Raw genomic sequence first — 72,089 nt, forward strand, 5'->3', positions numbered from 1 at the left:
TATGGCCAATATGTTTCATGATGAGAATAGACCCTGATAGGCTGTCCCATTATTGGAAAGGAGGGGGGTTTGTCAGATTTTGATTTATACCACACACACACATACACACACACACACACACACACACACACACTACTGCCAAGTCTGAGACTCGAGAGACCAAAGTTACAAACTTAACCCCTATACTAGCGATATATATATATTTATATATATATATATTTATATTATATTTTTATATTATATTATTATATTCAATATTGATTTGCAAATCCACATGACGTGCACAGAATTAATTACTATCAGTCATTGTAAAAAAATAAATAAAAAAAACGAACGATATAAATAATTTAGAGCAGAGAGGATATAAAACGCCTTGAATTGCAAAATGCCTGCTCCACATTCATATTTAATTTGCGCATGCTTACAGGGATATTGGCTTTAGGGAGTAAGTTTAGGAGATTTTGTCTTTCTCTCCCTTGATATGCAATGATAGTCTTCAAGAGTCTGTGGGAGTTTTCACTTTTCTTTGCATTTCCAAAGACTGTAGAGTTGAGACCATTTAAATAATTAATAATATAATTAATTAATTATTAACATTTCATAATGGTTATTGTTTCAACAACATCAGCAGGCTTTAAAATCTCCTAGTATTAAAGCTGAATTGGGTCATTTTCTGTTCGTTTTTCATAGTCTTTTGATGATGCTGTCTTTCACAATACTTGCATTTCCCTTTTGATGAGAATTTTGTTTTTCAAAATGACTACAAAGCTTGGTCAGTTATAGGCCTGTAATCAATTGCATATCTTTTCAAATAATGACTGGGTTGTATTTTGAATGCCTTTCTCTTCCTTTGAGGTGAAGTAGCTGCTTTGATGCCTCCACACTGCAATAGCTGTGGCAGGAGGCATTTACCGTATTTTCCAGGCTGTAAGTCGTACTTTTTTTCATAGTTTGGCTGGTCCTGCGACTCAGGTGCAACATATATATATATATTTATATATAGGTTTTTTTCCTCTTCATGACACATTTTTTGACTGGTGCGGCTTATACTCCGGTGCGACTTATAGTCCGGTAAGCAACAAGGCACTTTGCTTAGTGCATAACCACGTCCCTAAGCTGTTCTAAATTCACTGTAACCTACGGCCTTGTGAGACTGCTTTTCTAAAATGGTTAAATCATATATCTTCCATAAAGTACATAAAGGTCAAGGTCAACGTGACCTCATGTACATCCTATACAAACCAAGACAGTAGATTCCTAAAGAAACGTAAGCACCCACACCATCTTAATTAGCTTATTACAAAAACGTACATTTTACCGTGACTCGAAGAGCTGTAAACAAACAACAAACAACAAACAAATCCGCTTGGAGCTCCAGTGGAATTTTGAATTGCGACGAGAATGTTCGGGCTAACCGTTGATGTGCCGTGAGAAAGGTTGGGAATAGGCACCCACCAGGCCAGCACTAAACTCTGAGCGTGGTAAACAAAATCGGATATTTCAGGCAGTAAAAGCCCCGGTAAGAACCAAATTTTGTTCAAATCTACGCTATGGCTACTGAAAAATGTAAGGTTCATTTATCAAATGTTATTTGGAAGTATTTTCTATACAAAATGGTTGGTAACTAGTATGTTTACGATACATATGTTGACATGAATAGAAATCGTTCCAGTTTCTGTCAAAGAGCGTAGCTTCCATCTTCATTAGTGCTGATTAAAAACGTGTTAACTGGAAATAGACAAGCCATTTACAGTGGTTATGTTAGAGTGGTTAAACAGAGATTCATGAAACACAATGTGTCTGTATGTCAGATACTCACTCAGATAATGATTATCACAGGGCATTTTAGTAAGTTCAAGACATTTTTTGCATCCACATATTAACAGAATTCCCTACTGTCCATTATTTTCTACTATCTAAAGTGGTAAAAATCCGACACACGCACACACACACACACACGCACGCATGCACACACACATACACACACACACACAGATATAAATAAACAAATCTTTCTGACCCTGACAAAAGCAAACGACTTCAGTTAATTTCAGATAATATTCCATTCTGTATACAGTGTACCCTCCCCCCCTCCCAACACACACACACACACATGCTCACAGAGGGCCAGTGGTTTACCATTATTTGTCTTGCGAGACCATGGCATATGGTGATGATGTAAACAGCCCCTAGCCACTCATCACTCTCCAACATGAAGCTTAATTGACATAACTGAGGATATCTGGAATTGCATATGCCAATTTCATACCTGCTGGCTGGCAGACTGGGACACAAAGAAGGCTTGCTTAAACTAATTCAGATTCAACGGATGTCTCTCATTCTCTCTCTCTCTGTCTGTCTGCCTTCCTCTCCCTTTCTCTTTCTATCTCACACCACCTCAGTATCTGTGTGTATCTGTGTATTTATCTGAGTGTGATTACTGCAGAGGTAAACACTTAAATTGCAATTTTGCCCCCATTAGTCCTCCATCATGTCGCCCGGTAACCTTGAGTGGAGCTGCAGTGGATGTGATATGATTTCATATTTTCACACACACACACACACACACACACACACACACACACACACCACATTTTCTGTGGTGCCACAAATGGAGGCTATGAAAAAGAGAAAGGGTCCACTGCTGAATTGGGTATTCAGCTCACGGGGCCGATGTTTGTGGAGACAGAGCCCACTGTGCTTTCAGCCATCGGGTGTGGTGTATTCATTGTCTCACTGTGGCACTTTTACTCAGGCTTAAAGCCTGCAGATGGCTTCAGGTGAACACGAAAGGTCTCTCTCTCCCTCTCTCTCTCTCTCTCTCTCTCTCACACACACACACACACACCATGCAAAAAACTCCTGGTCACTGTTGCAGAGGAAAAATACAGCATAGAAAATGGCTGCATTTGAAAAATGCAGCCATACAGCCCCCCCCCCCCCCCCCTGTATGTTGTGCTTCTGCAATTGAATGTTTAATTGAACAATTTACAGTGGATTTCTTAAATCTTTTAGGGGACAATGGTACAATTACTTGTGTTATCCAACAAGTATACATTTACATTACATTTTGACTATTTGAAATATTAGTATGTGACTAAAACAGTGGGTTTTTTTTAAACAGTTATAAACAGTTATAGGTTTTAGAACTTACATTTAACAAATATTATTTGGGCTTATTATTGAAATACTTGAAACTGTGAAAGTGTAACTGACTTCACCAGTGACCAATGTCAGTTGAAGTCAATGTGTTGCTGCTAGAAAACCAGGAAGCAGCTGATTGATCAGGAAAGCAATTATGGGGTGTGAGGGGGGAGTCCATGGCAACCCTTGTTATGAAGCGTGACTGATGGACTGCAAATGAGTGTTTCCCCCGACCCAACTGATTAATAAGAGTTAGGATGCAACAGTACTGTGCATCAATGGCATCGGATTATATCGATGGCATCTGTTACATTGATGAAAGCGCTGCTTTGTTTATTGCACATGATTCTCATCTTTTGTCTCTTCATGATCGCTGACATAATAGAATTCATAAAATGGGTATTATTAGCAGACAGCAGATTTTGTGTATTTCAGTAAGATATAATATATACTGTGTAGGGGTGGTTTATAGAATGCACAATAATAATTGGTGTCAATTTCAAATTAATGAATTGCAACAGACACAGAGATTGATGTCACCACAATTAACCAATGAACTCCACAAAGAAATGGATGGTGGGGGTGGAGGTCCTTGGGTGCTCATGCTGTATAGTGCAGTGGTTCTCAAACTGTGGTACGGGTACTACTTGTGGTACGTGGACTCTCCCTAGTGGTACTCTAGGAGTCTCTGAGATGTTTTTTTTTTTTTTTTTCATAAAGACAAAATAATCATGTCAAATTTTATCAAAATATATATAATACAAAATCCTTAACCACACAATCACTGAAGTTACATTTAAACTAGTTTTCGTCTTACTTGAAAAAGAAAAACCTGACACAAAACAATATACAATGTAAAATATGTAGTGAAATTGGCCTATACTGTATTTTAATGTTAGTCATAATGGTGGTACTTGGAGAGCCAATTGTTTTCTGAGGTGGTACTCATTGTGAAATGTTTGAGAACCACTGCTGTAGTGTATTTTAATGACTAAAAACACCTCTTACACCCTTGATTTTATTTGACTGTATTTATGATCCCAGCACCCCAACTCACATTTCTGCCCAGAGTGAAGCCTGAACTGCAGGCTATGAGATAGGAAAGTCTAGACACAAATTTCCAGATATATCACTCTTAACTTGGATGGACATTCTAAATATACACTGCAGGATGCTACTGCCATCATGTGGGTATTCCTTGAAATAACCATGTGTGCCTTCAAGTACACTATTTCTTTGAAAATCCTACATATGGTGTTATTTAGACAATAAAAAGTCTGTAGTAGAATTAATGTCACAATAAGTTTTACTCACCATAGATCATACAGAAATAAACCAAAATCCTCATTTGCATTATTAGTCCCACCCTGTTTCTATGTTAAATGTAAATAAAAACAGAATATGATCATCTGCCAATCGTGTAAACCCTTATACATTTGCAAAAAGAACAGAGACAACATATCAAATGTTGAAACTGACTGAAACAGCCTACTATTTTATGAAAAATATACACTTGTTTGAAATTTGATGCCAGCAACACATCTCAAAAGTTTAGAGTTTGGACAACAAAGGTGGGAAAAGTTGTGTAACGCTAAAGAAAATACAAGGAGTGTGAACATTTCTAGTTCATTGGCTGAGGAGGCTGCGGTCCTTCAATGTGTGCAGCAAGCTCCTCCTTGATCAGCTGGAGACTTCGCTCACTGCCATGCACAACTGAAAGGCTGAGGAAGTAATTTGTTCCTAGGGCCATTGAACTGTTCAATGCCTCACTAAAGGGAAGAGGAGAGATAGACTTCTCTGCTTAGTCTGTCTGCCTCTCCACCCTCTCCATGTTTGAGTACTGAGTACTGACTGCCCACTACTGCTTTACTACTGTTTTACTACTGTTTTACTAATGTACACAGCCTAATGTTTTCACTACTGTTTTACTGCTACACTGTTTTTCATGCTATATTAGCACACATGATCAATGGCTGCGGTCAGGCTTCTGCTACAATACTGAATGAATGAATGGCTATAACCCTATTACCTCAACCTGTTCTTGCACTGAAATATTTTTTTTTATTTTACCTTGTCTACATTATACTTTACTCTCCTATTTGTCCATATTATTTATGCTGGTCTCTAGACCTTACTCTTGCACTGTTGGACTAATGTTGGACTACTTTTTGCACCTTCACCATAACACTCACTCTCTTGAGCACCTTGCCATCCACACATAACTAAAGGACTATGGTTGGACTACTTTTTGCACCTTCACCATGACACTCACTCCCTTTAGCACCTTACCAGTCCCGGCCCTGTCACTACAAGCGTCTTATGCTTGATCACCCTCAAGCACATTAGACTTTCTTAATTAAATTTATATAGTGTATTTAGTATTTAGTTTTGTTAGTTTTCTTATCTTTCTTATCTTGTACTGTCTTTATTGTACAGTGGAGTTTAGTTATATGTTTATACTTATACTTATGTTTACCATTTCTGCTGTGTGTGATGTCTGTATGCTACTGAGACCCTTGAATTTCCCCATGGGGATCAATAAAGTATTTATCTATCTATCTATCTATCTATCTATTTATCTATCTATCTATCCATTATTGGGTGTAAAAAGGCATCCCAGAAGGAGATTCTGTCAGAAGTAAAAATGCAGAGGTTGTTATCACTCTGTGAAAACCCGTGTAGGCAATTAATGCAACAATACAAAAATAATGCTCCTCGAGGTAAAATTGTGAAGAATTTGATGATTTTATCATCTACAGTATATATCTTTAAAATATTCACTGTATCCAGAGACATCTTTGTATGCAAGAGACAGATAAACAATGCTGGCTGTCTGTGATCAGATAGGACTGCATTAAAAACAGACCTGTTTCTGTAATTAAAATTATTGGATGGGCTCAGGAAGACATCCGATAAGCATTGTCTAAAAACACAGTTTGATGTTCCAACCACATCCTTGACATGCATAAGATGGACCGCAGACAAAATGGAAAACTGTCTTGTTGTCAGACCAATCCAGATTTGTCCAAAAATCATGGACGTTGCTAACCTGACTCTCGCCAGATGAATTTCGTGCCGCCTAGCTCCACTCATCCATCTGGGATCGATCCATTGGAGTGGTGCTTCAGAAGGCTGGGCCTTATTAAAAAATCCTTGCATAAGATTGGATAAGCCACTTGTCCTCATCTGGCGAGAGTCAGGTTAGGACGTTGCATCCTCCATGCTAAAGATGAGAAGGACAATCAAACTTGTTATTAGCACACAGTTCAAAAGCCAGCATCCGTGATGGTATTGGGGTGCATTAAGTGCCATTGGCATGCTTGTACATCTGGAAAGGCACAGTTAATGTTGAATGATACATATTTTGGAGCAACATAGGTTGCCATCCAGAGAACTCCTTTTTTCAGAGAAGGCTTTAAATATTTCAGACAATGCTAAACTGCATTATACATTACAACAGCATGGTGCCTTAGCAAAAGAGTCCAAGTGCTAGCATAGCGGTGAAGGAGGTCGGCTAGCAGCAGCCTGAAAAGTTGTGGGTTCAATTCCTGGCTTTCACCGTTGTGCCCTTGAGCAAGGCACTTAACCCCAAGTTGCTCTGGAGACAATGCAGTCTCTTGTAATAGAATTTACATATACAGTACAGTGTTTCCCACAGAATTCTATTTGTGGTGGTAGGTTTGCAAAATTAACTTGAATGCAACAGTTTTTAACAAATTAGCGCAGCGTAGTTATAATGCTAACCAGATTTAAGCACAATTTAGTACAACCTGGAAAATCATTGTCAATGTTGATATTGTGGTGGGTCAATGTATGGGAAACACTGCAGTATAAGTCACTTTAATGAAAATAAAAACAAATTGACCTGCCTGCAGTCCAGACCTATCACATCTGGAGGACAAAAAACATAACAAAGAAGACCCTGACATGTTGCATAACTGAAATGAAATCTTTCAGTAGGCAAGAATGGGACAACATTTAATTCTCAAAGCACCAGCAGATGGTCTCCTCAGTTCCTTAATGTTTAGAGACTGTTGCTACAATAAGAGGTGATGCAACACAGCGACAAACCTACCCCTCTTCAGTCATTTTTGAGACATTTTGCTAAGAACACATCATTTCCAGAATACAATTTTCTTTTGCAACAATTGATATGTGGTCTTTGCACTATTCTCAATTAGATATATGGTTTACATGATTTGCAAATCTTCATATCCTGTTTTTACTTTCATTATACCCAGCGTCTCAACTTTGCTTGGAAATGGGGTTGTACTCAATACATTTTCCATAGGTTCAGGGATATGCCACCCATTATTGTGTCTTAAAGATGGGCTAATTGAATGGGGTTGAGCACTAGCCCATTTGAAGCATTTATATACAGTATATGTGAAAATGACAGAACATCTACATAATAGGTAACATAATGCCAATCCCCTAATTATGAGACATTATGAGACGTTATGCGCACACTCCTGATTTTGTCTTTAAAATTAAATGTAACACAAAAATATAACATGCATTTATGTCAGAATTACATATATTCTTACAGATACTTAAAAAAGAATACCGAATGCAGTAAATTGTCCATGGAATTGATCAGAATTGCACTACACGTTTAGTACGAACACATAGTTTTCTTTTATAATAGAGAACCATTTGGTTTAGTGCAGACAGTAAAACCCTAAAGCAGTAAGCTCATACAGCTCAACCTCATGGGCTTATAAAAAGACATGAGTGCTTAGAGAAAAAGCTATCATTGTCATAATGTCATGGACTTCCACTATGGCAAACATTAACCCTAACAGTAACAATCTGACAAGATGGCACAATCAGTGACACGTGAGACATCAAGAGAATTACTATTCTCTTTCACATAAAAAAGCACATTGCACAAAGACATTCACAGACTCCTCGATACACACCCTGAGGTCAGTGAACGAGGTGTCGAGGGCAAGTTGAAACCTTGGGGACCAGTGCTGACTTTGACCTTGGTTGTCTGTTTTACACCCCTTGCCCATAGAGCCTCTGATGCTTATCTCTCTCTCTCTGTCTCTCTCTCTCTGTCTCTCTCTCTCTCTCAAAGACACAGTTGCAGAGGTTTGATTTGTATCTTTAAGGCTGGCATCCCTGCTGAAATGGGACCGTAAAAGAACGTGGAGGGAGCATCATGTCACTGAGGGGAGAATGACCTCTCGGACAGAGCTCTGGGAGTTACACACAAGCCGCAGTGAAGGCGTGAAACACATCTGAGCGGACAAAAGGTTACATTGGTGGCAATCTCCAACAGTTAACATATCTGGACCTTTTATGTTTCTAATAGTGTCTAGTTATTAATTTATCTGATTATTGTTTCTGGTCTCATTGTAATCCTTACTTGCATCCTTACTGCCTAATTGACAGAACTGGAAAGGATAGACATCAATGGCCTCTACTGTACTTGTAGTGCTTGTACTTACAAACGGGGAAAGTGGCAAGATAAACATGACCAAGGTTAGGATCTGACATAAATAACAAATCCAGACAAGGACACATCTGTTATGTTGTGTAGCCTTGGCATGTCCAAAGTAAAAGAATAGCCCTTGTCCAAGACTGTCTCAGTGATGTGCACTCAGAGTACACACCTGGAACAGATTGAGTGAGGAGAGAGAGAGAAAGATTAAAAGATTGGCATTTGTACAAAGTGTGTGTTCTGCTCCTTTTATGTTTCTGCCTTTGAATCCCTATAAAGGTAACTAATGATTGGGTGGTTCCATTTCTGCTATGGACATCATCTGCCAACATTTCTAAGACAAGCTTAACTTTGTTCAAGTAGCCTACACCTAAAACACACACACACACACACACACACACACATGCACTATTGTAATCACAGTTTAAAGCAATATTTCAACCATATTAGCTAATGATTCCGCTGCTATTACTGAAGACCATAACCTTTAACATGTTCCAGGATCACTTAAGGACATGGACAGAAGGGACAGACTAGGAAAACAACTTCCCTTGGTCCTTGCAAAGTTCACTTCAATCGTGGAGTAAATGGTTTCAAATATTAACCTAAGACACCCATGAAACACCCATCTCACGAAGAACCTACCTATATAGGCCTACGCCTATTTAAGCTACACTGTAATTTTTCAAACCGAGCCACGCGTGGGTAGTGCTACATGGACATCTGGTCACCGGGAAGTTCGTCGAGCATTTGCGCAATTAAGGTCTTGGCCACAGATGAAACACCGTACGAATGCACAATGGTCAAACAGAAGAGCTCGTCCGCAGTCAATCCATCAGTTGCGCAGAGCATGTGAAAGTAAGGCAGTGACTTTCAAGCGTTTGTCTTAATTGGAACCGGAATAAAGTTAACGTTGAGGATATTTCAAAGGTCAGATTGTTCTACTTACTTTTACTCCAGAAGCATCTAATTAGGAACGTCTTTTTTGGCTGAAAATGGAAGATTTAAACGGCACCATTGAGCCCAGCTGTTTACAGGATCCACCACTAGCTATTGATGTCATAAACCGTGAGTGACCCATATTCATATCTGTCTATTTGCCAATGATTCAACGTTTTCATTTATACGCAGCGAGCAATAGGCCTACATTTGACCGGGAGATTTAATAGCCTATTCTATGCTGTAGGTTTGGCCAGGGCAAAGAGACCCGTGAGATATTATTGCTTTCATTTTAGTCAAACCAGTGAAATTTGTGACTCAGATGTTTTAAGCTTCATTAAACAATATGTGGAAAATTATGTTATTTTTTGCTTTGAAACATATCTGAAAGGGTGACATTTTAAAACAAAAATCTTAATATTTTCGAAACAAGGGGCTAAAAGTATGCACAACAGTACAGACAAAACTATAGACATTTTAGAATTTGCTACAATGCTTTTAAATTATTTTGCTATTTATCAATGTTTATTTATTTTGTTTACACTATGTGAGCTTTGTATTGTGTGTTATGTTGTGTGTTTATTCCCTCTAATGTGTATGCCTGAGAATAAGTTATGAGAGAGGGAATATATGTGAGAATAAGCGAAAGAGTGAAAGTGGTCTTGTTGGTCTATTGTAAAAAATGTCACTGGATTAGCAGCTGGGACCGTTTTTGAATGATTCATGATAAATGATTCATGTAACCTAAGTGTGTATGGCCCATTGGACATCAAAGGATCAATGCTTGGGTTGCATGCTGCTGTCTTTGCCTGACATGAAAAGCTTGGCACAGCTTAACTTCTCTTGAACCCCCTTTTCTAGATTTCTGCTCGCTTTATTATTCAGGTGTTTGCAATTTTGTACCCCTCCCCGATTGTTTAGCTAACAGAAAGGAACCAGTCATATTTAATCACTCATTAGGTTAAACTGGTACTGCCGTCATCATCATCATTATCATCATCATCACTAGCATCTTTTTCGTCATCATCATCATCTCTCTCTCCCTCTCTAGAGTTAGATATGTTTGGAATGGTCCTGTATTCCATTCTGACATTCATGGCCACAGTGTCTCTGGTGGTGTACCTGGAAGAATGTGTGTATGTGTATAAGAAGGTGCCCTCACCCAAGAAGATGACTATCATTTGGGTGAATGGAGCAGCACCGGTAAGCACAGCAGTATATTACTCCAATCCTAAATGAAACACTAGTATCAGCTATTATTTTATCTAGTAACGAGAGTGTTTGAAATAAAATAAAAAATAAGGGTTAAATATTCCAAATCAACCAATTGCCATGATATATCATTAACCAGCCAGTCACGTCCAATCACGTGCTAATTCACAATTACTTAACCGCATCGATTGCCGTAAATTTAAAGGTGTGTGAAATGCTCTCTGTGCCCCTCAGGTCATTGCCATAATGTCCTGCCTTGGTATGTGGATTCCAAGGTCTACCATGTTTACAGACATGACATCAAATTCGTACGTAACAGAGAGCTTCAGATTACATTAGAAATGTGGGCATGAGAGAGAGAAAGAGACAGTGAGAGATCATATCTCTGCGTGCCTTTAGTTATTTTGCAGTAGTGATCTACAAATTCCTGAAGTTGATGTTGGAGGAGATCGGTGGCGAAGAGGCGTTCCTGAAGCACTCTGGGAAAAAGACTCTAAGGATCAGCACCGGGCCCTGCTGCTGCTGTTGCCCCTGCCTGCCTCGTGTGCCAGTCACAAGGTACCTATTCATTCATTCATTCATTCATTCATTCATTCATTCATTTCTAAAAGGGTTTCGCAGAGACAAATCTGACACATATAATATACAGAAGTGCACACAGAGATAACGCGTGCTCAGTGGTGGACGAAGTACACAAATCCTGTACTTGAGTGAAAGTAGAGATACACATGGTCAAATGTTACTCCAGTAAAAGTAGAAGTCCTCCTTTTACATTTCCACTTGAGTGAAAGTACAAAAGTACTTGCCTTCAAATGTACTTAAGTATCGAAAGTAAAAGTCCTGAAATGTATAACTAACAGTTGCATTTACTTGTTGAAATTATTCGGCACAGACATAGGCAGAGCCTTTCTCCTTCATTCAAGGACAAATTCAACTAACAATTGTTGTATGTAAAAATAACTAAAACAAACTAATGTGATATCTTATCTTAGATACTTCCAAGTAACCACTTTTTGCTTTGTTGAATGCTTTACACTTTCGGACCAAATTAAGACGTTCCCTTTTGTGTTTGATAGTGTCAGATTGTCTATCATTGTCTATCATTGTATATCTATCTATCATTGTCTATTATTGTCTATCAGCCTTTGCTCGATGGCGTCATGAGGCTAGTTATGATCAAGGGGTCAACAAGGTACAGTAAATTGTGGATATAACAATAACGTAGGTTATATAACAATAACATAGGTAATAACACCATTATTTAAAGCCTAGCTCACTTAATAGAAAATACAACACATGTTGTAAGTACACATGTATTTGGACAGTCTTTTTTCCAAAAGGAACTTCAGCTGTACTTCAGCGGTCACAAAATGTAGTCGAGTAAAAAGTAAGATATTTGGCCTAGAAATTTACCAGAGTAAAAGTAAAAGGTTTAACAAAATTGAAATACTCAAGTAAAGTACAGATACATAAAAAAGCGACTTAAGTACAGTAATTGAGTAAATGTACTCAAGTAATGTCCGGCATGCTTGGGTCCTGGGTAAAACAAACTGTACCAGCAGCATTTGAATGAGCTACAGCTATTTAACAGTCTCCCTGAACGAATTAAGCACTGCTCTGGGAAATCCTAACCAGTTGTCCAACTGTCCAACCCCCCCATATTCAACTATGCTATTCCATGCTGAATAGTCCTACCCCATAAAACAAATTGCCGTATTGTCTTATTTCATCGCTTGAGTAATTACTTACAAATGTGTCAAACTAGTTGTCATAACTTTGTCATAATCTGTCTGTACACTATAAGTATTGGGTCACCTGTCTTGACTCGCATATGAACTTAAAGGAACACGCCACCCAATGTCAGTAGTAATATATGTTCTTACCTTAACTTTCACAAGTTGAGTCATACCTCTCCCGTGTCGGTACGTGCACTCAAACGCTCTGGTGCGCGGCTGGACTGTGTTAGCATGTTGCTATGCTAGCGGGCTTTGCCGTAACTAAGCGTAGAAGTAATCAAAAATATCCACGTTTTCCCGACTTAAATACAGTTGCACGAGTAGTTGATAGAAATGCTACGGCCACGCAACATGAAACGTGGCGATTTTCCAAGCGAATAAACAGGAGAACTACAATGTGTGGCGCAATAGCACTTGGGAGTACTTCAACCTAGCGTAGTAGTATTGTTAACACCTAATTGTAGATCCTATCCACCACAGAGTTTAGAATCCATGCTGGATCGACCCTCAGCCTCTCCCTCCCCTCTGAGCGAGAGAGAGGCACACACACTAGAGATGCGCTGATGGGCTATTATTTCAACCATAACTAAACAACAAAAGATTCACTGAACAAAAATGCTGATGTGGTACATGAAAATTTTGCTAAAAATGTGGAAAATGCAATGCAATCAAGCATTTTGGACGATATATTGTCACAAGCTGGCAGAATAGGCAACAGGCCGATGTGCGTTTTATTTGGAGACTGTTTTGCGAGACAGAGACTGAGTTTACTGCTGATATTCTGTGGATAGGCTACAACATAGCCAATGTACGACTTTAGCCTTTTAATATATTTGCTGCATTGGATCAGTCTTTCTAGATCAGGCAAGGGCTTTCTAGCCTCACGTCAGCAGCGCTGCATCACCCATATAGCCTACATTAAAACAACCAGCGGATGGTGGGCGGGTGCGGTTTTGAAAATTGGTCAAAAAACTTTGGTGCTGATGGATGATAAGTTTTGCTATGCAGTTATGGTTGAAATAATAGCCCATTAGCGCATCTCTAGTGTGTGTGCCTCTGTCTCGCTCAGAGGGGAGGGAGAGGCTGAGGGTCGATCCAGTATGGATTCTAAACTCTGTGGTGGATAGGATCTACAATTAGGTGTTAACAATACTACTACGCTAGGTCGAAGTACTCCCAAGTGCTATTGCGCCACACATTGTAGTTCTCCTGTTTATTCGCTTGGAAAATCGCCACGTTTCATGTTGCGTGGCCGTAGCATTTCTATCAACTACTCGTGCAACTGTATTTAAGTCGGGAAAACGTGGATGTTTTTGATTACTTCTACGCTTAGTTATGGCAAAGCCTGCTAGCATAGCAACATGCTAACACAGTCCAGCCGCGCACCAGAGCGTTTGAGTGCACGTACCGACACGGGAGAGGTATGACTCAACTCGTGAAAGTTAAGGTAAGAACATATATTACTACTGACATTGGGTGGCGTGTTCCTTTAAGTGACATCCCATTCTTAATCAATAGGGTTTATGATGTCCATTCACCTTTTGCAGCTATAGCAGCTTCAACTCTTCTGGGAAGGCTAGGTTTAGGAGTGTGTTTATGGGAATTTTTGACCATTCTTCCAGAAGCGCACTTGTGAGGTCACACACTAATGTTGGACGAGAAGGCCTGGCTCTCAGTCTCTGCTCTAATTCATCCCAAAGGTGTTCTATAGGGTTGAGGTGCAGGCCAGTCAAATTCATAATATATATATATATATATATATATATATATATTGCTATAACATTTGCATGCAGACATACCAGTATATAATTTACTGTAATACTTACAGTATATAAGAATCATTTATGTAACATGATGGCTTAAGCTGTTTTTACTGACTTTGGGAAAGTGCCTGATAGCAGTGACTCATTATTTGCTGCAAATAAAGGCAGATGAACGAAAGATCTGATTACAATAGCTCGTGTCCCCTATCAGGGGCGAGTGCAAAACACCAGATGACAGTGTGTCCAGACATCTGCCAATCTGTAGCCTATAATCCAGTTTTTGGTCAATTGTATTAAGTTGTGACATCATATTGTCATATTTCTGGGTGGTCATAGACATGGCATGCTTTGATGTTAAAGTGTTATAGTGTAAAATACTATTTGGTGTTATTGTCCCTGATATTGTGGATGTTAATCCCATATTATAAAAAGTTGAAGTCAGCCAAGATATTGATATAATATAAATACATTTTGCTGAGTATTTAAGGGCTTTTGTACATTTTTGGAGCACCCTGAGAAAGCTAAGGTATTCAAAAAAAAATATTACAAAGTGTAACATCAGTGAGACAATATTCAGAGGAAAAAATACTGGTGCTGTTTAGCACTGCTGCCTTCTTCTAACTACATCTCAGTAAAAATAAATACCAGTAAATAAATAAATTCTAGATTGTATTTTGTGTATATATATATATATATATATATATATATATATATATATATATATATATATATGTAAGGGATAATGGACGACACGGTGACGGCTCCCACACACAGCTGCGTGCATCGCGTTGCTGGAGATGCATCCCATTCACTTTAAATGGGCTCACGTGATCCGTTGCCGAACTGAATTGTGGATCCGTCGCGTCGCGTTTCTCCCACCGCTCGCGTTGAGGAGTTCAGCCAAAGATTGTTAAGGCGGAGCAAGATACTTCGTTGTAGTTCATGTCTATGGGCGCGAAATGGGGATCGAATCCTGTCTGCATAAAGAGGCGTGTCAATGACGTATTGATGAGCGTACGTTGCAAACCGTCAACAGCAGCGGCATAAATAACCGGCGCACACCTGATATAAAGTCGATTTTCTCCAGACTGGAATGCTCAAAAATGCTAAAAATGTACCTGAAATGTTCACAAGGGTTTGAGGATCATGAAAACGTGCCAGAAATTCACAACTCTATAGAACTAAGACCTTAGCATATGTGGTAAAATTCTGAGCTATGCCCATAGACTTCAATGGAGCAGTCGCTGCCTCTGCTCTGCATAAAGGGGGATTTCCCCCCCCCCCCCCCCCCCCCCTCGTGCGATCAGGGTTCCCGGAAGTGGCTCCTGATGAAGTATCTTGCTCCGCCTTAACAATCTTTGGTTCAGCTGTTGCTGCACCGACAGACGGCACCGGCCAATCAAGCCAATCTACGGACGGCACCAACCAATCACATTACGGTTTTACTTCAAGTCATTTGCATAGCTACCGTCGGGAACACCCCTGGCATGCGTTGACGGAACGCAGCTGTGTGTGGGAGCCATCACACAGTGGTCTGTTCACAGAAGTTAATGCATGGTCGAGGTTGTAAAACGGCCCCGATGCGAAGCGGAGCCTCGTAAGTGCATTAACTTCTGTGAACAGACCACCGTGGAGTCTATTATCCCGCTTATTCCACTGTTGCCACTTGCATTGTGTTCATTGTGTGAAATAGTGCCAGCTTTGAAGAGATAATAGGAGCTGTTGGGACAGTTTACGGTTGATATAGTGTAGTATATATACTCTTTTGGTCTCTGCATTTATCCCAATCCGTGAAATAGTGAAACACACTCAGCACACAGTGAGGTGAAGCACACACTAATCCCAGTGCAGTAAGCTGCCTGCTACAACAGCGGCGCTCGGGGAGCAGTGAGTGGTTAGGTGCCTCAAAGGCACTTCAGCCGTGCCTACTGGTCGGGGTTCGAACCGGCAACCCTCCGGTTAGAAGTCCGAAGCGCTAACCAGTAGGCCACAGCTGCCCCATATGATACAACAGAATAGACGGGTTTACCCAAGGCTGAAAGTTCTCAGATGCCTGATTTCAGACGTGGATCAGGCTGTTTAAGATTTTAGAATACATAATTGAGTCTGGTCCAGGAACAGAATTTCTCCTTGCTTTGAGCCCTTGGTTTACCTTATTAGATGAATTTACTCAATTCCTTGCAATGACTGATTTGTACTCTGCTGCAGCTCACTGTAGCACTCACTGAACGTTCTGAATTGGAACTCTCTGAAGAGGAAGTGCAACATTTTCAACAATATGTGCTCTCCAGGTTTTCTTTGATTATTATTAGCTGAAGTGTCTTACCTTTCTGATTTTCAGTCAATCGGAAAACACAAGTCCACTTCTGTGAATATTTCAGCAGGGATATTTGTGATGCTTGGTTTGCTTTTGCTCAGGCGTACAATTTTCCTGCTGAAGCTGGGGTCCCTTCAGTATGCCATTATGAAGACTGCCCTTTCCATATTCTCCATTGTGCTCTGGACTAATGGGAACTTTGATCTCTCTGATGTGAGTACTGTCACACCATCAACACTCTGTGAAACATTTACATTACATTTACATTTATTCATTTAGCAGACACTTTTAATCCAAAGTGATTTACATACTGTACGTCAATTATATTACAAGGGATTACGCTGTCCCCGGAGCAGCTTGGGGTTGCCTTGCTCAAGGGCACAATGCCCTTGCACAAGCTAGGAATTGAACCCACAAGCCAGGAATTGAACCCACAAAGCACACTACTACACAAAACATACTGCTATTGTAATGGGCTCAAGCCATCCATACAGATACAAAAGTCTCAGTTTCTGATCGATTGGTTGATATGGTTTATTTGTATCAGGGACCATACATTAATCTCAGGAGTGAGAGAAGATGCCTCGTATCAGATTATAGCTATAAGATCATTTCCATCTGCAGTCCCTGGGCAGGTGACTGAGTTTCTCTTTCCCGCTGTCAAAGTTTCCCTTACTGATGTCTCCACTTCATCTGTTCCTCTGCATTCAGCTTGAGATTACAGGAGCTGCGATCTGGATAAACCCGTTCATTGGGATCCTTACCATAACAGCCCTGTGGCCTGTCTCCATTATGTTCATGCATCTGGTAAAAACCCTGCAAAGTCTCAAGATCATCCCCAAGTACGCCATGTACCAGGTTTGTCTGAGTCACTTACTGCACAGCTAGAGTTTAACACCTTCATATCCTCACACCTTCATATCCTCACAATTGTTCATAAGTGCAATTTGTCATTAACATATAAAAAAAACACAAAACATTACTGAGCAGAGGTATATAATATCAACATAATGGACTTCCTTTACCATACCTCAGTACGGCATGAATAACTTTGATATTTTTGAAGACCATCTTATACGTGAACTGATGTGTAAAGAGACATTAGACTGACACTGCTGTGGCTAATTCCTGTGTGGGTGTTCAGTTGGTGTTGGTGTTGAGCCAGCTACAGGCGGCCATCATCAGCATCCTGTCACTGGACGGGACCATCGCTTGTTCTCCACCCTTTTCATCCATTGCCCGGGGGTCCAGTAAGTATGCCACACCAGAGATGTGCACCTGTTGACAGCAAATTACAGTTTTTCTCAGTCGCTTTGGTGCTTTTTTCAGATCAGAATGAAAATTCTCATAACTAATAGTTCAACCTCCACAACATTTAATCATTTATGCACATGATAGTAGCAATTTCTCCTTCCTCTGAACTAATTGCAAATGCTTTTGGACATGTATCAGTTGCTTTCGTACAATTATCTGCTGTTTTATAACATTATCATTTGCTTATGTCATGTCAATCAAAATTAACTATACTTATGGATGCTAAATCGTCATTCCCAATGAAACTAATAGTCTTCATTCCATTGCTTGAGTCATTACATACAAAATTGTTGAACTAGTTATCAAATTCTGTCACAATGCTAGAATTGCAAAGAGCATATACAGTAAAAATGTGAAACGTGTAAGAAATGTACTCACTTACTCCCCTAACTACATCAATGTGTAACTTTACTGTTTTCAAGGCTACAAGTAGTGTATAGTGCTGTCTTGAGCATGTTCAGGTAGTGTCACCGAGTTCTGACCTTTTTTTTGCATTGGAAAACACTGAGAGAATAAACTGTCATAATGAAAACATGACAAAGCCATTTGACTATCTTGTTCATAAACGATGGTGTCAAGACTTGGTGTCATGGACTATCCATTTTGAGCAAGTGACGTGCTTTTTCAGGTTATCCACTAGGTTTTGCAGTTTGCACTAATTGTTCTGAGAAATGCACTAACCGCTGTGCAAATGTTAATAGTGATGTGAGAAAAGCACCAAAGCGACTGAGAAAAACGTATGCATATGTGCAACATAGGCAGTGATGAGAAAGATAGATTACATTAGATGGTAAACAGTTTAAAGCTATTTTAAAATAATTCTCCCAACAATTCTAGACCAATTTAAAACAATTTGTAGATAGTTAGATAGATAAATAGATAGAGTTATTCTGCATGGATTCTAACTATGTCCTGCTGTTCTAGTGCTGAGCCAGCAGTTGATGATTGTGGAGATGTTCATTGTTACCCTGGTGACCCGGCTGTTTTATCGTCGGACCTATGAGCCTCTTGTCCTGGACCAACATGAGAGTGACAACGGTCTGAATGCTAAAATGATCCAGAGTCCTGCAATAGGGGAGAATGCTGCATGAGAGAGAGAGAGAGAGAGAGAGAGAGAGAGAGCGCACACCTTGTGTGTGGATGTGCATGTGGCCAAATGGGATTGAATATATACCTATTCATGAATGTAGAGGTTTGTTTTTTACATTAATTCTACCTTATAATATTATTTGGTACATGATAACTCTATTTAACAGTGATATATTTTAAAGCCCACGGCTTCATTGGTAATGTGCATAGGCAATTATATAATGATATACACACTGCCGTTCAAAAGTTTGGGGTCACTTAGAAATTTCCATTCCACTCCATTATAGAGGGAATACCAGCCAAGATCAGTTGCATTGTATTGCATTTAATCAGGGCAGCAGTTTTCAGATTACAGTACATTATGTGCTTACATAATTGCAAAAGGGTTCTCCAATGTTTTCTCAGTTAGCCTTTTAAAATGATATCAGATTAGTAAACAGAATGTGCCTTGGATGAATGTTTGCTGGTAATGGCCAATGTAGATATTGTATTAGAGCAGCCATTTCTTTCTACAATGGTAACATTTATGATGAAAACAAGGGCATTTCTAAGTGACTCCAAACCTTTGAACATAATATATGTAAGTGTGAAAGATTGTGTGAAAGTTCAGGAAGTTTACTTATTGACTGTATAATCTAAATGTTATTTCACACATAACGTTTGACAAAATAAGTATTATAAAATGTAAATGTCTGTTCAGTTTGCCTTTATACTGTAGTAAAATATTGTACTACCTCCTTGCTCTGTGGCAGTTCTTTGGACTTTGAGTTTGCTATCCCTGCTGTAAGTATGGTTTAGTGTTTAATAGCAGTACCTTGCAATTACCCTGAGTCATTCCGAGAACATCACTGATGCTCAGAATGTGTGTGTGCATGGAGAAAGGCGTGGGGACATCAGCCTTTACAACATACCACCATGTTTGTGTGTGTGTGTGTGTGTGCGTGCATGGAGAAAGGCGCAAGGAGTGGTGGGGAGACGTCTCTAGTTAGCTACTGCCCAACGTCAGGAAATGGACTGGGTAAAGGGTGACACATTAGTGAAAGTTGGTTCCTGCATGGCCGATGACCTCACAGCTGATTGACAAATGGGCACTGGCAAAGGTGCTGCACGCAAAAATGCTGAGAAAGTAACATCAACCTCTACAACATATCACCGTGTGTGTAGGTGTGTGTGTGTGAGAGAGAGAGAGTAAATGTGTGTGTAAATCTGTTGTAAATCTTTATATATCAAGTATCTCTGTGCCTGGATGTTAAAATGCCTAGGGGCATGTGGAGAAAAGTGAATACAAACAAGGAAGTAAATGATTGAGATGACCGGTTTATTGATGAATCAAATGAATGAATCAATCAGAAAATCACACTAAAAGTATGAAGACGGCTAGGTCTAAGACAAATGGATAGTAACAAACAAACAAATAAACATACAAACAAACTACCTCCCCACTGATAGAAGTTTTGCAGAACCCGGCACACCCTGGCCACACTAAGCCAGTATTTTGCTACATCGTAGTCACTCTCCCCACTGGGAGTAATTGCCGCCGCACTCGGCACACACTACCACTGTAGCCTAAGCTTAAAATGAGCTGGTCAAGATCAGCATGACAACAGCTCCGGACAATACACATCATAAAACATAAACACAATATACACAGCCATCCACGGCTCTCACACCACCGTGGATGCTGGTGGGCTCAAAGGCACTGAACTAACGTCATCTTGGGTCTTTTAAGGGCTGTCCAATCAACCCCAATTAAGAACTCCTTTTCCGGCAATCAGCAGTAGGTGGGACCTAAACAAGGGCATAGGCAAAACTCGGAGACAGACGGCCGAAACACACTAGGGCCGTAACAATCATGACATAAACAGAACTTGTGCAACAAGTGTTATATGCACTTATTTTCCATCACAAAGAACAGAGAATTCTGTTCAGGTAGAATGTCCATCCCTATCAACTCTAGTGGTACGTCAGTGAAAAGACCTAAGCCGTGTGTTCCAGCAGAAGAGCCAAAAAATGAAGACAAAATTTGTAGAGGTTGCTGTTGACACTACCACTCAGACTAGAAGTCAGGAAATAATGTGAAGACTATGGTTCAAAATAATGTTTGGTTAGATTCTAAATTGTAATGGCAGTGTAGCGTTTGGGCTAAGATATGGGAAGTGTGAGAGAAGCCATCAGAGATGCATGCCTCTGAATTTTAAGAGGGGTAAGAGTGATAATGTTGAAATCAATCAGTCAATTAATCAATTGGTAAATCAATCAATTTATAATCTGTGCAAAATCACCAAGATTCCAATACACATTGCAATAAATAATATAGCATTTCCTGTCACTACTCACTACTATTCACAATGATACAAAATACAAATATCCTTTCATACATATTTTTTGCTGAATGTACAATGTCCCTTTTTCTGATGTCATGAGCTTCATGAGCCTCCTGTCATTTGCCTCACTGCATTACATGTTATCACAAGCTTAAACTCTCGCGTCCTCTGGCGGTAATATTGTCAACACATTCTCTGTCTGATTTTCGGAAGTTACAGTATCCTAATAACCTGACTCTCACCAGATGAATTTCGTTCCGCTTAGCTCCGCCTAGCTTCACTCACATTCATCTGGGACCTCTTCCATTGAGAGTGATTTCAGCACAAGATTGTATGGTAGAGCCAATCAGGACGCAGGGTGGGAGTTTCATAGATGTGACATAGCGTAGAAGCCAGGGGGTCAAGAGCGTGCAGATTAGCTTCGGCATGTTAGCATACGCCATTTTCAAATATGGCGCTGCATGGAGCATTTGGAACCAGCTCCATGCACGAAAATCCATGTTGGGCACGAGCTCTCATGCGCGTACATGTTGGTGGGCGGGTACCTATCTGGCGGCTACAGCCAAACGTTATTCAGTGCGTATTTCTTGAGGATCCTATGAGAAGACGTGCATATTATGGTTGTTTATCCATCATATGACAAATAAACAAATAAAGAAAATTGTATTGATCTTGTTTCGTTGTTGTTTGTCCCGAACAAACATAGCCTAAACATGATTAAAGACAATAAATTACACAACAGCGGCATAAAGACCTTGTCTCGTTACACCATGGGTCTCCAACACGTTGCTCTCTATAGCCGCCCCCTTTGCTTGCCAGAGGCTGAAGCACTAGGCTACTACATTTAAACACAATTATTGCCGCGATGCATTCCAGCCTACGAATTTAATAAAAAGTAAACCATGCATAATTTAAAAAAAAACTCAATTTAGGCTACTTCGCTATGCAATAAGGTTTCCATTAGAGCACAGCGCACGTTCAATGAATGAAGGAAAGGCCTTGTCTCGCAATAAACAGCTGGAAATTCCAACACTTTTTCAACTACACGAAACTTTACAGTGATCATCAAATACCCTCTAGATTTAAATGCCCATCAGTCTCAACATTTAACTAATAAAAGTCAAAAAGTAAATTAAATCCCATACCAAAACCGAAAATCGTCTGCGTTTGATAGCCTGGTATGCCGCTCCAAACAAAACGCATGTCTCACAATAACGTACAATGTAAGAAATAAAGGTCTGCCTCGAATAAGCCTACCTCAAATAAATACCTGTGCTTTGCAGCCTAAGTAAATAGCAGACCCCGGACATAATGTAGGATTTACGGAAAGTATGCAATTATACGATGTTGGACGCCTGGCGATGCTCTGTCCGTCTGCTGTGCCTCTGATACCGCTGCCTCATTTGGATGGTAACTCCAGGTGAGCGCGAAGATTGGATGTCGTGGATGCGTAAGTAAACTGTTTTTTGCTGAGTCCGCAGACAACATCCTCTTTAACCGTTACTTTACCATCTGCGGTGTACAATTCAAAGTAAAGACACCACATTTTAGATGAGTTGGGGACGTAATTGTCCGCTCAGGCTGACCGTTCTGTGCGTTATCTTCAATCCTATCTTCAATAATATTGAATATCTTCAATATTATTTTCAAAACAGGGTGGCTATTGAGGGCTCTGGCTCCAGTCATTATTGTGGCTACCGGCTATTATTGGCTTGATTTGGTCATGGGCCAACGCTAGAATACGTGTAGAGCACCCGCTAGGAGATGGCAAACAATAAAATAAAAAACAAACTAATCATAGACTGTAAAAATGCGCTACACTTGGCACTAAAAACCGAATAGTTTATTTATAGTTCGACTACGGATATTTCACGTAATGTTCGAATGCATATTTGCAGCAGGACAGCAGGGAGACCGCTCTTCGTTAGAGCCGCTGTGTTATCCAATGAAATTAAGTTGCGCTTCAGGGCGACTCCACTCGGACTCCATGCGCGTTCCCGAGCAACTTTTTCTTCTTCTTGTTATGAGGCAATGACTTTATGTGCATTATCGCCACCCTCTTACTGGAGGACGACTCTCTTTTTACAGAATATCCAATAAAAATCGACGTTGGTCCATGCGTCATTTCCAGCTTTGTAACTTGGCGCATGGTCAGAGCCGACTGGCGCTGGATCCGAGCCCCAGTGTTCAAGATGGCGTTGACTATGAATTGGCCGGATTTACTAGCCTAGCCTCCACCATTCATTTGTATGGAGGGCGGGACTTAGTCACTCTCTCCAGTTATATATAATACCTCCATGGTAGAAGCGACTGTGAGACTGTTATCAGCATCGCGGGCTTCGATGTGAGTGGTTGAAGTAGCACGTCAATAGATGACGGACAAGTGGCTTATTCAATCATATGCAAGCATTTTTTTATTAGGCCTAGCCTTCTGAAGCAACACTCCAATGGATTGATCCCAGATGGATGAGTATTTTCATCATCATTTTCATTCATCTGGCGAGAGTCAGGTTAGTATCCTAAACCCACCATATTTGAGTCTTCTAACGTTACTAGACCACAATATAAGGGAATTTATGATTTTTTGTAATTTTTCAGGTAAATGTCATTACCATCACATCATCTAATATGTACATTTTAAAGATGAAACGATCAATGATCAATCAATGATCAATTATGGTTTCACATGAAGTCTATTTTATCTTGAACTTATTAGAATTGTTGAATTTTAGTTACAATATGAATTATAGTCGTTTAAGTATCTTATTTTTTGATTTTTTCACTCGACCCTGGCTTGGAATTTCATTTATTTCAAATAAATGCCATATATCATATCTGTTTTCATCCAGTGGCAATTTAGACTGTCCAACACTGTCAAAAATATCTAATTAATGTCATTTATTGTAATTTATTGTTATACATAATCTATTGGCAAAAATATGCATTGTGATGGTGATGACATTGCAGTTCTGGTAATGACATTTGTTGCGGTGATGACAAATCACTGATAGTAATCTATTGCAATTAAATGTTTATAATTTAGAAACCCAAGTTGAACTGACTTTGGGAAAAAAAAAAACTTATTTCTTTTAAAAAGAGTACTTTAAAGCAACACCAAAGAGTTGTTTGTACCTTAAAATAATGTTTCCAAAATTGTTTCCGTGGTTTATCAACTCGTAAAAGGGCACTTCTGCATTCGCTTCGCGGCCCTCTATCAGCTGTAACCTCACTATGTAAGTTTGCCAGATCGGGTAGCGGGTTTGTGGTTCGATGGAATGAGACATAAGAAACAACAAATTTGACTTGCATGATGTCGCTATACATCGTACTTTCATAAAATCATGCAACATGTTCTACCTTGTCTATGGACATTGTTATTTGCAAAGCCGTTGCTGGATAAACAAATAGCGTGCGTGCGACAGAGGAAAAGTTCTTTGGTGTTGCTTTAAATGTATCGGCAAAAATGTCATCAACAACACAGTCGTCATTACCACTATATTTCAAGCCAGAGAATGTCTAATAAGGGGAGAACTGCCACTCTCTGAAAACTTCCAGTTTCTGAACTGGTTGCAGTTCCTTCTGTGGTTCCACATGAGGGCGCTCGTCCATGAGTGCAGAATGTATGGAGGTCTATGGAGCTGTACCCCTCAAAATCCACTTTTCTCGGGATATAATTTTTTTTCAAGTAATTTGAATATTGTATTCGAAAGGGGAGGCAAAGAAAATACACTTGGTTGAGTATTATATTTTTTAACGTCACTTAATTGTTCTAAAAAGCCTTTCAAACGTGTCAATGACGTCATTCATTAGCACAATGCTAGCGTGTAATGGGCAACAACGACCCAACCTGTAAGAAATCAAAAGGACATAAGTACTCGTTCATTCAACTTTTGACCTATAACCCATGTTGAAGTTATACAAACTACAATCAAATCTGAGATTTGTCAACGACAATCAGGTGAAAGAGACAAATTTAACCGTCTAGCTCCATTGACTCCCATTCATTCTGCACTCATGGCGATCGCCCCCAGTGGAACTGCAACCAAAATTCGATACAATGGGACTTAATACGGAGTGGCCAGGCTCTCCGTAGACGGGCTCTGTTTCAAGCTATAATGTGCTGGTAATGACTGTGTTGGTGATGGCATTTATACCGAAAAAACTACCCTGAGAAGCAAAAATGATCACCATGCAAGTGTAGCTAGCTTTCTACATGTAATGTACACCATTTAAACTATTAAAGTAATTTTAAAATTTCAGGAATATTCAAAAATACAGAAATACAATGCATATGGTAATGACACATAATAAGTGTACGCCCAAAACGAGGGATAAAGAGTAGATTTTCTTATGTTTCTGGACATCAAGGCATCAATCTTTCTGCTTGACACCCATGTATTCCACTGTGATATTAGGTGACCATGGTTACCAAATATTTTTTTGATGAAAAAACAGTAGCAAAGTGCCTTTATGTAGAGTGTGCTGGTAATGACGACTAAACCATGGGACAGGTAAACATTAAGCAAAATAAAGCAGGAAATGCATATATATGCATAATGTGTGCAATTCATTCATTCAGATAACATTTAATTCATATGCATGATTTTTTTAATTTAAACATTATTAGATTTAATGTGTTTTTAATAGAATTACACCCTGTGGACAGAAATAGGCCCCAATTCTGGGAAATACCAGATGGTTGCCTTTGTTAATGACAAAGTCAACCGTTGACATCTAGCCTATAGGTCTATTTATAAGACGTTGCCGTTTTAAAATGGTTCTAGGGTGTAGATATTTCTCAATGTATTTGTAATCAAGGACCTATATCAAATACTACAGTACGCCTAGGCTACAACGGGCTGACTTCCAAAATGTAACTTGGTCTTGTGACAAGTTGTTGTGAGGTGGAGTGTTGTTGGCCCAATAGCGCTGTGCGCGTCATACAGTTGCTGGAACATGTCACATGTTTAGGATTAGAGTCTCATGCATGCACGATTAACTACAATAAATTAAAAGGGAAGACAATGACGACATGCATATTTCTACGAATTAATGTTTGAGATCTTAGAGGTTTCATGTGACGAGTGCTAATTTTACACTCTAGGCTACTTTGACTCGAGAACGATTCACGATTTCCAAGTTTTCCTAATAGGGCATTGTAGCAGCAATGAGGTTAATCAACTTTTTGATGAAAAATGTCAACACTAAAATCGAATACTACTCCAGATTTTCACCTTCACCGATGTCAATTCAGCAGTTTCTCGATTTCGGTAAGTAGCCTAACCTATATAAACGCGCACATCCAGCAATAGGCTTTCAGGATACAGCAAAGTTATAGCCTCGTGTCTCGTGTTTTTACTCGAACAGATGGTGTCAAACACAGTTTAAACGCAGAAGCTGTTAATTCATATCGTAGCCTATAGGCTAGGCTACTAGATAAATAGCCTACATGTCTCTACGTGATAAGGGAGTTAATGTAACGAGTGGGTGTCGCAGAGGGAAAAAAATATTTTGAATATCTGACAAGTAGGCTAAACTCAAGCAGTGTCTTGACTGAAAAGGTCGCCTGGCTCTCTGATTTCACGTATGAGGCTCCGGACTAATTTGGCACGAGCTCTTTCACACATTATTTTAAAGGTGAACTTACCAGCAGGCCTCAGCTACAAGTGGCTTGAAGCTCGGCAGAAATGATTATTTTCATAATTTTTAATAGGTCTGTTGTAGCCTATCCTTTTTAACACCTGGCGCCGTCTGTATATTGTGCGTCATTCATTTCACATAGGAGTAACCTAGCGTTCATGTGCTTCGGAAAAACCTTTCTCCGAGTGAAAACATCATCATTCCGCGTCATTCACGTCACTTAATGTGTGAGTCAGAGGTCGGAAACTGGGGCTAGATTTTGCTAACAGAGTTGCCAGGGGCTCGTCATCACTTTTGTCGTCACGTTGTAGTTGGTTTGTAGTCCATGTGGCCTTTCATGTCCAACAGTTTTAATGTGAACTTGGGAATTTGCCCTTTTTATCACTTGAAAAGCTGCATATCTTTCTTTCACGAGCACCATAATGGTGCATTCAGAGCACCTCGGAATGACAAGGACCGCCCCCATGGCTACTTTGTTTTTCCGACAGCAAGTGTTCAAGTGCTTTGCCATCGAATGTGTGACAAACACGGATGCCACAACAAAGTTTAAAACATACACTCACTAATCCTAAACAAACAACTGTATTTGCTTAAAATATAGTGTAAGATGCTCGTGAAAGAAAGATATGCAGCTTTTCAAGTGATAAAAAGGGCAAATTCCCAAGTTCACATTAAAACTGTTGGACATGAAAGGCCACATGGACTACAAACGAACTACAACGTGACGACAAAAGTGATGACGAGCCCCTAACTGGGCAACTCTGTTAGCAAAATCTAGCCCCAGTTTCCGACCTCTGACTCACACATTACGTGACGTGAATGACGCGGAATGATGATGTTTTCACTCGGAGAAAGGTTTTTACGAAGCCCATGAACGCTAGGCAAGGGTGCATTCAGAGCACCTTGGAATGACAAGGACCGCCCCCATGGCTACTTTGTTTTTCCGACAGCAAGTGTTCAAGTGCTTTGCCATCGAATGTGTGACAAACACGGATGCCACAACAAAGGTTAAAACATACACTCACTAATCCTAAACAAACAACTGTATTTGCTTAAAATATAGTGTAAGATGCTCGTGAAAGAAAGGTATGCAGCTTTTCAAGTGATAAAAAGGGCAAATTCCCAAGTTCACATTAAAACTGTTGGACATGAAAGGCCACATGGACTACAAACCAACTACAACGTGACGACAAAAGTGATGACGAGCCCCTAACTGGGCAACTCTGTTAGCAAAATCTAGCCCCAGTTTCCGACCTCTGACTCACACATTAAGTGACGTGAATGACGCGGAATGATGATGTTTTCACTCGGAGAAAGGTTTTTCCGAAGCCCGTGAACACTAGGTAAGTAGTGATGGGACATTCGACACTGAGGCACCGAAGCTTGTATCACTCCCGTGAAGCAAATTGTTTCGACACGGTGTGTTGGAGCTTGTATCAAATTGGAATAAGCACGTGACTGGTGACGTCAGAAGCTTCGAACGTCACCGAAGGGTTTTGCTGGTTTCGAAAGTTTGCTGCTGCGCTGATACCCAACAGGAGCAACACTGCTGTATTCTCTGTAGCCTACTGCTGTAATTTAACAAAACCTGTGTCACGTGTCTTAGTTACTCAGCAATGATTGTTGCTGAAGAACTTTTTAAAGTTTTGAAGTCAAATTTCAAATATTTTTTGTTATTGCATAAGCCTAATAAAAATTCCTCATAAAGTGACTCATGGGGATTGAACCCACGTCGCCAGATTTATCGTCCTCATCGCTACCTCTACTCTATCGTAGGCATATGGTAAGAATGGATGTTCATGAACTATTTAACTACGGCCTGTTTAGTTCTAAAACACACTACCTAAATAATGCCTCTTGGTTATGAGTAGGCTATGACAGTTCATTGGATAAGGCCTACACTTTATTTATTTAAAGTAAATTGATATTGCCACATTTCATGCTGCAGTTTGTTAAAACCGGCTGAACACACATACATTCAAACGTTGAACACACTAGGCTATTTTTAAACATTATACCCTAGTTCTAATTAATTAATTAATTAATTTATTATTTATCCATTCTGTCCTTAAAGACCGTAGTCATGATGTCAACATTGGGGGGGACCAAATCTGTGGTGGGGTCTGAGGGACCCCCAAACAGAATTTCAATACATTTCATGCAAAAATATTATTAAAAATCACAAACAAGTCGTTAGTTAGGTCAGTCAATTAGGTTATTCCAAATTTTTGACGGACACAGATGCCACACCCCATCCCTGTGAGTTTTGTGAAAAGAGAAGGGTGGAGAAGAAGCAACTTCACTGGTCCGTCCCTGGACCCGTGACTCCATTTGTGTTCAAAATGTATACTTTAAAAGAAATTACAAACTACAGTATCTTATGATAACCTCTATATTACACAGAATGTGGTTCTTTGACTTATTACTTAGCCTACACCTGAAGATTTTTTTAAACTAATGCTTAGACTCATAGGTTTAGAGCCTAATAAGATTTTGTCTTTTAATTTAGATTTTATTATGCTGGTGGCCGATCACACAATTTTAAAGTAGTTTGAAAGGGACAGGATTCAGGAATAGGCTACTGGCCCCTCTTCTGTCTGACTCACCTCATGTTACCCCTGTATGCATTATAGACTGGCTTCTGACAGAAATTACGTTTTGTGCCAACATGTAGAAACACTAGGCCTACTACAGCCTTTAATTGGCGAATGGAGGTGCAAATTCCTTTCTTTGGTTATTGTCCGCGATTCACATTAACTGTAGGCTATCACGTATTGTAAACGTCGCCAGATCACGTTTTGCCTGCATGAATGAGTGCGCATCTAAATAATATGCAAGATGCAACAATCATTTCTAAGAGGCCTACACGGTAATTTCTGGCATTAGGCTACTACTAGCATATGAATGCATTATTTATGTTGAAAGACGTGAAAGAAATGACACAGGCTTGCACAAATTCATCATTTAAAATGAAACGTTTCACTTTCGCTATCATTGCGAGAATAGGCTACAATATGGAAAATGTTCCCTTTTAGTCTGATCGGCTCCAAACATGTATGGGATTTCCTTAGCCTGTGCTACACCTTTCCAAGAAGTTTTGTGAAAATTGTACCGGTAGTTTTTGCGATATTGTTGACAGCCCTACCTCACCGCAGTAGGGTGCAGTAAATGGAAGCGTTTGATAGCGCACGAAAAACGGAAAAGCACCAGGACAAACCACTCAGGGGCAGGGGCGATTCTAGACCTAGAGCTTTGCTGGGGCACAGGCCCCCAACTCCCAATACATAAAAAAAATTAAAAAATAATAATAAATGTGCGCGCAATATGAAATAAATGGCTAGCCTACGGGTAGGTGAAACACAAACAGCACACAGTGAACAGTGGGTGTAGGCTACTCTGGAACCATAGGTCACTAATTTGTGCGTTATTTACGTTTGATTACATTTCAGATACGTGTTGGTTTCCTGTAGGCCTAGTATAGCGCTTTATTCTTTCTTTATTTTTCTATGTCCGAATATTGGGGGGGACATTTTGGTCATATTTGAATATTGGGGGGGACACGTCCCCCTCAATGTCTATGGTGACTACGGCCCTGCTGTCCTTCATGTTCATGTTGTAAGCTTCGTTCGGGCGTGTCGAATTCATAGCTGCTGTCATTTCTGCTGACCACCAGATGTCACTGTGTTGTCTTCGATGCTTTGATGCTTCGGATCATTTTGCAATACAATCAGGAAGAAGCTTCAAAAGCTTCACAAGGCTTCGTTCGCCCATCACTAGGAGTAAGTCCGCATAGCTCTGGAAAAAATAAATAGCCACCGACATCCAATCAAAAAATAGTATTTGTTGTATCCGGGTAAAATTCCAAAATAGGACATCCCTGTGCGCGTGTGTGGGGTTACACGTTTAAGATTTAAAAACTGCACCAATAAGCCTATGTCACAGTGTCCAGGTGTCCGGCCTTGTTGATGTTAATGATGCCTTAATTGGCAGGGTAAAACGTCTTCCTGCTTTTGTCTTTCCTGTGGACCTTTCTTTTGCTGTCTATGGGACTGTGTTGTTCCACAGGAAGTTGATTTACACAGCGTCCCCATCTTGTGAAATGGGCTAATTCGTTTTATTCAGAAATTTGGTAAACCAGCCTATGGCACTTTAACAGTGTGTGTAAATCAGGCCTTTCTACGAACACTTGTAACGCTAGGCCTATTAGAGGGATAGCAGATAGCTAACAAACGTTCAGAAAAAGTCCTGTTGGCAAATTTGAGGAAAAGTCGGTAAAGGGGCTGTGTCACACAATTTGAGGGTGCTGAATTCAAATATTTTGTTTACAAAGCTCAATGTTGAGTTTTAAGCTTGCTAATTAGCATAATTAGCATAATTCACATACTTTTTGGTTTTGCCATCAGATATCATAGGAAATGAGAGGAAAGGAAAAAAGAGGCATTAATATACTCTTTATGTAGCCTATCAGATATGTTGTAGGACAGGACAGGAATTACCCCAATGACCCACAAGTAGCAAGTGAAAATAAGCTAAAATTAAAATTTAAATGGCAAATAATAGATAAAAGTCAGTATGATGTTTAGAAACAAAATAGATTCCTTGATAATAAATTAATAGAATAGTACTGTAGGTGACTGCTCATTTTTCTGTAGAAAGTCCTTTGTCACTATGAACAGTTGTCAGTCTTTACAGAGGATTTACACTGTATTTTTTTTTACTGTAAAGGTGACTGTGCTTGCCTAGTTAAAACATCTCACTGCAGAAAAATGGAAGAATGTGCATGTTTGAGGAGTGCTGAAGAGTGCTCTGGAGATTGCATTATTTGCAAAGAATTTAGACAAGATCTTTTATAGTGCAACAAAAAGAAACATTCTCCAGTGCATCATTACTGCATATGATTCTGAAAGGAAAGTGGACCTAGGACAAATCCTCAGCTATTAACTGATTAACGTCCCTGTACATTAACTGTCAATGTGATTCTGCAGGTCGGGAGAATGCATGTGAGAAGACCTCCTACATGTTCCTGAGGAAGGAGCTCGTTGTCCGATTGGCCAACACCATGCGAGAGGTCACTCTGTTGCCAGAAAATCTGCTCAGTCAACCCTCTCTCAAACATGTGCAGAAGTGGTGAGTAGATGCGACATAGCCAGTGGAGAGACTGCAGAAGTGTAGTATATTAGAAGTTATGAAGAACATTGCCTTACTAGCCAACTGTTCCTTTGGGTGTTTGCATCTTTTTGACATTTTGGTTTGGACATTGAAAAAAGACAAAAAAATCTGTACCTGAAGGTCATCAGACATTTTTTAGATGCAGGGCAGGCCTATGTGCATATTGCCCATTTTCAAACCTTACACAGTCCAACCCACACCTGAGCCCTGCATTGTTACATTACTCATTAGCTGCTTTCAGACATAGGTGTAAGTCCGCATGTTCTGTGGATATCAAGCGGTTGGGTCCTATATCTGAACAACATAACCGGACATTTGGAACTCCGAACTTAGCCAGCTCTTACACTACTCCCCTCCTAGTATTTTGGACAGACATTATGTAAATGAGCTCATGTCTGAACGAAGCAAAGAACATGCAGAGATTCTGTTCATGTCCGTGTTCAACCACATTCAACCTATTCAACAATGCAGAGACTCTGTTCATGTGCGTCGGTGTCGTTCACACATAATGTCCGCATATAAGCATCATATTTGAATCACCCGAAGGCTCGGACATCCGTTTTGAAATTAGCAGCGTAATCTTCGCTCCGGAATTGAGATGAAGCCAACATCATTTATAGATAATTTAATTTAACATAATTCAAAGAATTGTTATTGTTTACAACTGGAGTGTTCTAGCTCTTAGTTTCCAAACGAAGCCTAAGCAGCAGTACGGCAGTCTACTCAGAGCTAGGGTGCACTCGCCTGTGGCTACTGCATTATCTATTTAACCAGCCTGGTATTCTCCCGCCTAGCTGCCTAAAGCAGAGTTATCGGTGGCACATGATTAGTAGATGGGCCAAGTGTATCACATCTCCAGCTTTAACAGCAATCTACATGCTAAACATGTACTCGTCCTGTGCCAGCTGTTGGGCCCCCTAGAGGGAAGAAACAGAAGAGTGACTTAGCTCTAAAGGTAGACAAGATGACCGCGGAGTTCAAGCGAATCCAATCCAGCTCTGCTCACCAATTTGCAGCCACCAGCACAGAGTGTACAGGGCAGCAGTGTTCTCGCTGAAACCCCATCAGCCTGGCAGGCTGAGCTACCACCGCCATCATTGTCACCAGCAGTCAAAGCCCAGGGCGAGGACGAACTTTCCATCAGGACTTCAGAGAGCTTGGAGCTGGGTGAACCTAAGCCACATGAATCTGCCTCTCATGGCTCTCAGACCAGCTCCCAAGCCACAAGTCAGTACAGCGTACAGAGTATTCAACCATCAATAGTTCGTACAGAGTATTCGACCATCAATTCAGCCAGCTTTAAAGGCGGCATTAGCCCGTTTGGGACTGGATGCAGCACCAGCGGCCGTGCCTAGAATGCCTTCTTTAGAGGTTCCATGCAGCCCTCCACATTGGTAGTGCCACCCTCAGCCCCATATATTGAAGAGCTGCAGAGATGCTGGGTGGTCCACCTGGGCTAGCCTAGCTGCGGCTTTCCCATCTCCCCAGGGACTGCAGGGCACTAGCGGCCATGCAGGACGCATCCACCTTTGGTCTTCAGAACATGCCGAATATACAGTAGAGCCGTCAATGACAGCCCTGGTTCTATCACCCAATGAAAACTTAACACCTTACGCCAGTTGCCCCCGTGCATAGTGCTGTGTCAAGGATGACTTAATTTTAAGAAGCTATGACACGGCAGCACGTATGGGATGCATTGGGAATTCAATGTCCCACCTGATGCTGGCTGTAGGAGCCAAAATGTATGGTGTCTATTTTGAGTGCAATGTTTTTGTGTTCCACTGGGTGGCGCATATTCATTACCAATTTGTGATGTAAGTATATAGGTAGGAATAACGTGTTGCTGGTTAGGTGTCCGACCCGGAAGAGCAAAGGGTTTTGACTGCTAACGCTGCACTAAGGAGTGAAACGCTATGCTTGCTCACTCCGGTTGACTGTTTGGTGAATACTTTGCCTTACCTATTGTAATGGACTCTTGTGGAATAAATGGATCACTTCGATTCAATTTGAAGACCGTTTACAGGTGTTTGGATTTAATTCACAGTAAGTCAATAGAGTAGCACAGCAAGTAACTTCAGGTAACATCTAGCGCGTCAGCTCAGCCACTACCCACGTCAGTGACACCTCAGTAGTTCCGTATCAGAACAGAACTCCTAAAACTGGCCCTCGCACAGACATTGCAAGGGGCAGACCAGACGTCGTCTCAGGAGCTGTGTGACACATCACTCCAGGCCCTCGCCTACATGTCTAGAGAATTCGGTAGACTGATAGCATATTTAACCCTCGCTAGCCGCCAAATAAGGCTAGCCCAGTTCCCGCTGGCAGAACCCGACTTTTTCCAGCCAGCAGCTCAAACGCTGGAAAGCGATAACACCAGACCCCTGGGTGCTGGCAACCCTGTCAAGGGGCTACAGCATCCTATTTCGATACCGACTACTAAGATTCAGAGGGGTCAAGAACACCATAGTTTGCCACCCAGGGAAGGCCCTAGCCCTGAGACAAGAGATCAACGCTCTCTTAGAAAAAGGGGCCATTACACCAGTCGACAGGCAGACATAGGAAGGTGGGTTTATTCAACATTTCATAATTCCCAAAAAAGACAGGGGTCTCCGCCCGATTACCCACCTCAAGGTCCTGAAATTCCATATGCTGCGCACTGTGGAAGTTCTCTAGAGCATTCAGGAGAACGACTGGTTCACAACCATCAACCTGAAGGATGCGTACTTTAATGTTCCGATTGCACCACATGACAGGCAGTTCCTTCGGTTTGCCTTCGAGGGACAGTTGTACCAGTTCTGCGTCCTACCATTTGGCATAGCGCTAGCACCCCGTGTGTTCACCAGGTGTATAGCAGCATTGGGACCATTGCAGGCACAGGGAATACGTATTCTACCCTACCTTGACGATTGGCTGACCTGCTCCCAGTCGGAGGCTCAGGCCCATATAGATGCTGCTGCAGTGGTTGCTCATATCTCAGAGCTGGGGCTCAAGGTCAACCACCGGAAGAGCTCTTTGGTACCCAGTCAAGAGACCTTGTTCTTAGGCATGCAGTTAAATTCGCGGACAATGAGGGCAACCCCCTCCCAGAGGATGGTTCACAATATCTGCCAGCTGACTGGCCGCTCCAGAAGGGGCAGGTCACTAACTCTAAGGACATTCCAACAGTTGGTTGGCATGCTCACTGCTGCCTCTACCCTGGTCCCGCTGGGCCTCTTACCACTACTACCCACTTCAGAGGTGGCTGAACAACCTCCACCTTCATCCGGCACAGCACGGACACAGGCTAGTGAGGGTCACTGCTGCAGATGGCTCCTCTGCCCATAGAGGAGGAGAGGGTACCTGACGCAGGGGGTTCCCTTAGGCACTATCCCTTCCCGGAGGTCATCGCCACGGATGCTTCCCGGGAAGGATGGGGTGCGGCCTGGCAGTGTTGGACAGTCAAAGGCTGCTGGAGTCCGCTGCAGCGGCAGCAGCACATAAATGTGTTAGAACTACAGGCAGTATTGCTTAGCCTACAACACTTCCTCCCGGAAGTGGCAGGCAGACATGTACTGGTGAGGACCGACAATACAACAATAGTGTACAATGGTGTACTACCATGTACATCAACCACCAGGGAGGCACCAGTGCTTGGGAGTAGCCCAGCAGCTCTTGCTGTGGGCCCATCAACGCCTTTTGAGTCGGCAGGCTATGTATTTGCCAGGCACTGCCAACAGAGCCGCAGATCTCCTGTCCCGCCAGAACCCCGACCCAGGGGAATGGAGACTCCACCCAGCAATAGTACAGACCCCATGGGCCAGGACGCACTGGCGCATGCATGGCCGAGACAACGGCTGTATGTATTCCCCCCTCTGCCTTTAATCCTGCCCACCTGCACAGGATTACAGAGGAACACCACGAGATGCTACTGATAACCCCTCAGTGGCCAGGGAGAGTTTGGTTTCCAAAGTTGCTGCGGCTACTGGACGGAGAACCCTGGGGCCTTCCAGTGAGGAAGGACCTGCTGTCACAGCTGGGTGGCCAGATCTGGCACCCGGATCCAGCTCGGCTGCAGCTCTGGGTTTGGCCACTGAAGTGAACCAGCAGTGGTCAGCAATCCCTACATCCTGCAGTTCCTTCAGTCACTTTTTGACAGGGGACTTACATCTTCCACCATCAAGCTGTATACAGCTGCCATCTCAGTGCGGCATAGCAGAATTGAGGGGAGGACGGTTGGTTCCCATTCCTTGGTGACCCGTTTCCTGAAAGGCACTCCAGTTGTGCCGGTGCACATCGACGACGTCACCCAGGTCACAGGTGACTTTGTTGTTACTAATACTCGACCTGCACATTCGTGTGATGGACATCCATGTGCTGAAAGCACCACCTCTGGCGGTCATCCAAAACTCTGTGGTTACATGCATAACCCTCGTTACGCTTCTACAATGCACCTCAGGAAGGCGTTGCAGCCATTTGAGCAGAGGCGGTGCGTCAAGATGTTGGGCCATGTTGAACTTTATGCAAATGAAACCAGTGAACGTGAGGCGACTAGCCAATGAAAGTAAATTTTCGGTAAACAAGTTTGCTCCTTTGCTCTAGTCTACCAGTCCCAAAACAATAGCCTGCCAGAAATATTTGTTCCACCTGATAATCGTCTTGGTTTAATGAAAATATTTTTAAGTTATATAGTAGCTAAGCCATTAAGTTTAGAACAAGTTCGCCACTGCACCCTATCTAAAAGACCTTGTTGGCAACTTGAACCAAGACAGAAGGTGCTTTGGAAGAACATGTCAGTGATAATTTGTGAGTGTTTCAATAAAATATGTTAAAATTCCTTGCAAAACTCCTTGCAATATTGGTTAACAGTATTATGTGTTAAGTAGGCTACCTCCACTTTAGTAGCCTACATTAGCTGGCATTGTGTAATTATATAAAATAAAATGTTACACCATATATACTGCTCAAAAAAATTAAGGGAACACTTACAGTTTTCCACAATTGTTAAAACACATTTTTTGAAACCTTCCACCCTTTTCTCCATTCTCAAAGTACATTCACAGAATGTCTGACAGTTCTTGCAAAATAAAACACTCGCCTCAAAAGTTTTACTTGTGCTCAGAACCAAACAGTGTCAGAGTACTGATCCAGTGTATGATTGAAGTGTTCCCTAAATTTCTTTGAGCAGTACTTTAGCCTACTACACGCCCACAAGAGGGCTAGGCGTCTGCAAGCGTATTCACGCTGCAATAATGGACACGTACCGAAGTGTTTACAACTCAACTACCTTGTAACTAGGAAGGTGTCTTAACAGGGCAGTAGCATTAATTTAAAAGGGGTGATAATACAAGTTATTAAACTCACTTTAAACTCATAGTTGAAGGCTTTTGGTAAAAAGTGCATTTATTACAGAAGATCTTATCTATATGTATTACTATTTATTGATTTGTATGTTATTTAATTTAGTCTATTTATTATTCTATTTCGAACCATGGGTTGCACAGTGCTTCTCAAGTGTGTTTCTGTGTGTTCTTCCCCTCAGGTATATGCAGAGTTTTGAGGAGCTGCTAGAATTTGAAGCCCGAAGCCCAGAGAGTGGTCGTACACTGAATGAGTGTGTGAATTACATATGCATATATATCTTTAATCATGCTTCTGAGGTAATAACACAAATGTACTAAGTTAATTTATTCCGCAATTATAACCATTTATATATATATATATTTTTAAATAAATTGCTTATTATGGTCCTCTAGCTGTCCATTCAGAATTTACACTGTGCTTTTGTGCCGTCCTGCTTCTGTAAGAGGTAAAGAAAGACAGTGGGTGTGTTCGAAACAGAAGACAGCTGCCTGCTGCCTCCCTCCCTATATAGAGAGCTGTCTCACTAGACATGACTTTGGATTAAATGCATCTTTTAAAAATGAGCGTAGCACTCTATAATCTTTGGTTAACACTACGTTATGACGTTAGCAAAGGCTGGGCATTAAACTAAATTAGCTTACGTTACCGTATACATTAGTTTTACGGCCGGCAGATATATCAGACCAGACGCTATTAATGGTTACAGCAATGGCATAATCAGATAGTAAATTGTTTATTTCTCATCTCAAATCTGCAAATCTAAACAAAATAATGTCACACAAATTACATTTTAAACAGATTCAGCCATTACTAATGTCATCTGCCATGTTTCTTTACTTTTCACAGCTGTTTCAGACGTTGCCGCAGGGACTTTGGGTAGGAGGGAGCATGAAAAGTGCATCGATGCTGCCTCCAAAAATGACCGTTATTTGGGAAATCTAAGATATCTTAGATGGCAGCAAAAAAAGAAAATTCTGTTTCGAAACGCACTTGCTGCTTCGCTCCCCAGTTAGATATCTTAAAAGGCAGCAGTTTTACCCGTTTCGAACAGACCCCGTGGCTCAAAAAGGTGCTTCAGGGGCACTGAAAGGTTGAAATATGATTGGTTGTTGACCTCAAATATCAACAACCTTTCACAAAGCTGAAATTGAATGATGAACTGTATCTTTAACTTTAATTTTCAGCTTTCTGGACACCCTTAATAAGATACGTAATCGGCACAATGATGTAGTGCCCACAGTGGCCCAGGGGGTGATCGAGTACAAGGATAAGTATGGCTTTGACCCCTTCATCAGCAGCAACGTACAGTACTTCCTGGATCGTTTCTATACCAACCGAATCTCCTTCCGCATGCTTATTAACCAGCATAGTGGGTGAATTTTAACATACATTTTGTATTCTGTTTGCCAGCTATAAACACATGTGGGTTGCTGTGTACCTCCGTTTAACCATCTAGAGTTAAAAGAGAATTCCAGCGATTTTTCAGATCTCTGTTTGTCAAGGTAACTGAGTACTGTCGGTACGGTCTGTTATGTTCCCTCGCAATGTTTTTGCGTTCCCTTTCAATCATTTCTGCATTCCCACTGAGTGATTTTGCGTTCCCTCCCAATAGTTTTGCATTCCCTTGGAAAAAAACTATTCCAAGGGAATGCAACATTATTGTGAGGGAATGTAAAACTATTGAGAGGGAACACAAAACTTATTGCGAGGGGACCCAAAACTATTGCAAGGGAATGCAAAAATATTGCGAGGGAACACAACAATATTGCAAGAAAACGCAATAGTATTGCAAGAGAATGTAAAACTATTGCTCTAAATAAATCCCCCTTCGCAGGCTCTGTATGATCTGGTCTTACTTCTTCTATGAATGTTGCTCATTGTGAAATCCATATGAAATTGATACTGTCAGTTTCCCCCCTTATGGAATGTACAACTTTTGACTAGACACTGACAACTATTGATTGGACACAGTTGTATACCCTTACAATATAGTAGTGTTTATGGCATGCAATCAGAAATGAGCTCATTTGTCCTTGTTTAACCATTGTTGTTTAAAATGTGATATCCTATGGCAGCACTCCTCTTCGGTGATGCCACTGCCTATCCCAAACATATAGGAGGCATTGACCCTGCCTGCAATGTGCCTGAAGTGGTGAGAGGTAACTGTGTTACACTGACAGTGTCTTGTGTGTGCTTGAGTAATAGGGCACGAGTTAGTGTGGGGCTGCGGAAGGATGCAGCCTACTCAAGGCTGTGATTCGGCCATAGGCACAAGGCTGGAGGCCAAGTTTAAAGTTTAAAAATCAAGTTGAAAATGATATGATGCTGGTACAGAAAACATACCTACACATGCACTAATGGGATGTTAATATTTTACGTCCACATTACATTGCATACAGTTAATATTCTATTATGTAAGCGTGTATTCCCTTGGAACCTTATTCATGGCCTTGAACTTGCCAGATGCATACGACACAGCCAAGATGCTCTGTGAGCAATACTACATGATGGCGCCAGATCTTGTCATTCAGGAATTCAACAGTAAGTGTAAGGAATTGGATTTTCTGTTTTGCATTCATTGTATCTCTTCATTTGATGTTTTGGATCTCCTACATTCCTTACAACTCTCCAAACCTCAGTGCTGGACTCATAATGACCACTTCTGTGTCCCCCAGCTAAATCCAAAGAAAAGCCTATCCAAGTGGTGTATGTTCCCTCACATCTCTTCCACATGCTCTTTGAACTGTTTAAGGTATGATAAACCATTTACAACAAGAGACAACGCTACCTCTATTGATCTTGAATAGGATAGTTCTTCTATGTGTTGTCATGTTGTTTTGTGTGATGTACCTTGGTTGATGTGTTTGATTCTGTGGAAAGAATTCCATGAGGGCCACAGTGGAGTTGCATGAGGACAATGACAAAGGGCTTCCTCCAGTCACAGCTTTGGTGACCCTTGGAAAAGAGGACCTTTCAATAAAGGTTAGTACGTAGAAGGGAGAGGTTTTGAAGGGTTAGTGTTAATGATGCCACTTATTCAAATCATTAGACAATTTTAAATATGTATGCAAATCCACAAGTAAAAGTCCATATAGATAGATAGATACAGTAGATAGATAGATACTTTATTGATCCCCAGGGAAAATTCAAGGAATATGGCTACAGTCTCTCTCTCTCTCTCTCAAGATCAGTGATATGGGTGGTGGAGTGCCTCTCAGGAAAATGGACAGGCTCTTTAACTACATGTATTCAACTGCACCTGCGCCGAGTCTGGACTCCTCACAGTCTGCAGTCCCTCTGGTAGCTAGATTTCATACTGACATGATTCATGATCATGATCTATGATCACAAGGTTGGGGACATTTCTGAATGTATAATGACCTCCACCTCTGTGTTTGTGTGTGTGAATGATTTATGGAGAATTTTTTTTTTCTTTCAGTTGAATACACTTTTATTGTAATTATATTTTTTTAGGCAGGATTTGGCTATGGTTTGCCAATTTCCAGGCTGTATGCACGCTACTTCCAAGGAGACCTCAACTTATACTCAATGGAAGGAGTGGGGACTGATGCAGTCATTTACCTAAAGGTTTAAAATATCACATATTGTTTGTTACATATTATTAGAAGTGTTACAATACAAAATATAATTTGTTTATGACTCTATATCTAGTAGGCATAAAATGTTAGCATTGTATTTCTATCCTTACTGTTGGTTGTTTTTCTAATGGTCGTCTGTCCATTATTATGATGTAATTAATCCACAGGCTCTGTCAAGTGAGTCCTTTGAACGTCTTCCGGTCTTCAACAAGTCAGCCTGGCGGCACTACCAGACAGGCCCTGAAGCAGATGACTGGAGCAACCCGAGCAGTGACCCTCGGGATGCCTCCAAGTACAAATCAAACCGATAAACTTTACCAGGCAGCAGAGATTGTGTTAGCATTTATTCATTTTTGTGATTGAAATATGCACTGCCAGTTTGTTACACAAAGGGCTTGGAGGGCCGCATACGTCTCCATGGTGTCATATCCAGCAGAGTCCGTAAAGAAGCTTGCTGAATGCAGGAACACAACTTAAGCTGTCTAAACAGAATGATGATCATAGAATGTAGCAATTAACTATATGCCTGCAACAACAGAAAAGAATGGAAATGTTTGTTTACTTATATTTGTTTACATACTATTTTACTGATGCTGGTGGAAGTACATCCTAGGCTTTCTTTCTTTTTTTGTGAACACAGCACACGTGGATGTAAATGTGGAGATTTAAATCTGTTATGCCAAAGTTTTAGAGGCTTCATGAAGTTTACACTAATTTAACAATGGCTGTGTCAGTCAAAAATATGGATATGTTACTGAGGTTGTTGTATTGCACTTTAAACATTCTTAGGCACATAAACTATTATGTTGAAATGTGTATATGTTATATACAGTACACATCATGTGTATAGCGTTTAATATCTAATGCTGCTGTTGTGTTTTTCAGCACAATATGCAGTTTACATAATCTGCCTCCTTTGTGCTGTTTTTGATGCATGGATGTGGCCATTGACACGTGTATTACTTAGAACTGTATTAAACTCAGCAATTTAACTAATCTGGGGTTCATTTCTAGAGAGGGTTGTAGGCTCACTTCTGTCACAAACTTGGTAGTTAGAACTGTCGTTAATGGATTTGGTGTTTCTAGAAAGGGTAGTTCCAACGATCACATTGCAAAAAGTTTGGTGGTTGGAACGACAGATGGAGGAGTTGTAGAAGTGTCGTTCATGGATATTTGTGATTGTCAACGTTTTGACTGCATTATTTGGATTAGATTGACGCTCCTGAACATCCTCCAACTGAGTATTTCACTTTTTATTATATTTTACATTTACAGTCATTCATCCTTAGTGCAGGGGTGTACGGATACTCTTGAAATAAGACAAACATCATCATTAGGATGTTTGCAGTGTATAGGAGCAGTGTAGTAATATACTGTATACTGTATTTCAATAGAGACTGCATGAGATCCGTCTGAAACATTTTTGACAGTTTCTCTTTCAGTTCTGCATTCTCTTGTCATGGCTTCTGTCGTCATGGTGTTTCTCCATAGTACTTCCTGTTTATTAAAGGTTTTGGACAGCATGTGAAGCACCTACACCACCTCTCTTGCCAGTTTGGAGCATATTCATAAGACTGAAATTTGCTGATGCTATCTGAGAACAGTAGCACTACTGCCTTCTGCTAACCATATCTCGGTACCAAAATTGTAAGATCTATCGAGCCCCACCCTCGTCTCGCAATATTATCCAAAGTGAAACCAAATTCCAGTATCTGCATTCTGAGTCAGATACACATGATTATTTAGGAGGAATTGAAAGATATGGTGACCCTCTGCATCATATCAGAGTACAGTACATTGAACCAGTACTTTTCAAGTTGTGAGCAGACACACAGGCAGACCGACAGACCTGATTATAAAAGGCAGGGGCACCGAAAACGGCCAGCAGAAGAGAAAAGAACACAACATGTGAGATGTGACACAGTGCTTCTCTCTTACAAAGCTTTATTACTCACACCAAAGGGTCGAAATGTTACAATAGAAAATGCAAAGAATAAAGCCTAAAGCAGGACACACACTATGATGATGTCACATAGGACATGGCAACTCACATGACCTCACATAATCGCTCATGATGATGTGCTCATACAGCAGGCTACTTCTCGCTCACACTGCAAGCATGCACCAACAAAAAATTCTGACGTGCCGGAGCTGGATTGTCTAGGCTTTGTGAGCCTGCTCAAACCGCAAATCAGATTAAAGGGGAATTCGGTCCGATTCTAAAGGTTGTTGGGCCAAAATAATGCAGTGTAAAATTAACACATATTAAAATAACATAACCTCGAATATCATTTGTATCCAAAGCTGTTCAGGGTGAACATTTCAACAAACAAAATATTTCAATGCACAATGAACTGATTTGCTAAGAAGTACATTACAATAAACAGAAAATAAAAATGCAAAAGTTTGCTGCCGTTTTTATAAATGTAATTGTATGCGTTCACAATTGAGCAAAAGAATAAAAACAGAATGAATTCTCATTGATGACAATTCTAGCACCCTATTGAGTGATTAGTTGATGTGATAAAGAAATGTTAAGCCAATGGAGTTTGCTAATAGATAGATCTATGGTGACTTATTGCACTCATTCTGCCAAACACTTTTGATCATTAATGCATATACTGTAATGATCATTGCGATGTTACTATGGATGTCGACCCAGGTTTGATTTTCAAATGCTCAAAGTCACTTTGGTAGAAAGAATCTGCTAATTACGAACCTGTCCTCTCTTTCTGTCCTCTCTTTCTATTTGCCTCCATCCCCATTTCCCCCTGGGCCTTTAGTTTTGTTACCTTTGTTTTTATCTCCACCCCCATTATTCCCTGGGCAGTTGAGAGAGGACTGGGTTATTCCAAGTTCCAAACAAACCCTGGCCTGGTGTTCTAAACTATATCTGAAGGCTGCACGCATGTCTTCTACTCCAATGCCATCAGGGACTATGATGTGTGCCACAGTGGTGCTCCCTCTGTTACGTGGCCTGTTCTTCTGGATTTGGAAGTTGTAATATCTCTGTAAATTGTCCTTGGTAAACGAATTCTGTAGATCAATTCGAAATAATTGATTATGTACCAAGTTACTCCTTCCCTGTTGGCCAAAGTATTGATTTTGCCACTCCTTTCTAGTGCCCGGGAGCCTGGTACAGTTATACCCCTGGGGTCGCTTAGTGCTATGAATGTCACTCCGTTGTTGTCAGGCGCTAGACGAATCACTTGTGGTCCATCAGGTTGCCGTTTGATGCGGTGTGGCAGGGAATACCTGCTGTCTCCGGGACCAATAACTCCACAGCAGAGGATGAAGGTGAGCAACAGTCTGGTGAGTCTCATTTGATACGCCATTTCAGCTTTGCACTGGAGAGCAAGTTATAGAGAAAGACAATTAAGAGAACAACATGAGGCAGAAACTATATTCAGTGTAATAAGTTCATGCTCCACTTGGATCTTATCCATGTTTCGTACGGAAACTACATTTTTGGCATGCATTTACAGTATTTATTGGTGCAATTTATCTGTTGGAATATCATACCATATCATTTTCAGATTCCCATTTTAACCCAGTAAGAAACTACATAATAAAACATATTGCAACACACTGGTAGTGAACAGTATGGTAGTATTTATCGTCTAATATTTCTCTTAATTTCTTATTCCAATAATTGGATCATACCATAACATGCCATTATCCATACCATACAATTATTGTTATCACGTACCCTTCTCGCTTAACCTTTTCAATGTTTGATTGTTGTGATCCCCAGATATCTTTATTTGATCTCTTTGTAATTGTGTCCCCTGGAAAGATGTGGCAACCAGTGAGTTGTACAGTTGAGTTTTTATTTTCATATATGGCCTATATATGGATGTTACATACAGTTCACATGTTTCTTACCAATACTGGTACTGGTACAATACTGGAGGGAGGAAAATCTGCTACAGACTCAGTGATCTGTTTGAAACCTGAGCAAAGATGAATAACACATATTTACATAATCAATGTGCACTGTACACTGTAGCGAACATATGGAGTTTTTCTCTTCTCATTTTGGTGTGAAAAACAATCTAGCTTATATACATTTATTATGTAAGTAATTGAAAATGCATTATTTAAAAGAACAACAAGAAAAAACACACAAAATGGCCATATGACTGCAACGTCACCAACTGAATAAAATAACCAAGCCAGCCAAACCAAAAAATGAAAATACCATCAAATGCAGCTCAGTTACAAATATGGTTATACAGTTATATTGTGTTATTCTATACATAACATATACAGTAATGATCAATTACACACAAATAAGCTTATACAGTATCATCTTTCTCACCAAGCATGAAGGTAACAATATTTGTATAATTTGTGTCTTTGTTCTACAGACAAACTACAATTTGTAAAAGTCAACACTCACCTGTAGCTGTAGATCTTCAGAGTGTCTCTGAAGGGCTGCCTCCTTGACTCGAGACTGATGGTTTTTATGCTACTGGGAGCCTGAGTCAGCAAAACACGTGGTTCCAATGTGAGGGACATTTTTATCTATCTAGTAATTTGTAATGACATTTTGTGTACTTGTATATCGGTACCTGTGTAGTTTTTCAAAAATGTACAGTATTACATCCAGGACCAAAACATGTTTCAAGCAATGGCTTCATAATCTGACAGGAAAGTCAAACACACACATTTCTATTTAGGTACTTTGTAGGTGACATCAACAAATTTGACACATTTACCAGAATGGTTAGGTGCAGTTTGGTAATATGATGAACATTTTAAAAACCAAGCAAAACAGTGCATATTGACCCCTGCTGCCACTGTTTAAAAATCAATTTAAACATTATCGTATTAATCACTATTAATAAATAATTTTTAATAGCAATTCACCTTTTTTTTCTTATGACTGAAGCTTGTAAAAACTGACATTTGAATGTAAAATCACAGCATTAATGTTGTATCAACACAAAATCACAATGTTTAAATTCAAATATTGCTTAGCATTATCTTTTAAACTTTGAACATGGATTATTTTCTACAAACTATATGTCCATTGAAACCATCAAGGCCATTAAAATTGACTGCCAACCTCAAAGGAACCCCCAAAAAGCTGTCTGTTATCCCAGAGCAGTCCCATCTCACCAGGGGCACCATCCAGGGTAATGCACTGATTAACGAGTGCAAGTAGCCTCTGTAACAGAACTCTCCAGCTGGAAAAGCTTTTTGGTGTGGACAATTAGGAATAAAGTTATAAATAGTCATGAAATAATAGAAATAATAAGGATATAGGCCTGATAGTCACTTGATGGTCTTTTGGACCCACACCATCGACTTCAAGGCACCTAACCCTAACCCAAACCTTAACCCTGACACTAACCCTAGCGCCTTCCAGGCTGCGATGCCTTGAAGTCGACGGTGGGGGCTCAAAATACCATAGATCCTGATAGTGTTTCGTCAACTGACATGAACGTTACTGTGTGTGGTTATGAACATGCTTATAACTTTTGAATAAATCATATTTATTTTTTTTCTGTCAACCTCGACCCTATGAAATGGATACAATCACAAGTTTTAGTTTTAGTATCTTTTAGTGTACATGGTTCATACTGATGATGTTAAAATAACAGACAAAAGGCATAACATTATTCTTTCTGAATGACCACTTCAATTGAATTTTCCTTTATAGCTGAGAGGTTTCCTGAAACCTAAAAATAACTGAACTACACAAACTAGTCATGTTACTTTTTAAACCACAATGTTATTACATTGAACTAACATATTTTGCCACAGCAATGAATTTATCCAACAGAATTATGTAAGAGCAATGTATATCACATAAGTAACTAAGCATAGGCCTCAGTGCAATAACACTGAGATAATCAAGCAGCTATCCAGTGTTGTTGGCCAAAGTTTTCACATGTGTTTGTTAGTTTTTCTCAGTTGCTAAAACACTAAAAGCCATTGGCTGAAGAAAGTTCTCAGTTGCTTGAACTCATTAAGCTAATTGTTCAGTCTTTTGTCAATACCTTAAACCATTTCACATGGTGAAACGCAATTTGCAGATCTCACTTACAATTTTAAGCAAAACTTTGAACACATTCTCATTCTCAAAACACATTCTGCACTCTAATGCACATACATCCATATTAACCACTCAAAATTGATTTCACTTGTTTCAATGATGTGACAAAACCAATATAAGCCAGTTCAGAGAGCAAACAGGTTGTTGAAGGTGGGAATGAGAATGGATAGAAGAAACTATGTGAGAGGACGAGGACAACTGCATATGTGAGGTGGGGACGAGGAGGAAGGGGAGGATGGCAAGAAAAAAGGATTTCTATTGAACACTGTAGTACAGTGCATTGTAGGCTGTACTGTACTGTAAACAAATCGTATGGCCCTGAAAATTGTGCTTTCCATTTGTTTACAGTATGACTGTTCAATAGATTTTGACTGGTTGCAAGTTCATATCAACAAAGAACAAGAATCAAAGGACAAGTTTGTGAGATGCAGGCTACTGTAAAAATAGGGGTACAAGGAGTAGGAAGAACAAAAAAAAAGAGCAAAGGAAAGTAGTAATTAATACTTGATGTTTTCGTTCATCAAAAGACAATGACGGAAAAATACGAAATTTGTTTTGAGAAATGTACTTCTTCCTGAGAACTATGTTTTGAACAATGCGTTTTCTATTTTCTGGTGTATTGTTTAGTGACTGCTTGATAGTGTATATCATTTTGATCACTTTGTTTATGATTTGAGAGCAGTGTTTGATTTTGAGATCAAGTAAAACTGTTTTGAAGTGAAAGTTTGTTTTTGAGCACAGGTAAATCTGTTTTGAGGTGAAAGTTTCATTTTGATCACAGGTAAAACTGTTTTGAAGCGAAAGTTTGATTTTGCAAGAGGGTTCAGAGGTTTTGTAAATTGTGCTTGAAGCTGAGGTCTTGTGTTTAATGTTTTAAGAAAACGGAGCAAGGTTTCAGAAATTGTGTTTTAGCAATTGAGAAAAACTGTAATGTTAGTTATGCTTAAATGCCAGGAGCTGGGTTGTATTGTATGTTATGCTTTCAGATGAGTCATGCTTTGTTCCTACCATGAGTTCGTTAGGTATTAAGCATGCGCAAAGTATCAGTGGTTCCAAATTGCATGTCTTCGTAAAAATATTTTATCTCAAGATTTTGCAAATTATCTTCTATTATTATTAATTGCAACATCTGAATCTCTTGAGTCTCAAGCTGTATAGCACAGTGATGTTGAAGTAACAAGTATATTTCATGTAAACGTAATTTTAACAATTGCATTGGAATAAGTTGCTTTAAATTGGGTCATCATGGCTTGAATTTAATCAACCGAAAGAGAAATGCAGAATCAATTTTAGACATTTAATTTATGTAAAACTAATGTACACATTACAATTTATACAATGGGCTATTGATTTCTAATTAAAGGTCTAACCTTGATTTCAAATTAAATTGTCTAACCTGACTCTGGCGAGAGTCAGGTTAAATATTGTCTCCTATTGCACTGTAAGTTTGTTGTGAGTCACTTCAGATAAATGTAAAATAAGTTTAAAAATGGTAAGATGTTTTTTTCAAACTGGGCAATAAACTCCTTCAGCTCTGTTAAGATTGTTTAATGGTCCACACACAGCGGTTGGTAGTGTGTTTGCTGGTTTGACTTGTAAGAAAGTTACATAACAGGCTATCCTCCACAGACCAGGGTTGATAAGATAGCAGGGATATCGGTCAGTGTTCTTCAATGAGAGCATTTTTCACAGTCTTGGTCATTATAAGATGTAATTGATCAAGTGAGGTTGATTATCTCAACAAGGATGGAGAAAATCTCAAGCAGAAGGAAATCTAAATCATGTAGCACTGAGGTTCAGCGTAATAGCAACATTACAAGATAATGTGTCATACAGTAAATCTCACACTGAGTTCTCTGACTGTGTACCGGTAACCTCTTTGCAAATTGCAACGCACATACACGTCATAATCTCAAAAACACAAGATGGTGTGGTGTGGCACAAGGTAATACCATACTTTAATCATTAGCTGCTTTTCATTCCATTCTTTCTGTTCTGCTTTGTATTCTTTTATGTTTTTTATTCTTTATTCTTATGTTAAGTGAGTGTTGTACTTTGAGAGCATATAGATTAACCGGAGTCAAATTCCTTGTTTGTTTTATGCAAACCTGGCCAATAAAGCTGATTCTGATTCTGATATAGTCCTAGAATGAAAAGCATTTTCTCATTGATGACATGTCTGAGATAATTTTGAAACTAAAAAGGTATGATGACTTTAACCAGCTTACCTTTACATGATAATTACATACTGTATATAAATTATACATTAAATAATTTAAATAATAGTTTAAAATGTAAATATAAAGGAATTCAACATCCAATATATCCGTCAAGTTTGTACATGCAGTACAGGAATAAATACATATGAGTTTTAGTTTTGGAGACACACGCACGCACTTAAGGAGCTTCTGTTTCTGTGTGTGAATGTATTTCAGTCAGAGAGGCAAAGTGCATTTCATGTTATCTTTGTGCCAGTGCTTGTACATCACGTGGTTATATGTGGTGGATATGTATGTATGTATGTATGTATGTATGTATTATGTGTGTATGTATGTATGTATATATGTATGTATGTGTGTGTGTGTGTGTGTGTGTGTACGTACATGATGTCTGTCTGCTTGTATGATGTGTGTGTGTGTGCATGTAAAATGTGCAACATTTATTTCTCTTCCTCATCCCCCTCGCTGCCAGGGCTTCCAGGGCTGCTGCGGCGTGCTTTCGGGGTGGGTGGAGGTGACCTGAAGCGCAGGAGGGGCCAGTGGGTCGGGGGCAAAGGAGAGCGTTCCCGACCAATAGTTTTGCATTCCCTTGCAAAATCAAAAGTATTGCGAGGTAGCACAAAATTATTGTGTGGGAATATAAAACTATTGAAAGGGAACAAAACTTATTGCAAGGGGACCCAAAACTATTCCAAGGAAATGGCAAAATATTGCGACGGAGAAACAATATTGCGAGAGAACCCAAAAGTATTGCAAGAAATTGATTGCTCTATTGCTCTAGATTTATTATTAACCTAATTAACCTATCTAACTAGGTTGCACTAACGACCAGGGGGACTCGAGTCACATGACTTGACTCGAGTCAGACTCGAGTCACATTTTTTAAGACTTGAGACTTGCTTGATCAACATGTATAAAAGACTCGACTTGACTTTGACTTGCTATTCATGACTTGAGACTTGACTTAGACTTGAGACAAATGGCTTGAAATGACTTTATTTTTTTTCATAGATATTAAGGAGAACTTTACGATTTTAGAAAATCTGCTTAGGTGCTGTTGCATGCGTCAAGCGAGCGAACCTGTCGTTGTACCAAGTGACGTGACGCGACAGACCAACAGCAAGTGCCAGATCAAATGAGACAGACTGAGGTAGGCTAACTTGCAAATATGGAAGGCTCTACGTTCATACCAAAACATTATAATGTTTGCAAAATAGCGACATAACCACCACCACGTTGATTTTCATCCGAAGTTAGTCGTGTTAGAAACCTAACGTCAAATTTGAGGCATGTTAAGAGTTGGCTTTGAATCTATTATGCTTTTTAGTTAACGCCATATTAGGTTAAACTGTGTGAAATGGCAAAGTGAAACATTTTCTTGTCTAAATTTAACAGGGCTCGAATTATCTTTTTGTCTTTAAGGGGGTCTCTCTATCTCATAAAAAGTTGGCACACCCCTAGCCTAACAAGGCGATACAATAAAATAGCCTAGGCGCAAAGTGGCGCTTTTGCGCAGTACAGTATGCGCACGGTAGCGCACTGTAGGCCTAGGCTTTACCTTGACACACGCACACAACAACAGACATAGATTTTTCATAGAAATTGATTACTTTTAATGCATTTTTAACATATTATTGATTGTAATAGTCCATATCTCATTTCAATTTCACAATACAAAGAAATAGACTAAACGAAGTCTGTGTCATTCTCAATTTCACAACGTAACTCATTTAAACCAGACCACCGTCTCAGATAGACTATCCTCACTGTCAAACACAATAATGCATGTAGTGTAACGTATACACAGGGGAAAAAGCACTAACTGGCAGAAATGAATAAAGCCAGCCAAACTATGTTGTAGTATTAGGATAATGTGTTGAACCGTGGAAAATTAATAGACGAACAATTTTGGAGTTTGCACTGAGATATTGTCGGGTAGCCATTGAATATTCCGACATCAGAGATTGCTAACAGGTGTTTCAAAATATCTGGAAACTTTCCGGAACTCTGAATGGCAGAGGATAGCTACAGATCATCAGACAACACAATCATTGTAGGCTGCATTATGGGCCATAATTATGACCGCCGCGCATGCCCACATTTTTCTCGCATGCCCACATTTCCGTCAATGAGTCCCGGGACACTGAAAGACCGGGGTACACGAAACTTGGTGGGCATGTAACCCCACATGGATAGCATGGGACCATCGTTTTTCGTTTTGATCTGTAGCCCCCCCGCTGGACTGGACCCCCGAAAGGAGGGTAGGGCAGACACAGTTTTCTGTGAATATCTCGAAAACCGTAGGGTTTAGTAGGACCATTTTTTTTTGTATGTTGATCTCAAGGGGCCATGTCAACCCATTCCATAACCACTCATTTCATGTATAGCGCCACCTAGTTAAACACAAAAAAGTAAAAATTAGTTGTTGTAATCAAAGGTATCTGTGACCTAACATAGTCAAAACTGCACGAAATTGGAAGTGTAGGATCATTATGACACCCTCTGTATGCACGCCAAGTTTTGTGGAATTCCGTTCATGGGGGGCCACACAATAAATTAATTTATGTTACTATACACCAACTGGCCTGTAGGTGGCCGGAGACAGTTTTCTGTGAATATCTCGAGAACCGTAGGGCCTAGGAGGTCCACCTTTTTTATGTATGTTGGTCTTAAGGGGGCATGTCAACCCATCCCATTACCACTTATTTCATGTATAGCGCCACCTAGTTAAAAATTAAAAAGCAAAAAATTAGGTGTTTTCATCACAATATCTCTAGCTGACAAGGTCAAAACTGCACGAAATTAAAAGTGTAGGATCATTATGACACCCTCTGTATGCACGCCAAGTTTTGTGGAATTCCGTTCATGGGGGGCCACACAATAAAATAATTTATGTGTACATTTAGTGACATACACCAACAAGGATTCCCGGGACACTGAAAGACCGGGGTACACAAAACTTGGTGGGCATGTAACCCCACATGGATAGCATGGAACCGTCGTTTTTCGTTTTGATCTGTAGCCCCCCCGCTGGACTGGACCCCCCGAAACGAGGGTAGGGCAGACACAGTTCTCTGTGAATATCTTGAGAACTGTAGGGCCTAGGATGACCATTTTTTTCCGTATGTTTTCCTCCAGGGGTCATGTTACCCCATTTCATGTGCATACATGTGCACAAACAGATACACACACACACACACATACATTCACAGTAATCATACGTATGACACATACTCACACAGTAGACATATGTACGCTTGCATGCACAGGCACACACACAAGCACGCACACACACACACACACACACACACACAACATAAACATGTACATGCACACAATTCAAGAATTTCTCAGAATTATGAATAGGCAAGATGGAGGTGGGGTTGTATAAAATGAATTTTACATGTGAAATCTATGAACTAATCATGTTTTGGTACTTGTCTAGCAGATACCAGTGAGAATTGAGTGTGGATAATGCAATTTAGTGAGACAGTTAGAATCATATAGGCCTTTCAGTGTGATTAATTTTTGTGGAAAAAAATGTGCTGGACTGGGCGGCGGTCATATTTTGTACCGCTTTGCGGTACATCTAGTTCTATAAACCGTTCAGATGTAGGCTATGTGGCTTGAATGAATGTCTATTTGTTTGTTACAAATAAAACTCCAGCAGTTCATAACTAGCCTATTGTAGCTTATTTCCAAGTCAAGTTCCAACACTGTGGAAGACATCATGTCTTACCCCTGTCCCTAAGAAGCCACACCCTAGTGAGCTTAATGACTACAGACCTGTCGCTCTTACATCACATGTGATGAAGACAGTGGAGCGATTGGTCTTATGGTGCATTCAGAACACCTCGGAATGACAAGGACCGCCCCCATGGCTACTTTGTTTTTCCGACAGCAAGTGTTCAAGTGCTTTGCCATCGAATGTGTGACAAACACGGATGCCACAACAAAGGTTAAAGCATACACTCACTAATCCTAAACAAAAAACTGTATTTGCTTAAAATATAGTGTAAGATGCTCGTGAAAGAAAGATATGCAGCTTTTCAAGTGATAAAAAGGGCAAATTCCCAAGTTCACATTAAAACTGTTGGACATGAAAGGCCACATGGACTACAAACGAACTACAACGTGACGACAAAAGTGATGACGAGCCCCTAACTGGGCAACTCTGTTAGCAAAATCTAGCCCCAGTTTCCGACCTCTGACTCACACATTAAGTGACGTGAATGACGCGGAATGATGATGTTTTCACTCGGAGAAAGGTTTTTCCGAGGCCCATGAACGCTAGGTAAGTCCCATTGTACCGAATTTTGGATGCAGTTCCACCAGAGTTCCACTGGGGGCGATCGCCATGAGTGCAGAATGAATGGGAGTCAATGGAGCTAGACGGCTAAATTTGTCTCTTTCACCTGATTGTCGTTGACAAATCTCAGATTTAGCGCTGATTTTTGTTTGCAATAAATACAGCAGAACTTTCATTCTTACTCATTAAAATGAGCATGATGACTGACGAAATAAATTCTTATGATGTAGTTTAAATAAACCACTGTTGTCATACAGTTAACAGGCCTGCATTGTAGCACATAAATTCAATATCAAGTGTTTCCCCTATCTATTTAGCCAACAGCAGAAAATAAAAGAATATCCAAACGTTTTCAGTGGGCTAGCCTACCATTGTTGCAGAAATCACATATAAGAAGGTATCCCTTCGATTTCTGTTTATTTTCGCATATTCCAACATAAGGAAGCAGCATGAGACTCCTGTCATAATCGTCATGAGGACATTCCTCCCAAATGGCCCTATCACGTCTTTGAACTGACGTCATGAGGGCGTGTTTTAGCGTGCAGCTCGTGGAAGGCAACTGCAAGATCTGTCTGCAGACTAAGACTCCCGCGATATTTTAAGGTCATGTGACATGGTGTCACGGTGGTAAGTCCCTCCAGAGCCCGTCTACGGAGAGCCTTGGCACTTCCTATTAAGCCCCATTGCATCGAAGTTGGTTGCCGTTCCATTAAAATTCCACTGGGGGTGATCGCAGGCGAGTGCAGGTTGAATGGGGGTCTATGGAGCTAGACGGCTAAATGTATCTCTTTCACCTGCTTGTCGTGGAAGAATCGTAGATTTTATTGTAGTTTATGCAAGTTCAATATAGATTTTAGATCTAAAGTTGAATGAACGAGTAGTTATGTCCTTTTCATTTCTTACAGGTTGGGTCGTTGTTGCCCATATCACGCTAGCATTGTGCTAATGAATGACGTCATTGACATATTTGAAAGGCTTTTTAGAAGACTTACGTGACTTCAAAAAATATAACAATCAACAGTGTGTATTTTCTTTGCCTCTCCTAGCGAATGCAACATTCAAATTACTACTCAAAAAATTATATCCAGAGAAAAGTGGATATTGAGGGGTAAAGCTCCATAGACCTCCATGCATTCTGCACTCGCCTGCGAGCGCCCTCAAGTGGAATCTGAGGAGGAACTGCACCCAGTCCAGAAACCGGAAGTAACCAGACAGTGCCAATTCTCTTCCTATTAGACATTCTCTGGTCCCTCCCCGGCTGACAGAAGTCGGACAGAATTTCTAACCAGCAAGCATTGCGTCCATCCCAGTATGCATTGTGTTCAACCCAGCATGCATCACATCAAGTCAGATCTGCACAGATCTGCCTCAAGTCGAACACGCCTAATAACTTGACTGATTGAAGAAGGAGGCGTGGCAAATTCCGTCACGCTCCTCCCGAACTTCCGTTTGTAAACGCCATTTAAACCAATGAAGTGTGAACACATTTGCAAGAGATGACTTCTACTGTGCTAAGGTGAAGCTCAAGATCAAGTGGATTCCAGGTGCATTAAGTTCATCATGGCAAATAGCTTCAGGCAATCCAACTGAAAGGTCAGATGAAACTTTATGTAGGCCTACACTATACTATCAAAGAGTGGATTGTCCGCACACTTGCTCCCATCAGGAATTTTTATTGAGTTTCACCCGTGTGTAACGTTTCGAGCTAAACGCTCTTCATCAGACTTGAATATCAGACAGACAGTCGCCATATTTAAACAAGTACAAAAGGTCACATGACCCATCAGAGTGATATATTTAGATAGATTTACAAAACACTTATATATACATATATCCACAACGTCATAATATCTACAAAACATGCACTTATAGAAAAACATTTATATACTATACTTTGTAAAAACAATTTATTTATATAAAAAAAAGTACAAGCTTCCACCCTATCAGAGTACTTGGCTGTGTATCAGGCCACATTAGGCCGTCATAATAAGTAAACATGATATTGGCGTCTATTCAGTCTACAGGTTACTAATCATACATTTCTATAAAGGAGACTACATTCACATTTAGAAAATATAATATATAATCATATCCAAAGAGCACTTCACACCGTCGAGTCGAGACATATCACAAAATCAGTTACAGAAAAGGCCTAATACTGAAGTCTTCATTTAAACCTTTAGGTGCCATTGTATCCAGTGTGTAAATCCAGTACAGTTCACGTTTGAGAAGTAGAGTGTCAATATGCCCCCCCCTCCGGGGACTCTTAATAGATTCTATTCCGATGTATTTTAGAGAAGCCACATTATGTCTAGCCTCTTTGAAGTGAACTGCCACTGAACTTTTCATATCCTGATTACGAATTGCGGATCTGTGTTCTGTTATCCTGGTTTTGAGTGCTCTTGTGGTTTTGCCCACATAGGCCAATCCACAGGGGCAAAACAGCATATATATTAAATTTTTTGTTTGACATGAGATGATGCCCTTAATTTTGTACTTTTCTCCTGTGTGGGGGTGATTGAATGTGTGTGTTTTGTATGTGAAGTTGCATTGTTGACAATTTCCACATTTACAGTTTCCCGATTTGACATTGCTGAGAAAGTGTGTAGGGGGAGGAGGTGGTAAGTCCGCCCTAACAAGCATGTTACGGAGGTTTGGCTGTCTCTTATAGACAACACGTGGTGGTCCTTGAAAGATCTGTCTCAGTGTTGGGTCTGTATCCACAATATGCCAATGTTTTTTAATAGTCCGTTCGATATCTTTGGCGATGGGAGAGAACTGGACACAGCAAGTAATCCTAGGCACTTGATTCTGGGCTCTTTTCCTGCTCAGACTCTCGGATTGGGACATTTTATCAAATCTATTAGAGGCTTCTGTGATCCAGTGTTCTTTGTATCCCCTTGTTCTGAATCGATCTTTTAGTATGGTAGATTGGATCTGATAGTCCTCATCTGAACTACAAATTCTCCTGATTCTATTGAACTGTGATATAGGGAGGTTTTTCTTAAGCGACGTTGGGTGATATGACTCCCCATGAAGTAAAGAGTTTCTATCGGTGCTCTTACGATACAGATCAGTTTTTAGAGTATTTCCTTCCCTTATTACTAAGATGTCCAAAAAGTTCATTTTTGACTCATCCACAGACATGGTGAAATTTAGATGTTGATTACTTTCACACATGTATTTATGAAATTCTTTTAGTTGGGTCTCATCCCCTTCCCATATGAAAAAAATATCGTCCAAGTACCGTTTCCAATAGGATATGTTCTGTATGTAGGGATTCTTTTGTGTGTCGAAGATCACCTCTGATTCAAACAGTCCCACGTAGAGAGATGCAAAGCTAGGAGACATTTTAGATCCCATCGCCACACCAGAGATCTGGAGATAGAAATCAGTGCCAAATAAGAAATAGTTACATGTTAGGACACACTCAGTCAGATCAAGAAGGCATTCAGTTTTTGGGCTATTGATAGACCTTTTTTCCAAGAAAGATTTTGTAGCCTGTAAACCACCCTGGAAAGGGACATTTGTGTATAAAGACTCAATGTCCATTGTTACCAGGAATTGTTGGGAATTTTTCAATTTTACAGACTGGATCATTTTGATAAAGTCCATGGAGTCTTTCACATATGAAGGGAGCGAGACGACCAAAGATTGTAAAGTATGGTCTACAAATGATGAGATTTTTTCAGTCAGGGAGCCAATAGCCGCAACAATGGGGCGTCCAGGTGGTGTATCTGTAAATACTTTATGGATTTTAGGGAGAGTGTAGAAGACTGGTGTAATAGGGTAATCCACCTTCATGTATGCATGTTCATGTTTGTTTATATGTCCCATCTCCATTTGTTGGTTTAATTTCTCATGCAGCTGGTTCTTGAATTTCAAGGTAGGGTCAGATTCCAATTTCCTATAAAATTTGGAGTTTTTCAGCTGGTTCTGTATTTCACTCACGTAACAATCACGGTTTAAGATCACAATAGCCCCGCCTTTATCTGCACTTTGAATAATCAAATCTTTATCCTCTTGTAACGTCCTCAATTCTTGCCTTTGAATTCTAGTTAAGTTATTTCTAACTTTATAATCTGTTTTCAGAGGTAAATCCTACTTTATACCTCCAAAACATAGAAACCCTTCTCTGGATACATTTTGCAGATTGGTTGAACATGACTTAACGACTGCAACACGCAACAAAACAGATTATAAAGTTAGAAATAACTTAACTAGAATTCAAAGGCAAGAATTGAGGACGTTACAAGAGGATAAAGATTTGATTATTCAAAGTGCAGATAAAGGCGGGGCTATTGTGATCTTAAACCGTGATTGTTACGTGAGTGAAATACAGAACCAGCTGAAAAACTCCAAATTTTATAGGAAATTGGAATCTGACCCTACCTTGAAATTCAGGAACCAGCTGCATGAGAAATTAAACCAACAAATGGAGATGGGACATATAAACAAACATGAACATGCATACATGAAGGTGGATTACCCTATTACACCAGTCTTCTACACTCTCCCTAAAATCCATAAAGTATTTACAGATACACCACCTGGACGCCCCATTGTTGCGGCTATTGGCTCCCTGACTGAAAAAATCTCATCATTTGTAGACCATACTTTACAATCTTTGGTCGTCTCGCTCCCTTCATATGTGAAAGACTCCATGGACTTTATCAAAATGATCCAGTCTGTAAAATTGAAAAATTCCCAACAATTCCTGGTAACAATGGACATTGAGTCTTTATACACAAATGTCCCTTTCCAGGGTGGTTTACAGGCTACAAAATCTTTCTTGGAAAAAAGGTCTATCAATAGCCCAAAAACTGAATGCCTTCTTGATCTGACTGAGTGTGTCCTAACATGTAACTATTTCTTATTTGGCACTGATTTCTATCTCCAGATCTCTGGTGTGGCGATGGGATCTAAAATGTCTCCTAGCTTTGCATCTCTCTACGTGGGACTGTTTGAATCAGAGGTGATCTTCGACACACAAAAGAATCCCTACATACAGAACATATCCTATTGGAAACGGTACTTGGACGATATTTTTTTCATATGGGAAGGGGATGAGACCCAACTAAAAGAATTTCATAAATACATGTGTGAAAGTAATCAACATCTAAATTTCACCATGTCTGTGGATGAGTCAAAAATGAACTTTTTGGACATCTTAGTAATAAGGGAAGGAAATACTCTAAAAACTGATCTGTATCGTAAGAGCACCGATAGAAACTCTTTACTTCATGGGGAGTCATATCACCCAACGTCGCTTAAGAAAAACCTCCCTATATCACAGTTCAATAGAATCAGGAGAATTTGTAGTTCAGATGAGGACTATCAGATCCAATCTACCATACTAAAAGATCGATTCAGAACAAGGGGATACAAAGAACACTGGATCACAGAAGCCTCTAATAGATTTGATAAAATGTCCCAATCTGAGAGTCTGAGCAGGAAAAGAGCCCAGAATCAAGTGCCTAGGATTACTTGCTGTGTCCAGTTCTCTCCCATCGCCAAAGATATCGAACGGACTATTAAAAAACATTGGCATATTGTGGATACAGACCCAACACTGAGACAGATCTTTCAAGGACCACCACGTGTTGTCTATAAGAGACAGCCAAACCTCCGTAACATGCTTGTTAGGGCGGACTTACCACCTCCTCCCCCTACACACTTTCTCAGCAATGTCAAATCGAGAAACTATAAATGTGGAAATTGTCAACAATGCAACTTCACATACAAAACACACACATTCAATCACCCCCACACAGGAGAAAAGTACAAAATTAAGGGCATCATCTCATGTCAAACAAAAAATTTAATATATATGCTGTTTTGCCCCTGTGGATTGGCCTATGTGGGCAAAACCACAAGAGCACTCAAAACCAGGATAACAGAACACAGATCCGCAATTCGTAATCAGGATATGAAAAGTTCAGTGGCAGTTCACTTCAAAGAGGCTAGACATAATGTGGCTTCTCTAAAATACATCGGAATAGAATCTATTAAGAGTCCCCGGAGGGGGGGGCATATTGACACTCTACTTCTCAAACGTGAACTGTACTGGATTTACACACTGGATACAATGGCACCTAAAGGTTTAAATGAAGACTTCAGTATTAGGCCTTTTCTGTAACTGATTTTGTGATATGTCTCGACTCGACGGTGTGAAGTGCTCTTTGGATATGATTATATATTATATTTTCTAAATGTGAATGTAGTCTCCTTTATAGAAATGTATGATTAGTAACCTGTAGACTGAATAGACGCCAATATCATGTTTACTTATTATGACGGCCTAATGTGGCCTGATACACAGCCAAGTACTCTGATAGGGTGGAAGCTTGTACTTTTTTTTATATAAATAAATTGTTTTTACAAAGTATAGTATATAAATGTTTTTCTATAAGTGCATGTTTTGTAGATATTATGACGTTGTGGATATATGTATATATAAGTGTTTTGTAAATCTATCTAAATATATCACTCTGATGGGTCATGTGACCTTTTGTACTTGTTTAAATATGGCGACTGTCTGTCTGATATTCAAGTCTGATGAAGAGCGTTTAGCTCGAAACGTTACACACGGGTGAAACTCAATAAAAATTCCTGATGGGAGCAAGTGTGCGGACAATCCACTCTTTGATAGCCTAGCACTTTTTGTCCAGCACCTGCCTTGGATGTGCGCACCAACATACTACTTTTCAATCGGCCTACACTATACTCCAATAAAAACAGCCCCAACAAGATACTTAGCGATTATGACTTCTTAAGGGCGTTTTTCGACCGACAGAGAACCCGTTCTTGAACCGGATCCGTTCAGAATTCGTTTAACCTTGGTGCTATCTAATGAACCAGCCCACATTTTCACCAGTTTTGAAACGAACCAAGGGTGCGTCATCAACAATGGGTGTTGCATGCAAAACAAAAGTTAATGAGATGCATGAGAATAATATGAACAGGTGTCCTATAAAAACTAGAAGAAAGCAGAGCAAACATGCAAATGTTACACACCAAGGTGTTTAAATAAAAAAATACAATTTGCTAAAGCTTGGACACATCTGGACTTATTTTCCTATAACAATTACAATAATGGAATGTCAAGATAGAACAATGCTCCTTAGCTGTTCTATAATCATTGTAACCTATGGCCTCTTGGATGATACCCACATAACCATACCTTAAACACATTTTCTGCTTTGTACTTTGTTTGCAATTCTGCAACACACTTTTTTGCAAAAGACAACACACTGTTTCTTACAACCCCAAATTAGAAAAAGTTGGGACGTTCCGTAAAATGCAAATAAAAACAGAATGTGATAATATACAAGTCTTGTAAACCCATATTTAGCAGCAAAAAGGACATAGAGAACACATCAAATGTTGAAAATGAAATATTTGACTGTTCCATGGAAAATATATGATAATTTTGAATTTCATGCCAGCAACATGTTTCAAAAACACTAACAAGTCACATGACGCCGAGGGAGGGATGGCTAAATGTCTAATTGGCCCTAATTTGGACATTTTCACTTAGGGGTGTACTCACTTTTGTTGCCGTTTTAATGGCTGTATGTTGAGTTATTTTGAGGGGACAGTAAATTTACACTGTTACACAAGCTGCACTGACTATTTTACATTGTAGCAAAGTGTCCTTTCTTCAGTGTTGTCCTATAAAAAGATATAATACAATATTTACAAAAATGTGAAGGGTGTACTCACTTTTGTGAGATACTGTATAAACTGACTCTAGAAAGAACTCTACAGTCTCCAAAAATACCTAAACCTTCATAAGTGTACCTTTAATATGAGCTTTGCCACTCGCCAATAGAGCTTTGACTGGTGAAGAACTCAGGCAATAGTTGTTGTGTGCAGAGCTTCCCCCATCTTGGCTGCTGAGGCTTTCAACTCCTTCAGAGTTGTCAGATGTCTTGGTGGCCTCCTCCACCAGTATTTCTCTTGAACGGTCACTCAGTTTGTTGTGAAGACCTGCTCTAGGCAGATTAACACATTTGCCATATTCCTTACATTCCTTAATGATGAATTTCACTGAGCTCTGGATGTGTGTTTTTTATCCATCCCCCCACATATGCTTTTCAATAACCATTTCTCTGAGTTGTTTGAAGTGTGTTATTTTGTCTTCATGGTGGAATTGTAGCCAGAGATACTGATTGATCAGTGACTGGATCTTCCAGACACAGTGTCTTTATATTACTATACTATACACATTTCATTCCATTTAACTATTTGTGAGACTACTAGCACCAATTGGCTTGACTTTAAGTTTTTTATGTAATCACTTATTTTTTATTATATATTTTTAATTCATTAACATTACTTTGTAATCTGCTTTCACTTTGACATCGAAGAGGGGATTTTTGTAAATTATTGTAAAAAAGGCCAAATTAAATCAATCAAGATTCCATTTATAAAATCAGTAAAAGGGGACATATCCGGGGACACAGTGAGCCAAATTCTGCAAAAAGTGTGAAAGCAATCGGCAATAACTGTAATGTACTGTAAACAAAACAAAAATGAAACAAAACATAACTCCAGGAAAATGTAATTGGAAGAGATATATGTTTATATATCCTGCCTTCAGTTGGGATCTGGCCACAACCCTCTACATCAAACAATGTCCTCCTCGGTCAAGAAATGGAGAAAATATCACCTTGTGTGCCATGTTGTCCACCCTTGAACTGACCCCCCACTTCAATGTTGCTGTATGCCTGTTCCATTGCTTGCAGAATGGGCATATGGTTCCATTGTCATGCTGTAAAGAATTATTGGTACTTTACTTGACAGTATCGACATAAGAGTGACATGAACACATGAACACATGACACTGTCATGACACATGAATCCTAAACCTAACCCTAACCCTTATCCTAAGTTGTTATGACAAAAACCGAATGTCACTTAATAACAGAAGCGTTATGTCATTAACGTTTATGACTTGTTTATGTTCATGACAGTGTCATGTCACTGTTATGTAGATACTGTCAAGTAAAGTGTAACCGAATTATTAGATGAGTTTTAGAAATTAGGAATAAGGGACAAGTAGAATATTGTGAAATTACTGCATGCACTGTACGGTGCACAATGTAGGCTACACAGTTGAACAGATAGGTACACAATAGCTTACCTGAAGTATTTAAATGTTCTGTATAAGTGTATCTGTGTGGGTATAGGGCTTATTCGCAAACACCGCCGCGGCCATATTGTTGATATGACATTCCAGTTCTATAGGCTATATTCTATGTGACAATCGCCTGTAGCGCGTAGATTTGAGCTGAGCAGAGCACAGTAGCCTAACGGCTTCATCTCGTCAATATAAGTAAATAAACGTATGGACCCATATCTAATAGCATTAAGTAAAGATCCGTCATTATTGTCAACTGTAAATTACCCCGATATTTATTTTTAGCCTAACTGTCTTGTTCATACATCGGCACACGTCGCAGCTGAAGGGGACAAGCGTTCAAGTCGCCTGAGTCAAGGTCGGCGAACTTATATTTGTTCCACCAACGACATCGTCTAACATTGCCATGATCGCAGAGAATAAAGTTGCATCTCATTGGACTGCAATTGTATCTTGCGTTTGCCTGTTGCTCACAACCTGCAGCCAAGGACTTTGCTAAAGTAGTTTAAAGTGGGTTAGCCAGTGATCGTTTTTGTCTGATAACTTCTACAGGAGGATCTATGATGCAACTACATGTCTGGCAGAAAGGGCTAACATATTCTCTGTAACATTTCCAAAATCCAAGTGAACAAAACACTATACAAATCAGAAGTATCTACTGATATCTTTCTCCGCTGAGTTTGTTCCTACTATTTGCCACTTGCCGTGCCACTAAGACAAGCTGAAAAGGGCGCATCATGAATAAATATATTAGCCTTTAGGCTACTGTAAACGTTGGCTAACATTGCCTACCTAGCAATGCTATGCAAATGCAATTATGTCCAAAGGTAATCTATGGTAGGCGACTACATCAGGCTACTGCTGATGTCTCCGCATTGCATAGGGGCAGCTGTCTGCGCTGTCTAAAACGTATTTAACTTAAGCCCACAGAGGACAATATAATATAGTATTAATAATACAAATATAATAATGGCGATGTGAGGAGTTGGCTGTAAGTTTAGCCTAGGCTATTTATCATATGTAGCCACAAGTCTCTCCTGCGCTGACTACTTCTCAGTCTCATTCTCTTCTCGTTTTCTGACCATGTCAACATTGAGCAACGAAAATAAGGGAGATTTTCCGGGTTACTCACCCAAAAGACAGGGGAATTTCAACATTCGTCTTTCTGTTGCTATCCCTCTGCTGAGAGCAAGAAGTCGTAGGACTACAAAACTGCTGCACTAATTAAACGAGGTGTGAAGCTAAGCTAGGTCTAATGAGATTGTCATCAAATCGTGCTCTCTCCCACACTGTTCTGATCACTCTCAAGCAAAACGATGCTTTAAAAACATATTTTCGCTGCAAGGGCAGGGAGTACAGGACAACAGTAAAGAGACGGCCAAGTCCGATGGGGCTAATGTTATGAAAGTAATAAAATATGGGATATTTTACGGGAAAATATTAAAAAAGTTTTTACCTGGAAAAAAGTTGACAGGTAGGCTATGTTTCTGACAGTGGGTGAATAGGGCTATTTGCTGTTAGAACGGCCTGTATTGCTGTTGTTAGAACGGCCTGCACTGTAGCCTAGGCCTATTGCACAACATAGGCCTACCATCACGTTAAATTTTGTACAAATAAATAAATAGCCTACAGCGATCATACCGGTGCTGTCGCGCTTGTCAATTGACAGCTGCATTAAATAGACCCACCTATGCATTTTCTATATCAACAAAATGGCCGCTGCGAACGTTATTACCTGATTATTACGTAGATCGAATAAGCCTAATAGAACTTTACAATTAGGCTACCAGATGTGTTTTGCATTTTGAATAGAAGTGTTTTCCCAATGATTACAAGAGACTCTTGTTCTTGAAAAAAGTGTCTAATGTAAGAAACAATGTGTTTCGCTATAAGTGTGTTGCAGAATTGCAAACAAAGTGCAAAGCACAAAATGTGTTTCAAGTGCGGTTACATTGTGTTTAAAGTATGGTTACAAAAAGTTTAAGGTTTTAAAGCTTTGGTCTAAGCATTCACTTTAGTGTGTAAGCAATGGGCAAAAACTGTAAATGGAAATGCAAAATTGTTGACTATAATGCCAATCAACTCCTTAATTTGACCAGCAGGGAGCACTGTCTGCACGTACAACAACATTGATGGGTGGGTCCTATCCTGGTCCTATCCAGCCTCTTTGAATGAGAAATGCGCCTCTTACAGCAAAGCTGTAGTAATAAGCAGAGCAAGATAGCCTAGGCCTACTTCATTACGGGCCACTTCCTGGAACTCAGAAAGCACGAGGGTGTGGGGGTGTGGTTGTGGGGGGGTTAACAAATCCCCTTGCTTTTAATGCAGACCAGAAGCAGTCTCTTTCATTCTATGGCCATGTCTGAGGCCGTATTTTCATCAAATATGTTAGGCTGTTGTCCCTCTGTAGTCAGGAACATCATTTTCGGACACATTATCATGTTGCTTGACAACAGTCTGCCAAAAATAGATGCTAGCATGAGAGGCTCTGAAAGAAGAATTAAATATATTAGGCCTACATTAAGTAAGATAACAACCAATGTAGTTAATGTAATGGAACTCTTAAGATATAGGCTACTCCAACTCATTCCACCTTTAAAAACGAGGGTCTCGCAGAGCTATGCATTTCTGAACTGTCCCTATTTTGCTCCGCCTACCTAGCTTCTACAGGCTTTGCGTGCCAGCCACTCGGTGGGCGGGAGTAGTGGGGAAAACAACAGATCCCATGCACATAGTGGGATGATGAGGAGGTGAGGTGGGTGACACTAGCTCTACACGAATACCAAGCTCAACCCTACCGAAGTAGCGATAGCCGTATACCAATATTGCAGCGATAATTAAATCAGAGACATCACTATGGGGAACTGCTACACAGTAGGACCAAATGAAGCGTTGGTGGTATCAGGTATGTTATCAATGGCCACTTCACATGTTGGCAACGATATGGCTTTGGACTCTTACATTAACGTTACGTTACTCACGGTTTGTTCGCCTAGAAGCTAGGTAGCCAACGTTAGCTGTCTCGCAAAGCGAAGCTTAGCACTATCCAGTTAAAGCATGTCCAGATAACATTAATTTCTAGCGATGAGGATAACGTTATATACCAGTTTTACCGACATTACATTAATGTGCTTGTCCTCCCCTTCAAGCGTTTTGTAAGAAACTGGCAATTTCATAACCAGGTTTGATTCTGTAATACTTAAAAACCAACGGAAACAAACTAACGTTAGTTGGTTGTGGTCAACCATCGTCACTTAGTCGGCTAGAACATGAAACTGCCTATGCTAACATTAACTTTAGACGTGGATGTAAGTAACCAAATTCAGTTTAATAAAATAATGTTATAACTTAATGTACTGTTTACTCGCTGCATCTTTGTTGAGTTAAATCAGTGTTACAGTTTGTAAGTCGTGTCTGTTCTGAAGCTTTCCTAAGGCAAGACCATTCATCCAGCATTCGCAGAACCTGAGTAGGAACCAGTTGAGGTCTTTTTAGTGTCTCTGGTCCATCTTGCATAGTAGCCTTGCTATGCTAGCAAACAGTGGTTAGTATGGTCATTTCAGTGTTTGTTTTTTTACCAGCATCTCTGTCGGCTCTGTCGTGCAATTACAATTTCAATTAACGTTAGATGACGATGTATCAAAGTCACACAGTTGTTCAACAAGTAGGCTAAGCATAGCGTTAAATTGTAAACCAGATTCTAATGTGACTGTCAACAGAAAATTGTAAGTCAGAGGGCGTGGCAGCAGTGTTGCCAACTATTTCGAATGAAAAGTAGCTAAAGCCAGCTCCAAAAGTCGCTAAATGTCGCTAGATGACGTCACGCGCTAATTTGCATATTAATTACGTCAGCACGTCGGACCCCCCCCCCCCCCCCAAAAAAACGTTCCCTTTTCCCAATTCCCGTTTACTCCTGTTTGCTGTTTGCTTTTCTCCTACTCATATAGGCAGCTTTAAGAGCCTAGTTTAAATATATTTGATTTAATATTTGTATATTTATTGATAGGCTACACTTTACTTTCTGTAGCCTATCATCTACTACACTAGCATCAGGTGGCTGAAAAGCAGTAATTTCCAACCTATTCACTGCTGCATCTGCTTTGCACTGCTTGAAGTCTGATTATAATGTGACCATAGGGTAGCCTACACGCAATGTACCCTTACGGCAATGGCTATATTTTGGATATATTTAGGCTACATAATATAGGCTTAAATGTCGCTCGGACAGAGCGATAGAATTTTTTTTTTTTTTTTTACTCAGCCGACAGTCCTGCATCAACTTGCATTGACAACATTGAAGCTAGGCCTACATAGCCTGAACGAATGCTATAGGTTTTTCTAACATTCACTGATTTGCTTGTGAATGAAGTTGTAGGCTAGCCTACTTCCTTTGTTCAATTGTTGAACGATGCTGGCAAGCGTGTCCCTGTTTCCCTGTCATCATGTCATTGCTCTCGTCTCGTTGACTCTCGTTGTAATTTCAGCCGAAGTTGCTGCACCTTCTAATGAGCGTTGTCTGAGAGCAATGAAAATCTGGTGAATTGTTGCCCTGATGAAGAAATGTGTGTATATAAAAAAAACTTGTGCTCAAAGTTGACCTTTGACCCTTATTTGTCAGATACTGTACTCTGCCTTTGTATTATGTACTAAAAATAAGGAGTCGTGCAAAGGCAAAAGGCAGTAACTGACATATAATCAATATTTGCTACCAAAGGCAGAGTATGGTAACTGTACTTGTACGTCGAAGAACAAAGGCAAAGAACAGTAACTGCAGTTGTGGCTCTCTGCCATGGTTGCTTGTATGGTTTTGGGAGTTAGCGTTCAGCGTTTCTCAAACTATGGGCCGCGCGGACCAGCACCGGCCGTAACGTGGACACTGCTGGTCCAGAGCCGCGGAGTGAAATTATTCCCGGGGCTTCATCTGATAGTCAGGTAGAACCCCAGGATAGGTGTGACATAAGGTACTAATGCAATTTTTTGGCATAAATTGTTAGTTTAGGGGGTGTATATATTCAGAATCTGACGGGTGCCGCTCCGGCACCCTTGAGCATTTTTTTTAAATGACATAATTTGCCACGCCCCCTTTTTTGGACCATAAAAAATAACTAGATGCACATTACTGTATAAACCCATCATGTATGGTATCAAATGAAAGCTTTTCTCAAACAGAAATCAATGATGTCAATAAAAACATGCTAAAAATGATTTCAAGTCCCTCCAGAGAACATAATAACTGTAAAGCCTGGTAACGTCACACCGCTGAAATGGTAGGCTGAGCAACAACCACAAGAGACATATGAATTGTATCAACCCTCAACAATTAATCAAATAGACAAAGTTATAAGGAACAAAGTAGAACTTTCTCACAGATTCTGAAAGCAACTATATACAGAACATGTTGCCAGGCTGGCCTTGTACACATCACAAACATCAAATGTCTCCTCCAAAAAACATTCATTCAATCAGATATTTCTCCCTCGCTGTCATCAGTATCCTCCACTGAAAGTGTAGCCATCTTCGAATTTTTATTTGCACACTGTACACCACCTTTGCAATGGCAGTAGGTGTTGCATGGTAGTCCATCTGACTGACAGCTGCAAGAGGCCCTGGAGCATGCTGGCACTGCCTTGCATCCACAAGCAACAAGCTGTAGACCTGTTTTGGTGCAATGTCAGTGTTGCCATTAACAGGCACAGGAATTCCATCCTCTATTTTCACACTGGAGGTGTTTTTTTGTCAGCAGCTCTCCACAGAAGGACTTGCAGCCGTGCACGTTTGATGTGTTCCGCTGCATATTCTCTTGTTGGAGGAAGACTCTTTATTTTAGCAGGGTCTCTTTTCTTGGTGAATAGCATGTATCAAGTTTCTGAGGCTTTCAACAGTCTTTCCATAGTAGAGGCAAGAAAGGAAATCCATTCCTGCCTTCATGCTCATCAACTTCTACAGTACATATGTATAATTCTTCAAATCAAGATTCCTCTTGAGCATCAAATTGATTGCTGAGGTTTTCCCTTTGCAATATGGATATGACACACTGTCACAACCAAACAATGCATGAACAGCCAACAAATCATAACATTTGTCTAATTTTGCAGCCATAGCATTAATGTCAATTACTTTGGGCATCTATGGCCTACTGGTTAGGGAATCGGACTTGTGACTAAAGGGTGGCCAGTTCGATCCCCGACTGGTAGGAAAAATGTGAGTGGGGGGAGTGACTTTAACAGCGCTCTCCCACATCCATGTGAGGTACCCACATCTGGATGAGGTGCCCTTGAGCCCTGCTCCCCGGACACCAGATCAAGGGCTGCCCACTGCTCCGGGTGTTAATGTATACTCCTAGTATGCTCACTGCTCGGGTGTGTGTGTGTGTTTGAATGGGTGTACAGTACACTGTTTGTGTGGGTGTGTTGTACACTACCCCCGAATGGGTAAAACGCAGAGCACAAATTCCTTGTATCGGTGGGGTCAGCCCTATGTTCCCACATTTCTAGGGTTAGGGTTAGGCCTGAGGTGTGGGTTAGGGTTAGGGGACATAGGGCTGTGGGTACATAGGCATGCTCCCGTATACTGGTATATGTAAGTATACTTGGGCAGCCGTGGCCTACTGGTTAGGGCTTCGGGCTGCCGGTTCGATCCCCGACCAGGAGAAATGTGGGGGGGGGGGGTTGAAGAGCACTGCTCTCCCATGCCCACAACCACGGTTGAAGTGCCCTTGAGCAAGGCACCTGACCCTTCACTGCTCCCGAGCGCCACTGTAGCAAGTCAACTCACTGCTCCGGGTTAGTGTGTTACCTCATGTGTGCTCGTTGTGTGCTTCATCTCACTGTGTTCACTGCAGAGACCAAATTCCTTGTATATGCAAGTATAGACCCTTTCAAGAGAGTTCCATTATCGTTTTAATTTATTGTTGAAAGGATCTATACTTGGGCTATAAACCTGATTTAAATTTGTTGTTGTATTTCCAAATGATTCGTGTCATTCCTTGCAATACTGGAAGAAAGAATTTTCTTGATTCTGTCCTCTCCTCCTGTAATCAACTTTGCAGTTTTCTCTGTAATTAAGGGGGCAAATTCAAGGACTATTATAGTTAATGTGATGACTAACTGGCAAGTACCTCATAACTCAGACTAATTTGTATCAATCCTTGATTGTGTTGTCTGTTTTTAAAGCATTAAAAAAAATGTTAGGATGAAAAATATTGTTGTCTGTAATTCTGGGGGGAAATCCAAGGACAGTTATAATTAATGTGCTAACTACCTGGGAAGTACCTCACAACATTGCTGTCTGAAATTCAGCGACTGATTCAAGGGAAATTAAAGCTAACGTGCTAGCTAACCCGCAAGTTGGTGTACTAGGGTACATCAGACTTGCTATAATTCATATTAAAATTAATTACTATTGAATGATTGTATTCCTGTATGTATTAAGCTACATGGCATAATTTGTTTAATTTAATACCAAACATGACATGATTTAGAGGTATAAGCTATTATGCAGCAAAAAGAAACCTAATTTGACCTTAAAGGTCACTTTGCAAAAGGTATTTTGTTCTCTGGAGGGACTAAACTATTTTTTTCTACTTTATTGTGGTCAAAGCTGATTTCTGTATGAAAAGAGCTTTAATTTGATACCATACATGATGGGTTTATAGGTTAATGTCTATTTAGATGGATTTTCTATGATCAAAAAAGGGGTGTGGCAGGTGATGCCATTTTAAAGAAAATGCTCAAGGGTGCCGGAGCGGCACCCGTCAGATTCTGAAAGGACACCCCCTTACCTATCAATTTATGCAAAAAAATTGCATTAGTACCTTATGTCACACTTATGCCCAAATTCCACAAAGTTCTACCTGACTATGATAATTTGCTGCGCAATTGATCAAGGAACCGCGGACCGACAGAAAAAGAAAACAAACGTTTCTGCAATCAGTAGGAAATACTTGCTAATTTGGTGTCATCAAACATAGAGGCATACAATTAAATGGTGGTGAGCATTCATTCAATGCGCGAGAGAAACTGAAACCACTTGATAACGTTGGTAGCAAAGCTCCAATTCAACCTATTGGAAGGCTATTATGAAACTACATTTAATAGAACAATGTGGATTTATGCAACTTCCATAAAAACAGAGCACATACTATAATACACTATCTAGAGTATTGTATATTCAAATTTGAATAACGTGGCCAAAAGCTTGTGGCATAATTAAATATGTCAATATTCTTTCCATTTGCCTACCAGTGTATGATGCTTGCATGAGGGAAACATCCCAAAACGATGACACCCATATAATTGCTGTTGTTTTGATAAGTATTTATCATGCAACCATGCAAGCAATGAAACGATTGTAATTATATTTTGCATTAGTAAAGCAGTCCTCTGATGTGCATGTTTTCACAAAGTTTTTGTAAACAATGTTAGCACTTTAAACACTGGCTGCTTTGAAGTGCATGTATAACAATATAGCATAACAATAATAATTGTGATGTGATATAAGGATAATTTGATGGGGGGTGGGTTCATGTAGGTGGGCCCTATGACCCCATATGCCATGACCGGTCCTCAGGTCAAAGAAGTTGTCTATGTCCATGGCAACACTGGCATACAAATAAAGTCTATCAAAGGTCTGACATTAGATCTGAAGGTAGCATTTTAAATGGGTGTTTTTTTTAATACATAATGTTTTCGAACAGTTTACTTACAGTAATACAGCTTCTAACAAAAGTGATATATATATATATATATATATATATATATATATATATATTATGTTTTCCCTTTAGTTGAGTTCAAAATAAAACAGACACAACAAAATAACAAACACTTGATTTTTAAAAAAAATTAGTCGTTTAGATTAGTCGACTAATCGAAAAATTGGTCGAAAGATTAGTCATTAGAAAATTAGTCGTTAGTGGCAGCACTACTCTCAACAGGCGCATCCCTCCTCATGCACATGTAATCCAAACATTCACAATCGTGCAAGACGACTGGCTAAATTGCTATTAAATCCGGTTAGCATCGCTGCACGAATTTGTTCAAAACTGTTGCATTCAAATTGACTGCTAAGTTCTAATCATTTTAATCCCGATGTAAATGGAAAAGTATTTTCCAAGACTCAAACGGGCCTGTCCCAAGGAGAAAAAGTATTCATTTGAAACTTAAACACACGTGGGGAAACTGAACAGTCTAACCAGTAGACCAGCGGTCCCCAACCACCGGGCCGTAGCCTACGACATGAGTTAAAAAAAAATGCATGCAAACTAAACTAAATTTAATTCGCATGGCATAGGTCTATATGCAGTTGTTTGATTGCAC

At 40.1% G+C, this 72,089-nt stretch overlaps 3 protein-coding genes and 1 long non-coding RNA gene across 6 annotated transcripts in view; 3 read left to right on the forward strand and 1 right to left on the reverse strand.

Moving 5' to 3' along the window:
* Positions 1 to 9,362: 9,362 nt before the first annotated feature.
* LOC143111338 (organic solute transporter subunit alpha-like) lies at positions 9,363 to 19,703 on the forward strand. The gene is made up of 8 exons (XM_076273561.1): positions 9,363 to 9,661; positions 10,584 to 10,735; positions 10,979 to 11,052; positions 11,144 to 11,302; positions 16,662 to 16,773; positions 17,272 to 17,418; positions 17,705 to 17,810; positions 18,799 to 19,703. Exons 1-8 carry the CDS (start codon positions 9,589 to 9,591, stop codon positions 18,963 to 18,965), a joined length of 990 nt encoding a protein of 329 aa, XP_076129676.1. The 5' UTR covers positions 9,363 to 9,588; the 3' UTR covers positions 18,966 to 19,703.
* LOC143111344 (uncharacterized) lies at positions 17,750 to 27,121 on the reverse strand. The gene is made up of 3 exons (XR_012984525.1): positions 26,935 to 27,121; positions 18,842 to 18,939; positions 17,750 to 17,838 (listed from the first exon to the last, which is right to left on the reverse strand). It is a non-coding gene; the product is annotated as an uncharacterized LOC143111344 (long non-coding RNA).
* Positions 26,261 to 42,558, forward strand: LOC143111336 (pyruvate dehydrogenase (acetyl-transferring) kinase isozyme 3, mitochondrial-like). Of its 3 annotated transcripts, none has more exons than XM_076273558.1 (11): positions 26,261 to 26,557; positions 31,913 to 32,054; positions 37,615 to 37,686; positions 38,621 to 38,805; positions 39,512 to 39,595; positions 39,900 to 39,983; positions 40,112 to 40,188; positions 40,317 to 40,418; positions 40,623 to 40,736; positions 40,911 to 41,024; positions 41,203 to 42,558. In XM_076273558.1, exons 1-11 carry the CDS (start codon positions 26,455 to 26,457, stop codon positions 41,344 to 41,346), a joined length of 1,221 nt encoding a protein of 406 aa, XP_076129673.1. In that variant the 5' UTR covers positions 26,261 to 26,454; the 3' UTR covers positions 41,347 to 42,558. The 3 variants fall into 3 exon arrangements, with proteins under 3 accessions (XP_076129673.1, XP_076129674.1, XP_076129675.1); XM_076273559.1 differs by having other exon boundaries at positions 39,900 to 39,977; XM_076273560.1 differs by having other exon boundaries at positions 40,915 to 41,024; positions 41,203 to 41,339.
* A 22,920-nt stretch (positions 42,559 to 65,478) lies between these two features.
* Positions 65,479 to 72,089, forward strand: part of LOC143111335 (flotillin-2a) — a 32,197-nt gene continuing 25,586 nt past the window's right edge. The window contains exon 1 of the mRNA XM_076273556.1: positions 65,479 to 65,677. Within this exon, the coding sequence (XP_076129671.1) occupies positions 65,629 to 65,677 (49 nt within the window). The 5' untranslated portion in view covers positions 65,479 to 65,628. The remainder of the gene's footprint in view (positions 65,678 to 72,089) is intronic.

This window comes from Alosa pseudoharengus, unplaced genomic scaffold (genome assembly GCF_046254945.1).
Source record: "Alosa pseudoharengus isolate Yale_2024_CS ecotype anadromous, Long Island Sound unplaced genomic scaffold, YU_APseudo_1.1 YU_APseudo_1.1_scf_8, whole genome shotgun sequence".
In the NCBI taxonomy this organism is placed as follows: Eukaryota; Metazoa; Chordata; class Actinopteri; order Clupeiformes; family Clupeidae; genus Alosa; species Alosa pseudoharengus.

Bases quoted from the DNA above. Each gene is read 5' to 3' on its own strand.
- LOC143111338 (XM_076273561.1), top strand. From the start codon at position 9,589: ATGGAAGATTTAAACGGCACCATTGAGCCCAGCTGTTTACAGGATCCA. The intron at 11,053-11,143 runs GTACGTAACAGA...GCGTGCCTTTAG, and splicing joins ACAGACATGACATCAAATTC to TTATTTTGCAGTAGTGATCT. The intron at 17,811-18,798 runs GTAAGTATGCCA...CTGCTGTTCTAG, and splicing joins ATCCATTGCCCGGGGGTCCA to TGCTGAGCCAGCAGTTGATG.
- LOC143111336 (XM_076273558.1), top strand. From the start codon at position 26,455: ATGAGGTTAATCAACTTTTTGATGAAAAATGTCAACACTAAAATCGAA. The intron at 26,558-31,912 runs GTAAGTAGCCTA...GTGATTCTGCAG, and splicing joins TCAGCAGTTTCTCGATTTCG to GTCGGGAGAATGCATGTGAG. The intron at 38,806-39,511 runs GTGGGTGAATTT...ATCCTATGGCAG, and splicing joins CATGCTTATTAACCAGCATA to CACTCCTCTTCGGTGATGCC.